The 72,089-nt window shown below is 40.8% G+C and overlaps 2 protein-coding genes, 1 long non-coding RNA gene and 1 pseudogene across 5 annotated transcripts in view; all 4 read left to right on the top strand.

Annotated features, from left to right (window-relative positions):
- The first annotated feature begins 7,593 nt into the window (after positions 1–7,593).
- Positions 7,594–8,587, top strand: LOC115176690 (uncharacterized). The gene is made up of 3 exons (XR_003872264.1): positions 7,594–7,871; positions 8,084–8,112; positions 8,470–8,587. It is a non-coding gene; the product is annotated as an uncharacterized LOC115176690 (long non-coding RNA).
- A 9,638-nt stretch (positions 8,588–18,225) lies between these two features.
- On the top strand, positions 18,226–38,637 carry LOC115176689 (carcinoembryonic antigen-related cell adhesion molecule 1-like). 2 transcript variants are annotated; one of them, XM_029736887.1, is made up of 9 exons: positions 18,226–18,464; positions 29,718–30,038; positions 36,197–36,472; positions 36,697–36,951; positions 37,175–37,290; positions 37,486–37,514; positions 37,821–37,903; positions 38,212–38,253; positions 38,409–38,637. In XM_029736887.1, exons 1-6 carry the CDS (start codon positions 18,419–18,421, stop codon positions 37,495–37,497), a joined length of 1,026 nt encoding a protein of 341 aa, XP_029592747.1. In that variant the 5' UTR covers positions 18,226–18,418; the 3' UTR covers positions 37,498–37,514; positions 37,821–37,903; positions 38,212–38,253; positions 38,409–38,637. The 2 variants fall into 2 exon arrangements, with proteins under 2 accessions (XP_029592747.1, XP_029592746.1); XM_029736886.1 differs by having other exon boundaries at positions 38,406–38,637.
- Positions 38,638–43,328: 4,691 nt separating this feature from the next.
- On the top strand, positions 43,329–45,357 carry LOC115176464 (NXPE family member 3-like; annotated as a pseudogene).
- Positions 45,358–63,503: 18,146 nt separating this feature from the next.
- Positions 63,504–72,089, top strand: part of LOC115176687 (carcinoembryonic antigen-related cell adhesion molecule 1) — an 11,012-nt gene continuing 2,426 nt past the window's right edge. Inside the window, exons 1-4 of one of the 2 annotated variants that reach the window (XM_029736884.1) lie at positions 63,504–63,571; positions 65,732–65,822; positions 66,644–66,967; positions 71,709–71,978. In XM_029736884.1, coding sequence (XP_029592744.1) covers positions 65,777–65,822; positions 66,644–66,967; positions 71,709–71,978 — 640 coding nt within the window. In that variant the 5' untranslated portion in view covers positions 63,504–63,571; positions 65,732–65,776. Of the gene's footprint in view, positions 63,572–65,456; positions 65,823–66,643; positions 66,968–71,708; positions 71,979–72,089 lie in introns of those variants that run through there. The other variant, XM_029736885.1, reaches the window with a different exon arrangement.

Below are 72,089 nucleotides of genomic sequence, written 5' to 3'. Positions count from 1 at the left end.
AGGACGGGCATTTGATTTCCGTAGGCGGGCCCATTTTTTCACAGGGCCTCCTATGTGTGCATGTTCTTGAACACATTTTTTAAATGGGTGTAATAGTAACGACCATAGGCAGTTCATTAGTTTCAAGTTTGGGGAAGCAGACAATTTATCCTACGATTTCTACCGATCTATGGACCAGTTATTAATATTTCTATATGCACATTCCGTGGAACAGTTTCATTTCAATAATAACGTTGTTGTTTCTCAAAATCACTGAATCATAACTATCTGAAGTAAAACAATAAAAATCAAAAGTTAAAATCAGGTGTGCAACTTTCACTCGGGAAGGGGGGGGGCATTTTGGTATTTTATTAGGCTCCCCTTTAGATGTTGCAAAAGCAGCAGCTACTCTTCCTGGGGTCCCCACAAAACATGAAACATGACATAATACAGAACATCAATAGAAAAGAGCAGCTCAAGGACAAAACTACATCCATTTTTAAAAAGGCACACGTAGCCTACATATCACAGAGGGTGTTCTTTAAAGGAAGCCTCTCCAACATAATCCAGGTAGAATCAGGAATTCCCCAGGGCAGCTGTCTAGGTCCCTTACTTTTTAAAATCTTTACTAACATGCCACTGGCTTTGAGTAAAGCCAGTGTGTCTATGTATGCGGATGACTCAACAGTATAATTGTCAGCTACTACAGCGACTGAAATGACTGCTACACTTAACAAAGAGCGGGAGTTTCAGAATGGGTGGCAAGGAATAAGTTATTTCTAAATATTTCAAACACTAAAAGCATTGTACAGTATTTGGGACAAATCTTTCACTAAACCTCAACTAAATCTTGTAATAAATAATGTGGAAATTTAGCAAGTTGAGATGGCTAAACTGCTTGGAGTAACCCTGGATTATAAACTGTCATGGTCAAAACATATTGATACAACAGTAGCTAAGATGGGGAGAAGTCTGTCCATAATAAAGCGCTGCTCTACCTTCTTAACAGCACTATCAACAAGGCAGGTCCTACAGGCTCAAGTTTTGTCGCACCTGAACTACTGTTCAGTTGTGTGATCAGGTGCCAAAAAGAGGGACTTGGGAAAATTGCAATTGGCTCAGAACAGGGCAGCATGGCTGACCCTTGGATGTACACAGAGAGCTAACATTAATAATATGCATGTCAATCTCTCCTGGCTCAAAGTGGAGGAGAGATTTATTTCCTCACTACTTGTATTTGTGAGAGGTATTGACATGTTGAAAGCACCGAGCTGTCTGTTTAAACGACTAGCACACAGCTCAGACATCCATGCATACCCCACAAGACATGCCACGAGAGGTCTCTTCACAGTCCAGAACAGACTTTGGGAGGCGCACAGTACTACATAGAGCCATGACTACATGGAACTCTATTCCACATCAGGTAACTGATGCAGCAGTAGAATTAGATTTAAAAACCAGATAAAAAAACACCTTATGGAACAGCTGGGACTGTGAAGCAACACAAACATAGGCACAGACACATGGATACACACATAAGATAACATACACACTATAAACACATGTACACATGGATTTTGTGTTGTAGATATGTGGTAGTGTGGTAGGGGCCTGAGGGATACACACTCTGTGTGTTGTGAAATCTGTTATGAATGTATTGTAAAAAAATATATAATTGTATAACTGCCTTAATTCTGGCAGACCACAGGAAGAGTAGCTGATGCCTTGGCCGCAGCTAATGAGGATCCATAATAAATACAAATATCAATACATACACACAAACTATATAGGTCAAATAGGGGAGAGGCGTTGTGCCATGAGGTGTTGCTTTATCTGTTTTTTTTAAACACAACAATGGCTCTATATAATACTGTACACTTTCTTGAATTGGTTCTGGATATTGGGACAATGAAAATACCACTGGTGGAATATCTGGTGGAGTAAATGTGTGTGTCAGAACTATGTGTAAATTGACTATGCAAACAATTTGGGATTTTCAACACAATGTTTCTTATAAAAAGAAGATGTGATACAATCAGTCTTTCCTCAACTCTTAGCCAAGAGAGACTGGCATGCATAGTACTTATATTAGCCCTCTGATTACAATGAAGAGCAAGACGTGCCACTCTGTTCTGGCCAGCTGCAGCTTAACAATGTCCTTTCTTCCAGCATTCGACCACACGCCTGGATAATAATCAAGATAAGATAAAACTAGAGCCTGTAGGACTTGCTTTTTGGAGTGTGGTGTAAAAAAGGCAGAGCGTCTCTTTATTACAGACAGACCTCTCCCCATCTTTACAACCATTGAATCTATATGTTTTGACCATGAATGTTTACAATCTAAGGTAACACCAAGTAATTTAGTCTCATCAACTTGTTCAACAGACATACCATTCATTACCATATTCAGCTGAGGTCTAGAACTTTGAGAATGATTTGTACCAAATACAATGCTCTTAGTTTTAGAGATGTTCAGGACCAGTTTATTACTGGCCACCAATTCCTAAACAGACTGCAACTATTTGTTAAGAGTTTCAGTGACTTTATTAGCTGTGGCTGCTGATGTGTATATGGTTGAATCATCAGCATATATGGACACACATGCTTTGTTTAATTCCAGTGGCAGGTCATTGGTAACAATAGAAAATGACCCCCCCACATTCTGAAATTTCATTTTTGTCCCCCAAGTTTTATCATTGAATTGAGATACAAAAAGCGGCATCGGTGTGCTTTATGACCATGCGGACGCTTCAGAGCGGTCGGGTAGGCTGTTTGGTGGTTTCAACCTGTTGGTTTTAGGACCCCGTGGACACCACAGAGAGTGCGAACAGAGGAAGCTGTTGTCTAATTAAGTGATAATGCCCTCGAAGCCGGCATTTGGAGGATATATTGGCACGACGAAGTCGAGGACCGGCAAACCGTGCCAATATATCCCCCAAACATCGGCTTCGAGGGCATTATCAGTTTTATACAACGGGTTACCAACATATTCAAATAATGATTGACATATTTTCATTAAAAACATTATTTTGATGAATTTATTCATACTATTTCATCCTTCCACAAGACTTAGTCCCGACACAAATCTAGGGTTGCTACCCAAAGTGGCTGGTCATTTGTTCTATTGGTTTGTTTGCTAGAGACGCGACACAGTCGTTCAGTCTTTTTGTTCTGTATCTACGGACGCGACTCAGTCGTTCGTTCTAAATGTTTCATTGCCATACTGGCTAGCAACGTTTTCATCTCTTTTTTGCTAGCTAGCCAACTAAGGCTAACTTACAGTCATGCAGCCAGAATAACAACAAAGTATTATTTGCATTTAAGCTTTTTTCTAGTGACATTTATTTGTATACATACTTAACAATGGGCTATTGAGGCGTGATTTCGCCTGGCATAGAAAATGTGCTCACTCGTCAGGACACTGTTGTTCAGAGCAGAGGAGCTAGCCAACAACACAGCTAAAATAATCACTTCAAACTGAAGCTAGAAAAACTGCTTAATTTCACCTTTTTTAACTGACATTTCTTTGTGTATATATATATATATATATATATATATATATATATAGTATATCCATAAAAATGATGCCAGCTGATTCATGAGTTTGTCCAGCAAAGAAACGCTGACTACCTGTCGTTCTCGTCCCGACTCCCGACACATTCATTACTATGGGACAGCTGGAGATGAAATTTGAATATTAAAACAATGTTGCAAATGACAGAGAAACAGACAACAAGGTTTATACAAATCTCCACTGTTGAAAACTAAATGTTAGTCTAAAAGAAATGTGGGATAATGTCTAGATGCTTTTTATAGTGGAGATGGAGATCAAGTTTATAAATTGCATGGCTGACGAGACAGTGGATTGTGCCGTCAGATGGAACAGAGTAAATAGGCATTTTAACATCATAGATTTAGCCTGTGTGAGGCAGAGTACGACCCTGCCTCACACAGGAAGCGGCGCAGGTCCTAATCCAGGTACTTGTCATCTCCCGTCTGGATTACTGCAACTCGCTGTTGGCGGGGCTCCCTGCCTGTGCCATTAAACCCCTACAACTCATCCAGAACGCCGCAGCCCGTCTGGTGTTCAACCTTCCCAAGTTCTCTCACGTCACCCCGCTCCTCCGCACACTCCACTGGCTTCCAGTTGAAGCTCGCATCTGCTACAAGACCATGGTGCTTGCCTACGGAGCAGTGAGGGGAACGGCACCTCCGTACCTTCAGGCTCTGATCAGTCCCTACACCCAAAGAAGGGCACTGCGTTCATCCACCTCTGGCCTGCTCGCCTCCCTACCTCTGCGGAAGCACAGTTCCCGCTCAGCCCAGTCAAAACTGTTCGCTGCTCTGGCACCCCAATGGTGGAACAAGCTCCCTCACGATGCCAGGACAGCGGAGTCAATCACCACCTTCCGGAGACACCTGAAACCCCACCTCTTTAAGGAATACCTGGGATAGGATTAAGTAATCCTTCTAACCCTCCTCCGCCTACCCTCCCCCCCCAAAAATATATAGATGTACTATTGTAAAGTGGTTGTTCCACTGGATATCATAAGGTGAATGCACCAATTTGTAAGTCGCTCTGGATAAGAGCGTCTGCTAAATGACGTAAATGTAAATGTAAAAACGGGGAATAGACACTGGCTGGAATGCGGTTTTAACCAATCAGCATTCAGGATTAGACCAAGCCGTTGTATAAAGTTAGATATTAGTTTTGCCCCAATCACAGTCAGTATAGCAATGCAACGTTATATAATATAATGTATAAATGTACACCAAGGTAATGCTTTATCATGCATCATCTGAGCAGGGTCTGACGGTGACAGGGGTCTCAGCAGGGTCAGGCAACCAGGGAAGATCAGTCTATGACGGCACTGAGGTGAAGATGTGACAGTTTATTCGATCTGTGCAGCAAACACTGGACAAGCCAGAAGCTTCAAATAATTCAACTATTTTAAGGTAGTCTGACAAACCTCTATAGTTGATTTCCAAACTGTGCCAAGGGTTGATTGTGTGATGAAAATGTTATATTTGTGCTTTTCTATTAACTCATTTCTGTGTTCTATTTATGTACTGTTCTAATAACCTATTTCTGTGTTCAGGCAAGTGACTTATTGAACGAATCCTCAGTTTCTGCAATATGGCAGTACGCCCAGACCTTGTTTTGAAAATGAAAGATATCTCAGTTTCAAGGTCTCACCTTAGAAAGAAGAAGCCTCGTGAGGTATTGGTCTGTCATATGTTATGAACCAGTATTGGTCAGTCACATGAATGAAACAAAACGGTAATTACTAATGAATTATGCTAAAGCATGCAAATATAACTTGTCTGTGTATAGCCGAATATAAGACAACTGCTGGGACTGCCCCAGCAGAGCTCCTGATTGACATGTGTACTATGGTGCATTGAGTTGGTTGGAACCTCTCCAAAGCGCTGATAATAAACAATTATTAATTTAAGATTGACTTTGAGTATGACGTGGTGAGGTTGGACCCAGGTGCAGAGAAGAGACCAGACGAGGAATCAGTGGTTAAGGATAAACATAAAGAGAAACGGTAGCCAAAGGATCAGAGGACACTCAAAAAACAACAAACACTAAGTCTGGAAACCTCACTCAGGATACAAACACACATGGTAAACAATTCAAGCTTCTGCAACGGAAACCAGAAAACACACCTCTTTTAACAGGAAATCATAATGAGTAATAGGACACACCTGAGTGTCATTAATGTTTCTAGCACGGTCTCTGATGCCCTCTGGTGACAGGTGGAACCATGACATTGAGTGTCCCTGTGTAAGAATTTCCACAACAATAGCCTGGGACCTGGGAGACACTACTGATGATGTTGAATGGATACAGATATGTTTGAATGCCCAGTCATGTTCATATAGTGTCAGACATAAATTACTACAAGTTAAGACCATCCATAGAAAGTACTATATGCCAGTGAATCTGAATATCATGCATTCAGAAATGTAGTTCCTCTGCTGGAGGATGTTCTTTTATCTCAGCATGTCTACAGATTCTTCCATCTCCCTGTTTTTGTTTGCTTGGAAATGTAGATACTGGAGACTTATCAGACAAAACTTTGTAATCTAGCATTTATAGCGACTAAGAAATGCATTGCCAATAATTGGAAGGTTGGTTATCCTCCCAAAATGTCACAATGGATGGCAGAAATGTTATGTATCACTAGATTTGATTTACTACAAGATTAAGGGTCTATTAAGGGTATACTGTGGAACTTTTGTAAGGTCTGGATGCCTTATATGGAATACTGTACGACAAAAAGAGTCTGTATTGAAAACATGCCTACGTCAGGGGAGATACCTATTTAGGAAATACCTAGCTGCTAGGCTACCCAGTCCTGGCCCTGGGGGTCTGCCATACTGTTGGTTGTCATTCTGGCCTTGGCCTAACACACCTGAATGTTTCAATAAGATCCTAAAGCTGAGTGGGATGCGTTGTGTTGGGGGCGCTGCAGGGCGATTGACCCCTAGGGTCAGGACGGGGTGATCCAGCTATATTGTGTGCAAGAAAAAAGAGCTTTACAGTACTATTAGGCCTTTATTCTTGAATTACAGTGCACTGCATAATTATTAGGACAGTGAAGCATTTTTTCTTCTTTTGGCTCTATACTTGAAATCAAAAAATGACTTGGGCTCCTGAGTGGCACAGCGGTCTAAGGTACTACATCGCAGTGCTAGAGGTGTCACTACAGACACTCTGGTTTGAATCCAGGCTGTATCACAACTGGCCATGAATGGGAGTCCTATAGGGTGGCACACAATTGGCTGTCATTGTAAATAAGAATTTGTTCTTAACTGACTTGCCTAGTTAAATAAAGGTTACATTTAAGAAATATATATATATATATATGAAGTTAAAGTGCAGACTGTCAGCTTTCATTTGAGGGTATTTTCATCCATATCGGGGGATCCGTTTAGAAATGACAGCACTTTTTGTTCATAGTCCCCCCCCATTTTAGGGGGGCAAAGGTATTGGGACAAATTCTCCTGAGGAGAGTCAGCAACCCTGTCAGCACTGCTGATGCTAAACACATTCTCATTGTAAACTGTAAGTAGGCCTACTCTGCTGTAAGTCTGGGCTTACAATTACTGTGTTCTAACTATTGTTTTTTGCATTAAAATCTGATTGTCACAGTGTAAAATATGGATATGCAGATATCACAGAGTAATTCTATGGATGTATATAACAGTTTGTATATAACAGTTTGAGTGTGTAACTTCACACTGATTACCAGCTAACAAACACATGGCTACTTCTAATGTGAACTGGTGATCTCTGTGTTACAGATGGACCTGATGGTATGGAAATCAAGGATCCAACTGAAATAGAAGTAGGACAGAAGTTTACATTAACCTGCTCTGCTGACTCCAACCCCCCTGCTAGTTACACCTGGATGCACAATGAGACAGAGATACCTGGACATTCACCTGAGTTCACTAAAGAGAAGAGTGAATACTCTGACAGTGGGGAGTACTCCTGTACAACAACAAATGATGTCACTGGAAACAAAACATAAACTGGCTGTAAAAGGTAAAGTTATCAGAAGCTGTAAAGAAAATATGAGATAGTTGTTAAATTGTTTGATGCAAGATGATCTGTTTGTATATTATTTGTTTTGAAATAATTCCTTTAGTTGTCTTTGTTGTGTTGTAATTGATACCCATTTGTACTGTATTGTACAGTACTGCCTGTTCACTGTGTAGCCTTTCTTTCATCTCTGCATGGTTTTGTCTCTGGTCTCTGCAGAAGGGGACTCTTTATCACTAGGTCTGCCTGCTGGTGCCATCGCTGGTATTGTGTTTGGATTATTGCTGGTTGTGGAAGGAGCAGTTGGTGCTGCAGTGTTCTTCATCAGGAAAAATGGGTGAATACATTTTTTTCAGTCAAACAAGGCTATTTTCTATTACTGCAGTTAATAGAAAATGTAGGCTGTGTTTTCACATTGATTAAAACTGGTCACAAAGAGGGCCTGGTTGTATTTCAAAAACACAGTAAACTGTCAAAAGCACTGTAATATTATGTTGTTATTATTTTCTAAACAGCAACCTTTCAATGTCTATTTCTTGTTTTATATAGAACCAATGCTGAGGCAATGCGTCGAAGAGGTAAGCATACTGTATCTCCAATTTAGCAGGGTGTCATTGTATTTCTAATTACTCATCTTTTTTAAATTAAATGAATTTGTCTGAATCCATTTAATTTCTTTGTGGAAACTGTAAGTCACTCTGGATAATCGTATCTGCTAATTCACTAAACAAAGAAATGAATTGTTTACTCCACATTCATGTTTAGTGAATTAGCAGATGCTATTATCCAGAGCAACTTACATTTTCCACAAAGAAATTAATTCAAACAAATTAATACAACACCTCGATGACTTAATACTGTAAGCGCTAATGCTTAATACTGCAGACAAGACAGCATCATCTATACCACCCCTACTATTTATGTATCTCTTATAGGCACTCAACAACCTGCATATGAGAACCCATCACCTGCATATGAGAACACAAGACAAAATCAATCCCCACCTCTACCCCTGACAGTAAGTAAGACCTGGTTACCTGGGATGTGACTGTGTTCTACTACAGTCGTACTGTAAAAAACAAGATTAATTTTCTGAACAAGATGTACAGTGTGGAAAAGTTATGTATGCAAAACTGTTTGCCTACAGAAGTGTTATCCAGGAAGTTTTAGTTTTGACTCTGTTGTGTATTGCTATTCTAGTTTGTCCCGTTAGGGCACCTGTAACACCCCCTGCTTACCTACGTTGGAATGCTTGGAATATTTTGTCCTGTGAAATGCATTAAACAATGCCCACTTTAGTTTCTACTCCCACCTCATGTCCTGTCCTTATCTTAGCTGTATAAGTAATACAGTGTGCTATACAACAAAACTGGCGACGAAGAAGAAACGTTCTCACGTTTGTGCTCATTATCTTCGGCAGAAGTCTGAGTTAAATTCGTTTTTTTTCACTGTAGAAAGATGCAAAGAAAACATGGAGCTGGCCAGTCGAGTGATGCTAGCTAGCTTCTGATGTCACAGCAATGAGAGCCTCGAGGGATAGGAAGAGTTTTGCTGCAGGAAAAAGTGAAGTCACTGAGTGGAAAAAAAAATATTACAAAAAAAGGGTCTTGGAGTAAGGGACTGTCTGAAAAGTGTGAGAAAGAAAAAGAATAAACCGAAAATGTCTGCATTGGTTGGAAATATAGAAACATTTGATGAATCTGTGGAACAATGGAGTTCTTACACAGAACGTTTTGAATACTTTGTGTTGGCAAGTGGAATTAAAGCAGAAGTCGTTGTGCCAACATTTTTGACAGTTATGGGAGGAAAAATATTCAATCTACTACTCAGCCTAGTAACACCTGATAAACCTGGTGATAAATCATATGATGAAATTGTGGCTGCCTTAAAAGGACATTATTCTCCCAGAGCACTGATAATCGCAGAGAGATTCAGGTTTCATAAGAGAAATCAAGAGGACGGGGAATCAATCTCATAGTTGGTGGCTGTATTGAAACAGTTATCTGAACACTGAATTTGGGCGATCAATGAGTGACATTATATGCGATAGGTTAGTTAGTGTGTGGCATGTACAGCGAGGCAATAGAGAAACGCCTTTTGACTGTGAATAACTTAACATTGTAGAGAGCAATAGAAGTACGTACATCAATGGAAATGGCAAATAAAGACGCACAACAGCTAAGTGCATTGACCCAAGTGCATAAGGTGTCTACGTGGTTAAAAAACAAGACAGGAGGTGACAAGCCATGCTATCGCTGTGGGAAACCAGGTCACCAAGCAGAGGAGTGTTGTTACCAAGAATTAGACTGCAGAAGTTGTGGAAAAAAGGGTCACATCGAATGTGCATGTAAAAACAAAAAGACACTATCAAACAAAAGTACTGAACAAAGGAAAAACGACTTCAGAAAGTACAAAAAGAAAGTGCATAAAATGGAACACACAGATGAACAAAGTGAGACTCTGTCTGAAGGGGAAGAATCTTTGCATGTTTTGTCCATTTCAGACAATGGACACGGATACTGGGTGACATCGCTACTGGATGGAAAAGCAGTACGGATGCAAGTGGACACTGGAGCAGCCGTATCTTTGCTGTCTGAGGCTGTATACAAGGATAAACTACATGACCTCACACCACAGCCCACAAAGATGACGCTGAAAACATACACCGGTGACATTGTTCCAGTGAGAGGAAGCGTGATTTTTACGGTGGAGCTCAACAAACAGAAGGTAAAGCTACCAATCTACATCGTGAAAGGCAACCATCCAGCATTGCTAGGACACACATGCCTGGAAAAGACCATACTACACTGGCAGGATATTCACATGGTTGCAAAAGAGGACACAAACCTACAAGGGATATTGAGGAAACACGCAGATCTGTTCAAAGGAGAACTTGGCAGTTTGAAGGACATAATAGTTAAACTGACCGTGAAACCAGACAGCAAGCCAAAATGCTTCAAAGCTAGATCAGTCCCATACGCCATAAAACCAAAAGTTGAAATTGAGCTTAACAGACTAGTCGAAAGTGGAGTATTGGATCCAGTGAATGTTAATGAATGGGCTACACCTGTCGTTCCAGTCCTAAAAAAATATGGATCACCATTAACCCAGTCTTGACTGCTGAAAAATATCCACTAACTCTCATTGACTACCTCTTTTCTGGTTTAGCTGGAGGACAGTAATTCAGTAAGTTAGACTTACGTCAGGCATATCTACAGATGCATGTGGATCAAGAGTCACAAGAACTGTTGACCATAGTGCCTCACAAAGGACTGTACAGGTGTCGGAGGCTTCCTTTCAGAATCACCTCAGTTCCGCCTTGTTACAGAGAGCTATGGACCAGATACTGAGCAGGCTCACTGGGGTCCAATGTTACCTCGATGATCTACTCATCACCGGCAAAGACGAGCAGGAGCCCCTGAGAAACCTGAATGTTACACTACAGAGACTATATTTATATGTATATATTCTTATTCCATCCCTTTACTTAGATTTGTGTGTATTAGCTAGTTGTTGTGGAATTGTTAGATTACTTGTTAGATATTACTGCACTGTCGGGAACTAGAAGCACAAGTTTTTCACCACACTCGCAATAACATCTACTAACCATGTGTATGTGACCAATAACATTTGTATTTTATTTGGAGGAGGGTCTGAGGGTCCGGAAGGCCTTCTGTTGAGTACCTGGGCCACGCCATCAATAGTTCGGGGCTTCACAAGGCTCCATCAAAGGTGAATTCCGTCGCAATAGCTCCATTCCCACAGAAAGTGAGTCAACTGAGATCATTCATTGGACTACTGACGTACTACGCAAAGTTTGTGCCGGACCGAGCTAATATGTTAAAGCCACTGCACAAACTTTTGAACAAAACCAAATAGTGGAAGTGGACAGACAGATGTGAGGAGGCCTTCAAGAAAGTGAAAACAGCCTTATCACAGTCAGAGGCCCTAACCCACTTCAACCCGACTTGCCATTACAGTTGGCATGTGATGCATCGCCTTATGCCATTGGTGCTGTTGTTTCACACATCATGCCATCAGGTGAAGAAAGGCCAATTGCTTTCGCATCACGAACCTTAAGTGAGAAGTTAAGAAATTTCATCAGTTTCCATTTGGCCGACGATTCACACTGCTGAAGGACCATAGACCTCTCACCTCCATCTTTGGTCCCAACACCGGAATTCCGTTGCTCGCAGCCAGCCGCATGCAGGAATGGGCATAATTGTTTTCTGCTCACCAGTACTATATCAAGTACAGAAGCCTCTCAAGGCTTCCCTTACCGTTCACACACACTGAGCACTCGCAGGCTGAAAACTTTTACTTCAAGGAAGTGATGAACGTCTCAATTTCGTCACTCGCATTGAAAAGGTTCACCCACACTGATCCAGTGATGTCTGAGGTTGTGGACATTGTCACTCGTGGAAAGGAGGAGAGCTGTCGGACAGCCTAAATACTTACCTTGTGAGAAGAAACAAGCTCACAGTTGCGTCTGGATGCCTGCTATGGGGCATTCGAGTCATCATACCGCCGCCACTGAGAAGGCAGGTGCTTGAAGAACTCCATTCAGGGCACTTTGGCATGGTGCGAATGAAGGAGATTGCACGCAGCTACTTTTGGTTGCCAGGTTTGGATGCAACTATTGAAGTCAAGGCCAAGTCATGTTATGCATGTCAAAAGATGAGGAACATGTCTCAGCTAGCGCCACTACACCCATGGAACTTCCCAGAGGAGCCTTGGCAGCGAGTCCACATAAACAATGCAGGCCCACTGGAGGATCGTAGGTTCTTAGTGGTAGTTGACACACACAGCAAATGGCCTGAGGTCACAGTGATGAAGAGCACCTCAGCGGAGAGAACCATCGAAGCGCTACGGTCAATCTTCAGTCACTTCGAATTGCCAACGCAACTTGTTAGCGATAATGGCCCGCAACTGGTGTCTGAAGAGTTCCGGTCATTCATGGAAGCAAATGGAATTCAGCACATCAAGTCAGCGCCGTATCACCCTACAATGAACGGCCCCGTTGAAAGATTTGTCGAAACAATGAAGCAAGCTTTAAAATAATTTCAAGGGATCAGCTCCCTCAATAGGCACCTAAACACCTTCCTTTTGACCTACAGAAACACCCCCCATGCTACAACCTAAGTGACATCCGCATCAGCCATGAAGAAAAGACAGCTTCACACGTGACTCGACCTCCTGGGACTACCAAAGACTAAACAGGTTGTACTGTTGAAGTCGGAAGTTTACACATACACTTAGGTTGGAGTCATTAAAATTTGTTTTTCAAACACTCCACAAATTTCTTGTTAACAAACTATAGTTTTGGCAAGTCGGTTAGGACATCTACTTTGTGCATTAACAGTGTGGATCTGTAACATAACGTCCATAATCAATACATTACATGTTTGATTGTCCGCTTAATTGTGTACTTTTAGTAACAAAAAACATGTTAATAAAAAGTAGATAACACAATACTGTACTGCAACTTAATGAATTAAAGTATAATGACAAGGGTGTCCTCTGATAGGGGTGGGGTCTATACTAAATTGTAAATACACTTTTTTGTGTACTGTATTGTCAATTATGGTGCCAAACAGGTACATAAGCTGTGTACTTAAATGCTTTGAATGATGTAAAAACAGTATAATTCAGATTGACATTCATTTCTCCATCAACTCGATTGTTCTTTGTGTCAAGTGTGACCAATAATATGTTGATATGACCTAATGACACTCAGCTAATTCATTCCTACAAAGCTGGATGATGGCTCTAAAAGATTCTACAGTGATGTCAAGGTTAGAGAAGGATTATAAAGCAAAGATGTTGATTATATATAATACAGTTTAAGTCAGAAGTTTACATACACTTAGTTTGGAGTCATTAAAACTTGTTTTTCAACCAATCCACAAATTTATTGTTAACAAACTATAGTTTTGGCAAGTCAGTTAGGACATCTACTTTGTGCAGGACACAAGTCATTTTTCCAACAATTGTTTACAGACAGATTATTTCACTTAAAATTCACTGTATCACAATTCCAGTGGGTCACAAGTGTACATATACTAAGTTTACAGTGCCTTTAAACAGCATGGAAAATTCCAGAAAATGATGTCATGGCTTTAGAAGCTTCTGATAGGCTAATTGACATAATTTGAGTCAATTGGAGGTGTACCTGTGGATGTATTTCAAGGCCTACCTTCAAACTCAGTGCCTCTTTGCTTGACATCATGGGAAAATCAAAATAAATCAGCCAAGACCTCAGAAAAAAATTGTAGACCTCCACAATTCTGGTTCATCCTTGGGAGCAATTTCCAAACGCCTGAAGGTACCACGTTTATCTGTACGAACAATAGTACGCAAGTATAAACACCTTGGGACCACACAGCCGTCATACTGCTCAGGAAGGAGACGCGTTCTGTCTCCTAAAGATGAATGTACTTTGGTGCGAAAAGTGCAAATCAATCCCAGAACAACAGCAAAGGACCTTGTGAAGATGCTGGAGGGAACAAGTACAAAAGTATCTATATCCACAGTAAAAAGAGTCCTGTATCGACATAACCTGAAAGCCCACTCAGCAAGGAAGAAGCCACTGCTCCAAAACCGCCATAAAAAAGCCAGATTACGGTTTGCAACTGCACATGGGGACAAAGATCATACTTTTTGGAGAAATGTCCTCTGGTCTGATGAAACCAGAGGACATGAAAAATAGAACTGTTTGGCCATAATGACCATCATTATGTTTGGAGGAAAAAGGGGGAGGATTGCAAGCCGAAGAACACCATCCCAACCATGAAGCACGGGGGTGGCAGCATCATGTTGTGGGGGTGCATTGCTGCAGGAGGGACTGGTGCACTTCACAAAATAGATGGCACCATGAGGAAGGGAAATTATGTTGATATATTGAAGCAACATCTCAAGACATCAGTCAGGAAGTTAAAGCTTGGTTGCAAATGGGTCTTCCAAATGGACAATGACCCCAAGCATACTTCCAAAGTTGTGGCAAAATGGCTTAAGGACAACAAAGTCAAGGTATTGGAGTGGCCATCAAAAAGCCCTGATCTCAATCCTATAGAAAATTTGTGGGCAGAAATGAAAAAGTGTGTGCGAGCAAGGAGGCATACAAACCTGACTCAGTTACACCAGCTCTGTCAGGAGGAATGGGCCAAAATTCACTCAATTTATTGTGGGAAGCTTTTGGAAGGTTACCCGAAACATTTGACCCAAGTTAAACAATTAAAGGCAATGCTACCAAATACTAATTGAGTGTATGTAAACTTCTGACCCACTGGGAATGTGATGAAATAAGTAAAATCCAAAATAAATCATTCTCTCTACTATTATTCTGACATTTCACATTCTTAAAATAAAGTGGTGATCCTAACTGACCTGAGACAGGTAATTTTTACTCTGATTAAATGTCAGGAATTGTTTAAAGCTGAGTATAAATGTATATGGCTAAGGTGAATGTAAACTTCCAACTTCAACGGTATATAATCTCAAATGATTTTAAATTGTGCTTCATTTAAAAAGTCCACTATCTTTATCAGTCAAAGCCTGCAAAGCAATAGAGGGCAACATTGTTAAAAGGCTCAGTGAAGAAGAAAAAAACCACACAGCTTCCTTATTAGTGTTAGTGGAAGTGGGGTTTGTGCTACAAATAGGGAAGTTTGGTCATTTGTTCCTTTGTGCAGTGATGTAACTCATGGATACATGTAATATTTTTCCTCATATCTTCCTGTCTTGTCTTCTACACTTATTTGTGGAGAATGACCTTCAGTCAATCACCGACATTTAAAACATCAGAAGAGACGGAAGACGCTGCAGTAATTTCTCTCACCATTGCAATACTCAATGGAGAGACTTTAAAGGGGCAATCAGCATTTGAAACAATATCAAAGCGTAATCTATGCCCTATTTTGATAAAAAGCTGAGGGATGTGGGTGGAAAAATCAACCAGTCTCAAATTCTTAAACAGAGCTATGGATGCAAGGTCTGACCATCCATGATGTCAAAAGTATAGTGTTAAGCACGTTTTGAGGCTATATAGTGTTTGTTTACATTTACTTTGTTTATAAACATTGGAGTAAAGCAAGCTTTTGGGTTCTGATGGGGGATGACAGTTGAACTAATCTCATGAGGCATTTCTAAGTTATATTCTTCAAGAATCAATAGTTACATATAATTCATATATAAGTCCAGAAATGGATGTTGAAACTATATTTTGCCTCTTTTAAGCTGGACAATTTATCTAAAGAAAGAGAAAGCAGAGAAAAGTGCAATGGACATAAATAAATTGTTGTTCAGCTTTCGATCACTTTTATAGAGTTACCTTTATTTCAAAATGTAAACATTTTCAATATTCTTACATTTTCACAAATGTACCATATGGCATTGATATCTCTTCAACTTTGTATGACACCTGATATTAGTGACATTCCAATATGTATTTTTCATTGTACAGTACCAGTCAAAAGTTTGGACACACCTACTCATTCCAGGGGTTCTCTTTATTTTTACTATTTTCTACATTTTAGAATAATAGTGAAGACATCAAAACTATGAAATAACACATATGAAATCATGTAGTAACCAAAAAAGTGTTAAACAAACCAAAATGTATTTTATATTTGAGATTCTCAAAGTAGCCACCCTTTGCCTTGATGACAGCTTTGCACACTCTTGGCATTCTCTCAACCAGCATCATCTGGAATGCTTTTCCAACAGTCTTGAAGGAGTTCCCACATATGCTGAGCACTTGTTGGCTTCTTTTCCTTCAATCTGCGGTCCAATTCTACAATGTAGAAAATAGTAAAAATAAAGAACAACCCTTGAATGAGTAGATGTGTCCAAAGTTTTGACTAGTACTGTATAACATGTCACAGTCAACAGAATATATTAATTAATGGAACCAATATAGCATAGAAATTGAAGGGAGAAATCTGTCAGAAGGCAATGGCCGTCGTCATAGAACAATATTTACTCCTGATGGTGGTGTTTAGTTATAGGATATGTAGTCCCTCCAACGGAGGAAGTATCTGAAACTAACGTTTTTTCTATCTAAAGGTACAATCTTCTATTTCAACAGCCTGAACCTGACACAGTTTGGTGGGTCTGGGGAAGTAATCACTCTCAAATTCAGGATTTGAAAGTTGTGTTTAACAATGATGGATTATCAAATTGTTTGCTTTAACCTGTTAGGGCTAGGGGGCAGTATTTACACGGCCGGATAAAAAACGTACCCGATTTAATCTGGTTATTACTACTGCCCAGAAACTAGAATATGCATATAATTATTGACTTTGGATAGAAAACACCCTAAAGTTTCTAAAACTGTTTGAATGGTGTCTGTGAGTATAACAGAACTCATATGGCAGGCAAAAACCTGAGAAGATTCTGTACAGGAAGTGCCCTGTCTGACCATTCCTTGGGCTTCTTGACTCTTTTTATTGAAAACTTAGGATCTTTGCTGTAACGTGACACTTCCTACGGCTCCCATAGGCTCTCAGAACCCGGGAAAAAGCTGAATAATGTCGAGGCAGCCCCTGGCTGAAAAACATTAGCGCCTTTGGTAAGTGGTCTATCAGAGGACAATGACACTGAGGCGCGTGCACGAGGCGACCCCATGTTTTTATTTTCTCTCTCTTTGTACTAAAACACAGATTCCCGTTCGGAATATTATCGCTTTTTTATGAGAAAAATGGCATAAAAATTGATTTTAAACAGCGGTTGACATGCTTCGAAGTACAGTAATTGAATATTTAGATTTTTTTTGTCACGCACAAACAAAACGCCGCTATTTGGATATAACTATGGATTATTTTGAACCAAACCAACATTTGTTATTGAAGTAGAAGTCCTGGGAGTGCATTCTGACGAAGAACAGCAAAGGTAATAACATTTTTCTTATAGTAAATCTGACTTTGGTGAGGGCTAAACTTGGTGGGTGTCTAAATAGCTAGCCCTGTGATGCCGGGCTATCTACTTAGAATATTGCAAAATGTGCTTTCACTGAAAAGCTATTTTAAAATCGGACATAGCGAGTGCATAGAGGAGTTCTGTATCTATAATTCTTAAAATAATGTATGTTTTTTGTGAACGTTTATCGTGAGTAATTTAGTAAATTCACCGGAAGTTTGCGGGGGCTATGCTAGTTCTGAACGTCACATGCTAATGTAAAAAGCTGGTTTTTGATATAAATATGAACTTGATTGAACAAAACATGCATGTATTGTATAACATAATGTCCTAAGATTGTCATCTGATGAAGATCATCAAAGGTTAGTGCTGCATTTAGCTGTGATTTGGGTTTATGTGACATTATATGCTAGCTTGAAAAATGGGTGTCTGATTATTTCTGGCTGGGTACTCTGCTGACATAATCTAATGTTTTGCTTTCGTTGTGAAGCCTTTTTGAAATCGGACAGTGTGGTTAGATTAACGAGAGTCTTGTCTTTAAAATGGTGTAAAATAGTCATATGTTTGAGAAATTGAAGTTATAGCATTTGTAAGGTATTTGAATAACGTGCCACGGGATTCCACTGGCTGTTACGTAGGTGGGACGAAACCGTCCCACTGGCCCTAGAGAAGTTATTTAACACCTCAACACCAAAGTCCAGTATTGTTAAATATTTAATCAGCATAGTGTTATACGAGTAGAGGGCAACACTGTATGACAGGGAAAATCCCACACAACTTCCTTGTTGAAGTGTCATAGGAGTTTAGTAGTTTGTTCACTTGTTCTGCAGTCTCACTTGTGAATACATTTTATCAAAATTGTATTTAATATTTTAATCACAAAGCACAGAGTCTGGGATGACTGAATACCCTTATTAATTGTTTGGACATATTCAATCTGAATCAACAACACTTGTTACATCTGGCGATATGGAAGCAGCTACAGTAGTTTCTCTCACCATGGCAGTACTTTTAGGTAAGACTTCACCTTGCATTCTCAACAGACACAGACACACTGAGGTCAAACAGAGATGTTAATTGCAGAGTGGCGAGAGGTGCAAGAGAAGTGTTTAGCTTTCAGTTATTATTTTACCTTCATAGTTATTTTTCTTCTCCCTAGTGTGCAAATAAATGTTAGATCAACCCTTCTTGTATGTTCTTCTTTGGTAACATTAAGTTGCTCCTAATACTATGTAACTACACACATTGGAACAAGGACTGTGTAATTACAAATCCACTTGCTCAAGGTTTTTCCACATGTTTAAGGACTTATGATATATTATGTTTTGTAATTACATGTTTGAAAGTCATCTGTGAATTACCACGTTAATAATTCCAACCAAAATGTGGCATTGTTACATATAACTACCATAGACATTAAAACCAGTAGATAGTGATAGCACTGACGTCATCCACATATTCCTATAGAAAATTCCTGATGGTGCATGAAGCCGGGAGTACTTGAATTTGAAGCATGCCATATTGCTGAATGATCATGGTGATAGTGTCCATAACTAGCAAAGGATTATGGTTGATGTAGTCATTTTCATCCTGCCTGAGACAGTCAACCTCAATGTCTATGGTGCCTCCTCATGGCCTGCTGGCCCGTAAATGGTGTTTGTCAGCAAGTTTGATGACAAATGTAGTAGTTGGAATGGATCACTATTTAATACAGTTTCTCGATGTGTAGCCAACTTTTAAATCATTCACAGTGGGAAACGAACCTGATAATAATAAACTCATTTTAAACGAATAAACGAACTAACATATTTTGGGGGTTTGGCTTTCTGGCGATCAAATGTACATAGGCTTTCTAGGGAAGACCTTATGGCACCGCTAGGTTGCTACTTTGTAGCCGACCAGTAGAGCTTGTGACTTCACACCACACCGGACACTGAGGCCTGGTAACTATACAGGGCCAGTATAAACAAAAATCCAGGTAGTCCCAGGGTTTATATGGTCTTAAAGACTAGGACCTGGTAACAAGACTTGTAACAAGACATCTCGAAAATCGTCTTCTCACAAAAATGTATTTAGCGTCCGAATGTGTTGCCCTAAAAACAATTATAGAAAGGGGAGATTCTCATGACAAGATGTTGTTCTTCGCTTTGCTCTATGACCACCCACAAATGAAGGCTCGTCTGGAGTCGGTTCCGTCGATGTGCCAACATGCTGTTTGTAGCATCTAAACCTTTTGAGCTACAAACGAAGGTGACCCGACTGTGGAAAGGGGAGGTTCTCATTTTGCTCTACGACCCTCACAAGTGTCACAGGACTCATCTGAAGGTAACTGGTACTTGTTTTTAAAAAATTATGGAAGTATGAAGGTACAGTAGTTTTGTGCCTACCCCAAAAAAGGGGTTAAATATGTGTCAAAAACAAAACAAAAATATTTCCTGAGAGGACATCAATGCATTATGTGCCAGCTTAGAATTCAGACCTTTTCAGATTGATGATCCAAGGAAAGAGAACAAGGTGCTCAAACGTACTGTAGACTATATTCATGGCAAGGTGGAGGTGGTGCAAAGGGAGAACCTTGCTTGATGTACAGTGTCGTTCTATGCATATTTTCAGGAATACTGGAGAATGATAACCGCAGAAGCTGTGAGGACACTGTCTGAGACTTTATGTCAACTCAACTGAAACTGCCCACAGATGTTGCTATTATTGTATGTTTAGAACATTTTAAGCAAAAGGAAATGGCGAAGAGCGGAGGCAGATAACGCAGAAACACTGATTTTGAAATGAATGATCACTTCCCCACAGAGATCAATGAAAGGAGAAAAAAACTGTATCCCATCATGAAAAAAAAGTGTTGCCTGAAAAGACAAGTCTCCTTGGTGGTGAATTAACTTTACATCAACGCGCAACTGTATCGGGACTCTAGAGTAACTCCCTGGCTATTTTAATCCAATATTCAAATCTGAGTTTGTGTGTTGTAGTGTATCATGACAACTTCAACTATAACAAATACTTGTTCTATTTATCTTAACTTGACAAAGAAGGGGCTGCATATAACTCAGGTTAATGTACAGGGGAAAGAAAAAGTATGTGAACCCTTTGGAATTACCTGGATTTCTGCATAAATTGGTCATAAAATGTGATCTGATCTTCATTTAAGTCACAACAATAGACAAACACAGTCTGCTTCAACTAATAACACACTAACTATGATATGTTTTCATGTCTTTATTGAACACACCATGTAAACATTCACAGTGCAGGGTGGAAAAAATATGTGAACCCTTAAATTTAGTAACTGGTTGACCCTCCTTTGACAGCAATAACCTCAACCAAATGTTTTCTGTAGTTGCGGATCAGACCTGCACAACGGTCAGGAGGAATTTTGGACCATTCCTCTTTACAAAACTGTTTCAGTTCAGCAATATTCTTGGGATGTCTGTTGTGATTCGCTCTCTTGAGGTCATGTCACAGCATCTCAAATCGGGTTGAGGTCAGGACTCTGACCGGGCCACTCTAGAAGGTGTATTTTCTTCTGTTGAAACCATTCTGTTGTTGATTTACTTCTGTGTTTTGGGTCGTTGTTCACCCAACTTCTGTTGAGCTTCAATTGGCGTACAGATAGCCATACATTCTCCTGCAACATGTCTTGATAAACTTGCTAATTAATTTTTCTGTCGATGATAGCAAACTGTCCAGGCCCTGAGGCAGCCAAGCAGCCCCAAACCATGGTGCTCCCTCCACCATACTTTACAGTGGGGATGAGGTTTTGATGTTGGTGTGCTGTGCCTTTTTTTCCACACATAGTGTTGTGTGTTCCTTCCAAAAAACTCTACTTTAGTTTAATCTGTCCAAAGAATATTTTGCTAGTAGAGCTGTGGAACATCAAAGTCCTCTGTTGTGAACTTCATACATGTAGCAATGTTTTTTTTGGACAGCAGTGGCTTCTTCTGTGGTGTCCTCCCATGAACACCATTCTTGTTTAGTGTTTTACATATTGTAAACTCGTTAACCGACATGTTAGCATGTTCCAGAGATGTATGTAAGTCTAGCTGACACTCTAGGATTCTTCTTAACCTCATTGAGCATTCTGCTCTGTGCTCTTGCAGTAATCTTTGCAGGACAGCCAATCTAACAACAGTGTTGAACTTTTTACATTTATAGACAACTTGTCTTATCGTGGACTGATGAACATCAAGGCTTTCAGAGATACTTTTGTAACCTTTCCAGCTTTACGCAAGTCAACAATTATTAATCTTAGGTCTTCTGAGATCTCTTTAGTTCGAGGCATGGTTCACATTAGGCAATGCTTTTTATGAATAGTGTTGGTTCCATTTTTCTGAGTCTTAGAAAAGACTGTGGAACAATTCTAAACCTTATAATGAATATATATTGTTAATCTGTAGTCTAGGACCCTATAAATGTGGAGGAGGGGGGGTCCCATAGCCCCTCCCCTTCTATTAATACAACATAGCATTATCAATTATTATAATACATCAAACATTTGGTGCAGCCCCTATCATGAACCCATCATTCCCCCCTTTGAGACTCACCCAGAGTCTCACACCATCAATCATAACATTCTCCTCTGAAATCAAACAGATTTGGCAATCCCTCGGATCAATTTGATCCCAGGGATGGCCTGCTAAAGGGAGAAACAACTCCTGAGGTTCCTGGAATTCTGGTGGGGGTGGGGTGAGTCTGTCTATACTCCCATTCCTCCTCCTTTCTTCTACCACATTAAGTAAGTATGCTCCCTTCTTGTGACCACCTCAAATCCCCAAATGTTCAACAGTCTTTTTAGCCAAGCACTTTATTATACAGAAAGCAACAGCAAAGCACAATAGTCCTACCAGAAGTGGAACAATCATGGCAGCCAGGAATATCATTACCTTTCCCATCACGTGAAAATACACCCTTAAACCAGTGTCCAATTTGGTCAAAGATGGTGTTGTCAGCTTTTCCCAGAGTACAACCTAATTTAGCCAGGTCATTAATAATAGCTGTCATGTTGTCAGAGGAGTCAGGAAGCAACATGACACAGTAATCCTCATCGTCTATTCCAAAGACCTGTAGGCCCCTCTGTCTTTAGCCAATATGTGCCATTTTGTCTCTGGTCTCTACTGCCTACCAATTCTGCACATTTAGTGACAATTGAGTAAAACCCTGTACTATCAAATTAGTAAGGGCCTGCATGGAGTATGTCAAATTGATAATCCCCTTACCCTTTACAACAACTCCTGCACCTGGAAAGATTACTAGGGCTGCCATCTCTACCTGAGACAGCACATGTCCATAAGCCTCATTATTTTGAGCCTATGCTCTTTTAGCTCTGCCATTCGATCTGAAACTAATTTGCAAAGAACTGTTCAGCAGCTCACAAGCAGGTAATGTTGCTGCTGCCAGTTCAGTTTTCCCCAGATAACAACACCCTTTCCATCCCATGGGGAGGAAAATGTAGCCATTACCCCCACAGATCCAGAGATGATCCGGAGGTGTCCCCATGCCTTTGCGTATGTTTGCCATATTTACCCTAGTTATCAATTGTTGCCCATCCAGTACATCAAAACGACTGGTATCCGTTTTTAGGCCTGTGTGGTGGTGTTTCCTACATCCACATTCCCTGAGTTGCAGATACAAACAGGGGGAGTTATTGTGGGTTTTTAATCCTGTCAACACATCATCTACTACCCGTCAGATACTCCCTCCATTGAACTTTTGGAGGTCCTATGCATTTAATCAGCTGGGAAATGTTACCTGGTTGTACGCTAGGAACCTTCGTCCACCTTAGCTATTTAGTCTCAATGGATCCACTCTCAAATTCTTTAGCTGCATCTGGACTATTACCTGTTGCCCTATTGTATAATCCACCTTCCCATGCTGCTTCCTTCCCCCTAGTGACCAACATCAGGATGCAGTATGTCACTGCCTTCATCCATTTATTATTCTCCACATCCCCATGCACAAAGGGAACGAGTAGGATTTGGAGAGCAACAGATATCCTGCATGTGTGTTTCCATGGTTGCGATTTTCTTGTTTCACAACCATAGTGTGTGTGTGTATGATGGTGTCCTCGACATCTGATGACTCATCAGGTTCTGTGGCTGAACCTTCTGTTGGTTTTTCTGGCCTTTGGTCTCGGCCCTCTGGCTGTGGTCTCCCCCTTTTCTCCTCTGGCCCCTCCTCATCGGTGGGTCTCAGCCTCTTTCCTTCTCTGTGTCCTCTAAGCAGGATGGTTGCCAACCTGGGAGAAGCCTGGAATGGGAGAGATGGTGCCATCTGGAACTCTGGGATTGGTTTTGCTGCTTTCCTAGTGTGAGAGTGGAGAAAACTTACAACAGAAGTTAGTTCCTTCTTGTACTCAAAATGGTCACACTATGTCTTAGTTATGTCTATCTGTCGGTCAGTCATAGGTCTCACCCCTGGGGTGTTCATTGGTCATCTTGTTAACATCTCATAAGGTGTACACCCAATACTTTTGTTAAGTCTGCTGCACATTTTCATGAGGACAAGGGCAAGCATTCCACCCAGCTCATTTTTGTGGAATGGCAGGCTTTTACAATCCCCCTTTGATCATTTAATTAGCCCTCTCTGTAACTCCCGTTACTCATTTTCTATGAGACATTTTCTATGAGATGGGTCCCATTGTCTGCAGACAAACCTCAGGCACTCCAAACCGGAGTATAATTTCCCTAACTAGCAATTTTGCAACTGTTCGCGCATAACAGTTGGTTGTGGGATGGTTCCACCCACCTGCTAAACCTGTCAATTATCACCAGGCAGTATCTTTTTCTTTCTTTTCGCTCTACCATGTCTATGAAATCCATAGCTAGGTGGACAAAAGGTCCTTTTGGAGTGGGGAACTTCTCTGCTTTCAGTGGAGTTCCCTTATCTATGTTATATAACAAACATGTCGCGCAACGATAATTTAACTGTTTTTTAATTTTTAATTTTTTACATGCTGAATCAAATTTTGGCAAAACCATTTGGCCGAAATCTTCTCCTAATTCTTCTCCTCCTCCTCCTCCTAAATCCCCCCTTTGACGAATGGCTCAATCCATGAGCCAATCGGCAAATATTAAAGATCATGGTTGATGGTAAACAGGTCATGCCAGACAAAGGATGTAGCCATAAGCCAGACCTAGGACAGAGAGCACACCCTCTCTCCCTCCACACTTGGTGATTGAGAATATCAGCCTGCTGCTTTTTCTCGAGATCAGTAGTTTCAGTTGACACAAACGACAAAAAATAAAATGCCTGTGTGTGACAATGGGAAACAGTCATCTTGGCCACCTCATCCGCTATGCTGTTACCAATTCAAGCACAATCACACCAACCTGTGTGTGCCTCAACCTTAACAATAGCCAATGTGTTAGGTTTTCGCATAGCTTCAATCAACTGTTCAACATAAGGTATTTTTTAATAGGTGTGCCTGTGGTATTAGCCTTCCATATCCCACTAGCATATGCTGCATCTGAGTAGAAAGTAAGGGCCTTCCCTTACCCCAATTCACAAGCTGTGGTCAGAGCTAATAAATCTGTCTGTTACGCTGATAAATGGTCTGGTAGGTGGACCTCAATATCACCTGCCACATCTACTACAGAAATCCTACATGTTTCTTCCCTGTGCTTTGATCTATATAAGCAGAACCATCAACGAACCTCACCATGTCAGAGTTGACTTTATCGAAACAAATGAACATTTATTGGGGAACTGGGATTCCTGGGAGTGCATTCTGATGAAGATCATCAAAGGTAAGTGAATATTTCTAATGTTATTTCTGAGTTTTATTGACACCACAAAATGGCGGGTTTGGTTTCGTGTCTGAGCGTCGTACTCAGATTATTGCAAAGTGTGCTTTCGCTGAAAGTTTTTTTGAAATCTGACACAGCGGTTGCATTAAGGAGAAGTGTATCTATAATTCTTTGAATAACAGTTTAATATTTTATCAACGTTTATGATGAGTATTTCTGTAAATTGATGTGCTCATTCACCGGAAGTTTTGGGATGCAAAACATTTCTGAACATTACACACCAATGTAAAATGCGGGTTTTTGGATATAAATATGAACTTTATCGAGCACAACATACATGTATTGTGTAACATGAAGTCCTATCAGTGCCATCTGATGAAGATCATCAAAGGTTAGTGATTCATTTTAGCTGTATTTCTGGTTTTTCTGACGCCTCTCCTTGCTTGGAAAATGGCTGTGTGGTTATTTTTGTATAGGTACTGTCCTAACATAATCTAATGCTATGCTTTCGCCATAAAGCCTTTTTGAAATCGGACAATGTGGTTGGATTAACGAGAAGTGTATCTTTAAAATGGGATATAATAGTTGTATGTTGAGAAATTTGAATTATGAGATTTTTGTTGTTTTGAATTTGGCACCCTGCTATTTCACTGGCTGTTGAATAGTGCGTCCCACATACCCCAGAGAGGTTAAATGCTCTACAACAAAGCTTGTTTAGTGTCCATCAAGCTTTCTCCACCCTTAACCTTGTTCTGAACACCTCCAAAACAATGGTCATGTGGTTTGGTAAGAAGAATGCCCCTTTCCTCACCGATGTGATTACTACCTCTGAGGGTTTAAAGCTTGAGGTAGTCACCTCAAACAAGTACTTGGGAGTATGGCTAGATGGTACATCAGCACATATGAAAGCTGCAGGCTAAGGTTAAATCTAGACTTGGTTTCCTCTATTGTAATCTCTCCTCTTTCACCGCAGCTGCCAAACTAACCCTGATTCAGATGACCATCCTACCCATGCTCAACTACGGAGATGTAATTTATAGATTGGCAAGTAAGGGTGCTCTCGAGCAGCTAGATGTTCTTTTCCATTCGGCCATCAGATTTGCCACCGATGCTCCTTATAGGACACATCACTGCACTCAATACCACTCTGTAAACTGGTCGTCTCTGTATACCCGTCGCAAGACACACTGGTTGATGCTTATTTATGGAACCCTCTTAGGCCTCACTCCCCCCTATCTGAGGTATCTACTGCAGCCCTCATCCTCCACCTACAACACCCGTTCTGCCAGTCACATTCTATTAACTTCTCAGGGCTACATGGGATGCTAGCTTCCCACCTGGGGGACACAGCCAGTGAAATATCAGGGCGGCAAATTCAAAAACAACTAAATGTCATAATTCAACTTTCTCAAACATACAACTATTTTACACCATTTTAAAGATACACTTCTCCTTGATGTAACTACATTGTCCGATTTCAAAAAGGCTTTACAGCGAAAGCAAAACATTAGATTATGTTAGGAGAGTACATAGACAAAAATAATCACACAGCCATTTTCCAAGCAAGGACATGTGTCAATAAAACCCAAAACACAGCTAAATGAAGCACTAACCTTTGATGATCTTCATCAGATGACACTCCTAGGACATTATGTTACACAATACATGTATGTTTTGTTCGATAAAGTTCATATTTATATCCAAAAACAGCATTTTACATTGGCGTGTGATGTTCAGAAAATGTATTCCCACCAAAACGCCCGGGGAATATGCACATGAATTTACAAAAATACTCATCATAAACGTTGACAAAATATATAACAATTATTTAAAGAATTATAGATAGACTACTCCTGGATGCAACCGCTTTGTCAGATTTTAAAATGGCTTTACGGAGAACGCACATTTTTCAATATTCTGAGTACATAGCTCAGCCAACTTCGGGGAAATCTAAACTCAGAATTAGTATTAGAAATATTCTCTTACCTTTGCTGATCTTTGTCAGAATGCACTCCCAGGACTGCTACTTCCACAAGAAATGTTCTTTTTGTTCGAAATAATACATATTTATGTCCAAATACCTCCGTTTTGTTCGTGCGTTCAGAGCACTATCCAAAGGCATAACGCGCGAGCACGGTACCAGAGACGAAAAGTCTAAATGTTCCATTACTGTACTTAGAAGCATGTCAACCGCTGTTTAAAATCAATCTTTATGGTATTTTTAACGTAAAGTTGCGATCATTTTCCAACCGGACAATAGCATATTCATTCAAGGAGAAAAAAGAAGGAACGGCGTGCTCGCGGGATCGAGCATATCCAATCCCTTTGTTGCCAGGCAGTCCACTCAGAAACTGAGCTCCTATTATCTGCCCAGTGACAGGAGAATGCTCAAACCACTTTCTGAAGGCTTTAGACAGCCAATGGAAGCCTTAGGAATTGCAAAGTAACCCCACGGATACTGTAGTTTCGAAAGGGACTAGAAAGAAGAACTACAATTCTCAGATCCTCCACTTCCTGGTTGACTTTTTCTCAGGTTTTTGCCTGCCAAATGAGTTCTGTTATACTCACAGACACCATTCAAACAGTTTTAGAAACTTCAGAGTGTTTTCTATCCACATCTACTAATAATATGCATATTCTAGTTTGTGGGCAAGAGTAGTAACCTGTTTAATTTGGGTACGTTTTTCATCCGGCCGTGAAAATACTGCCCCCTAGCCCAGACAGGTTAAAGGTCCCCAAAGCACACACATCCCTGGGTCACTCCAATTTTCAATTCACTGCAGCTAGCGACTAGAACAATCTTTAAAAAACACTCAAACTGGATTGTTTTATCTCAATCTCTTCATTCAAAGACTCAATCATGGACACTTGTGGCTGCTTCACGTGATGTATTGTTGTCTCTACCTTCTTGACCTTTGTGCTGTTGTCTGTGCCCAATAATGTTTGTACCATGTTTTGTGCTGCTACAGTAACATGTTGTGCTGCTGCCATGTGGTGTTGCTATATTGTTCATGTCATGTTTGGTTGCTACCATGCCGTGTTTTCATGTATTGCTGCCATGCTATGTTGTTGTCTTAGGTCTCTCTTTATGTAGTGTTGGGGTGTCTCTCTTGTTGTGATGTGTGTTTTGTCCTTTGGTTGACCTTCATTGTAAATAAGATTTTGTTCTTACCTGACTTGCTTAATAATTAAATAAAGGTTAAATAAAAAAATAAAAACCTTATCCTCTGCAACAGAGGTAACTCTGAGTCTTCCTTTCCTGTGGCGGTCCTCATGAGAGCTAGTTTCATCATAGCGCTTGATGGTTTTTGCGACTGCACTTGAAGAAACTTTCAACGTTTTTGAAATGTTCCCCATTGACTGAACTTCATGTCTTAAAGTAATGATGGACTGTCATTTCTCTTTGCTTATTTGAGCTGTTCTTACCATAATATGGACTTGGTATTTTACCAAATAGGGCTACCTTCTGTATACCAACCCTACCTTGTTACAACACAACTGATTGACTCAAATGCATTAAGAATCAAATAAATCCCACAAATTAACTTTTAGCAAGGCACAGCTGTTAATTGAAATGCATTGCAGGTGACTACCTCATGAAGGTGGTTGAGAGAATGCCAAGAGTGTGCAAAGTTGTTGTGAAGGCAAAGGGTGACTACTTTGAAGAATCTAAAATATATTTTGATATGTTTAACCCTTTCTTGGTTACTACAGGATTCCATATGTGTTATTTCATAGTTTTGATGTCTTCACTATTATTCTATAATGTATAAAATAGTAAAAATAAAGAAAAATCTTGAATGAGTAGGTGTGTCCAAACTTTTGACTGGTACTGTATATGCTGCCCTATCGTAGCATGAAAAGCTAAAAAAAAAGAACGCCTGTCGATCTTGTCGTTTATAGTTACAGCCGACAAAGACTTGTACAACAGGCCTTTCACCATAAAGTAGCATGTGCAGAAGGTATGGTTGTTTACCTATTGGAAAGTGACATCCAGAGAATCACCCGTAACATAAAATAGATCATTAGTAATTAGACATTTTGAATAACCTTCAGCAAGTGGATTTGTAATTACACACTCCTGGTTCCAATTGTCTTATAACCAATACCGCTAAACTCTATTACCATGTAAATCGGCCTACATAGAAATTCCTATGTAACTACTATGATGTTACTAGTTATTACTGTGTAGTTAGAGAAATAGGAGCAACTTAATGTACAACGTTACTTTTCGACCCAAAATGAAAAATAAGGATGCTGATATAAACTTAGGCAAATGCTGCTGTGATCGTTGTCTCATTCATTTGAATTTACTATAACAAGAGGGGTTGATTTAGCCAATTTAAAGATAGGTATGGTTAGGTGGCATTTGTATCTCTTATCCAGCCATATCATTGACATCCGTGGCCATGTGTGAATTGACGTAATTCATCCGACATACAGAGACAGGATCACTTGTCTAGTACAGTAAAGTCGACACATATTGTTACTCAAACCTGTTCTTGCCTCCCTAGGGTCTTGTTATGGAGCAGGTGTGTTACCAGACGGGCTCCTACTTGGGAAGGTTGGAGGGAACGTGACATTTAACAGAGCATCAGACCAGCCATTTCTAACATTACAAATGAGAGTTAATGGTACAGCTATGTTCAACTATATCAGCAATTCTGACATTTTCAATCCTGAAGATGGATACAGAGACAGAATCAATCTGGACAGATCGTCAGGATCCGTGGAGCTCATGAATCTTGTTCTGACCGACAGTGGACAATACACAGTGACCATTGTAACACCTGAAGCAGTATCAGTGGATGAAAACACCAAACTGGAAGTGTATGGTAAGATGTTTTGTATTCTACTTTTATCAGTCAATACTTTCCCTTCCATGTTCTAGCTTTAGGTTTCACATCATCAGTCTACATACTTAATTGTAAGGCTGGACTGCAGAAACATTTCACAGCCATACATATACCATTCTACTATATCATAACGCTGACACCACATTATAGTAAATAGTTTTGAAGTAAAACACACACAAGTGTTTGTCCTTGCTTTTGCATAGTAGGTGTTTCTCAAATCCAACGATATCAATCAGTGTGAACAATTATTTCTGTCCATCTCTTCCCACTTCCAATTATGTTATTTATATGTTTTGCATATCACTAGTGTATGATGTTGGTGAACAAGGCCAAATCTGTTACCTGCCTAGAGCACAATTATTTGTATTAATGTCAGCATCTTTGATGAAATAAAGGTGTGTTAGGTACATTTTAGAATAGACACACTCAGTACCACTCAGAATGAAGATAGTCATGATCAGCTTGTGATGGCCTACTTGGCCCTCAAGTTATGATAACTGCTTTGTTGCAAAAAAATTGTTTGAGATATGGAACAGTTAGGTCCTGCTGGTTCCAAATCTATTTGTCATTAATGCCACCTGTGAGCTCTTCTAAATTACACTTACAGGTATTTTTACATGCTCCATTCTGCTGTGTTGATGAAAATGTGTGTTACTGTAGCCATGCACTGAATATTGTATTTTGCTTTGCTCCGTTTCTCCACCTGTCCTCTCTGTTGTGTCTGTACAACCTGTTTAGTCTTTGGAGGTCGAGTTGCGTGTGAAGCTGTCTTCTCATCATGGTTTGGTTTTAGCATGGGGGTGTTTCTGTAGGTCAACAGGAAGGTGTTTAGGCGCCTATCGAAGGGCCCATTCCCTTGTGATGATTTTGAAGCTTACTTCATCGTCTGGACAAATCTTTCAGTAAGGCCGTTTGTTGCAGGGGGATATGGCGCTGACTTCATGTGCTGAATTCCATTTGCTTCCATGAATGACTGAAACTCTTCGGACACCAGTTAGGGGCCATTATCGAGTTGCGTTGACAATCCAAAGCGACTGGAGATTAACCGTAGCATTTCAATGGTTCTCTCCGCTGGTTCTCTCAGGCCATTTGCTGTGTGTGTCAACTACCACTAAGAACCTACGATCCTCCAGTGGGCCTGCATTGTTTATGTGGACTCGCTGCCAAGGCTCCTCTGGGAAGTTCCATGGGTGTAGTGGCACTACCTGAGGCATGTTCCTCATCTTTAAACATGCAGAACATGACTTGGCCTTGTCTTCGATAGCTGTGTCCAAACCTGGCCTCCAAAAGTAGCTGCGTGCAATCTCCTTCATTCGCACCATGCCATAGTGCCCTAAATGGAGTTCTTCAAGCACCTGCCTTCTCAGTGGTGGCGGTATGATGACTCGAAAGCCCCATAGCAGGCATCCCGACTGAACTGTGAGCTTGTTTCTCCTCACTAGGTAAGGTTTTAGGATGTCCGACAGCTCTCCTCCTTTCCCACGATTGGCAATGGACACAACCTCAGACATCACTGGATCAGTGTGGGTGAACTTTTTCACTTGGACAGACGTAACTGGGGCGCTCGTCACTTCCTTGAAGTAGAAGATTTCAGCCTGGGAGTGCTCAGTGTGTGTGACAGGTAAGGGAAGTCTTGAGAGGCCGTCTGCATTGCAGGGCTGCTCAGAACTTCTGTACTTGATATCGTACTGGTGAGCAAATAACAGTAATGCCCATCGCTGCATGCGGCTGGCTGCGAGCGATGGAATTCCGGTGTTGGGACTTAAGATGGAGGTGAGGGGTCTATGGTCCTTCAGCAGTGTGAATCGTCGGCCAAATGGAAACTGATGAAATTTCTTAACTTCTCACTTAAGGTCCGTGATGCGAAAGCAATTGGCCTTTCTTCACCTGATGGCATGATGTGTGAAACAACAGCACCAATGGCATAAGGCGATGCATCACATGCCAACTGTAATGGCAAGTCGGGTTGAAGTGGGTTAGGGCCTCTGACTGAGATAAGGCTGTTTTCACTTTCTTGAAGGCCTCCTCACATCTGTCTGTCCACTTCCACTATTTGGTTTTGTTCAAAAGTTTGTGCAGTGGCTTTAACATATTAGCTCGGTCCGGCACAAACTTTGCGTAGTACGTCAGTAGTCCAATGAATGATCTCAGTTGACTCACTTTCTGTGGGAATGGAGCTATTGCGACGGAATTCACCTTTGATGGAGCCTTGTGAAGCCCCAAACTATTGATGGCGTGGCCCAGGTACTCAACAGAAGGCCTTCCGGACCCTCAGACCGTACTCCTCCAAATAAAATAAAAATGTTATTGGTCACATACACATGGCTAGTAGATGTTATTGCGAGTGTGGCGAAAGACTTGTGCTTCTAGTTCCCGACAGTGCAGTAATATCTAACAAGTAATCTAACAATTCCACAACAACTAGCTAATACACACAAATCTAAGTAAAGGGATGGAATAAGAATATATACATATAAATATAGTCTCTGTAGTGTAACATTCAGGTTTCACAGGGGCTCCTGCTCGTCTTTGCCGGTGATGAGTAGATCATCGAGGTAACATTGGACCCCAGTGAGCCCGCTCAGTATCTGGTCCATAGCTCTCTGAAACAAGGCAGAGCTGAGGTGATTCTGAAAGGAAGCCTCCGGTACCTGTACAGTCCTTTGTGAGGCACTATGGTCAACAGTTCTTGTGACTCTTGATCCACATGCATCTGAAGATAGGCCTGACATAAGTCTCTTACAGAATTTCTGTCCTCCAACTACACCAGAAAAGAGGTTGTCAATGAGGGGTAGTGGATATTTTTCAGCAGTCAAGACTGGGTTAATGGTGACTTTGAAATCACCACAGAGTCTGAGTGATCCATATTTTTTTAGGACTGGAACGACAGGTGTAGCCCATTCACTAACATCCACTGGATCCAATACTCCAATCTCGGCTAGTCTGTTTAGCTCAGTTTAAACTTTTTGGTTTTATGGCATATGGGACAGGTCTAGCTTTGAAGCCTTTTTGCTTGCTGTCTGGTTTCTGTTATGTCCTTCATGTTATGTCCTTCATGCTGCCAAATTGTCCTTTGAACACATCCGCGTGTTTCCTCAATATGCCTTGTAGGTTTGTGTCCTCTTTTGCAACCATGTGAATTTCCTGCCAGTTTAGTTTGATCTTTTCCAGCCATGTGTGTCCTAGCAATGCTGGATGGTTGCCTTTCACAATGTAGAGTGGTAGCTTTACCTTCTAATTGTTGAGCTCCACTGTAACAATCACACTTCCTCTCACTGGAACAATCTCACCGCATGTTCTCAGCATCATCTTTGTGGGCTGTGGTGTGAGGTGATGTAGTTTCTCCTTGTATACAGCCTCAGACAGCAAAGATACGGCTGCTCCAGTGTCCACTTGCATCCGTACTACTTTTCCATCCGGTAGCGGTGTCACCCAGTGCCCGTGGTCATTGTCTGAAATGGACAAAACATGCAAAGATTCTTCCCCTTCAGACAGGGTCACTTTGTTCATCTGTGTGCTCCATTTTATGCACTTTCTTTTTGCACTTCCTGAAGTCGCTTTTCCTTTATTCAGTATTTTTGTTTGATTGTGTCTTTTTGTTTTTACATGCACGTTCAATGTGACCCTTTTAGCCACAACTTCTGCACCAACACTCCTCTGCTTGGTGACTTGGTTTCTGATAAGAGAATTATCTAATAAAGGTAAAATAATCAATAATACATTATTAATTAGTAGTTAACTTCCCTGGGCTAGGTGGGATGCTTGCGTCCCACCCTAGTCAACAGCCAGTGAAATCACGTGGCGCGAAATACAAATTCCTCATAAATGCTATAACTTCAATTTCTCAAACATATGACTATTTTACACAATTTTAAAGACAAGACTCTCGTTAATCTAAGCACATTGTCCGATTTCAAAAAGGCTTTACAGCGAAAGAAAAACGTTAGATTATGTCAGGAGAGTACCCTGCCAAAATAATCACACAGCCATTTTCAAAGCAAGCCTATATGTCACAAAAACCTAAACCACAGCTAAATGCAGCACTAACCTTTGATGATCTTCATCAGATGACACTCCTAGGACATTATGTTATACAATACATGCATGTTTTGTTCAATCAAGTTCATATTTATATCAAAAACCAGCTTTTTACATTAGCATGTGACGTTCAGAACTAGCATACCCCCCGCAAAATTCCGGTGAATTTACTAAATTACTCACGATAAACGTTCACAAAAAACACAACAATTATTTTAAGAATTATAGATACAGAACTCCTCTATGCACTCGCTATGTCCGATTTTAAAATAGCTTTTCGGCGAAAGCACATTTTGCAATATTCTGAGTACATAGCCCGGCCATCACGGCTAGCTATTTTGACACCCACCAAGTTTGGGACAACCTAAACTCAGAATTACTATTAGAAAAATTTGATTATCTTTGCTGTTCTTCGTCAGAATGCACTCCCAGGACTTCTACTTCAACAACAAATGTTGTTTTGGTTCCAAATAATCCATAATTATATTCAAATAGCTCTGTTTTGTTTGTGCGTTCTGGTCACTATCCGAAGGTTGACGCGCGAGCGCATTTTGTGACAAAAAAGTTCAAATTATTCCATTACCGTACTTCGAAGCATGTCAAATGCTGTTTAAAATCAATTTTTATGCTATTTTTCTCATAAAATAACGATAATATTCCAACCGGGCGACGTTGTATTCATTCAAAGGCTGAAAGAAAAAAATTGAGAATTCTCATGAACGCGCATCTCCAGTGTCACTGTCCCCAGGCTGACCACTCACAAATTCTCCTGCTGTTCTTTGCCCAGAGACAGCAGACACCCCATTACACTTTCTGGCGCCTTCTGAGAGCCAATGGAAGCCTTATAAAATGTCACGTTACAGCAGAGATGCTGTATTTTCGATAGAGATGCAACAGAAGGACAACAAATTGTCAGACAGGCCACTTCCTGTATGGAATCTTCTCAGGTTTTGGCCTGCCATATGAGTTCTGTTATACTCACAGACACCATTCAAACAGTTTTAGAAACTTTAGAGTGTTTACTATCCAAATCTACTAATTATATGCATATTCTCGTTTCTGGGCAAGAGTAGTAAGCAGTTTAAATCGGGTACGTTTTTTATCCGGCCATGCAAATACTCTCCCAAATACACTCCCTTTATCCTCTAAGTTACTCCAAGTTCCTCAGCTGCCGGGTCCAGCACAGTCTACTTGTTGTTATCTTAGGCCCACTAAAACACACACACACACACATTTTGTCCCGGGCCTCTACTAGACCTTATGTGCCTGTCAATTGGTACTTCAATTATTCATTATACATGCTACATTAAGGTAGCCGCAATTTCATCATATGATTTATCACCAGGTTTATCAGGCGTGACTATACTGCTGAGTAGATATAATATTTTTTCTCCCTTAACAGTCAAAAATGTTGGCACAACTACTTCTGCTTTTAATTCCATTTCACAACACAAAGTACTCAAAACATTCTGTGAAAGAACTCCATTGTTCCACAGATTCATCAAATGTTCCTATATTTCCAACCAACGCAGACATTTTCAGTTTATTCTTTCTCACACTTTTCAGACTGTCCCTTACTCCCTGACCGTCTTTTTTTCACTCACAGTGACTTCACTTTCTCCCTCAGCGAAACTCTTCCTATCCCTCGAGGCTCTTCTTGCTTTGACATCAGAAGCTAGCTAGTATCACTCAACTAGCTAGTTTCTTTGCATCTTTCAACAGCAAAAAAAATTAATTAAACTCAGACTTTCTACTGAAGATAATGATCACAAACGTGAGAACGTTTCTTCCTCATCGACAGTTTTTCTGTATAGCAAACTGTATTACTTATACAACTAATATAAGGACAGGACATGAGACAGGAGTAGAAACTAACGTGGGCATTGTTTAATGCGTTTCACAGGACAAAACATTTCAAGCATTCCAACGTATGTAGGCAGAGGGGTGTGTGTTACAGGTGCCCTAAAGGGACAAACTATAATATCAATACACAACAGTTACTGTTTGACAATATAATATATAATCTACATTAGAATCTAGACTACAATCTGTATTATCAAACCAACCTATCTGATTCATATAACCATTATCTTTCACAGAACCAATATCTGGTACTACCATAATAACTTTCCCAAACACTCCAATCCTCGAGGGCAGTTCTGTCACCTTAACCTGTGATGCTTCTGGCTCCATCATCACCAGAGAGTGGATGAAGGATGGTCAGCTTCTGTCTGCTGGTGGCAACCTAATCATCTCTCAGGATAAGAGAGTGCTGTCCATAAACCCTGTGAAGAGAACAGACAATGGACACTACCTGTGTAGTGTCAGCAACCCTGTCAGCACCGCTGATGCTAAATACATTCTCATTGTAAACTGTAAGTAGTCCTACTCTGCTATAAGCCTGGACATACAATTACTGTGTTCTAACTATTGTTTTTTGCATTCAAATCTGACAGTCACAGTGTGAATTCTGGATACGCAAGATATCACAAAGTAATTATATGGATATATATAACAGTTTGAATGTGTAACTTCACACTGATTACCAACTAACAAACATATGGCTACTTCTAATGTGAACTGGTGTTTTTTGTTACAGATGGACCTGATGGTATGGAAATCAAGGGTCCAACTGAAATAGAAGTAGGACAGAAGTTTACATTAACCTGCTCTGCTGACTCCAACCCCCCTGCTAGTTACACCTGGATGCACAATGAGACAGAGATACCAGGACATTCACCTGAGTTCACTAAAGAGAAGAGTGAATTCTCTGACAGTGGGAATTACACCTGTACAGCAACAAATTATGTCACTGGGAACAAAACATCTGTGGTCCATAAAATGACACTAAAAGGTAAAGTTATCAGAAGCTATAAAGGAAATATCAGATAGTAATTAAATTGTTTAATGCAAGATGATTTACTCAAACATTATTTTAGCATTTTTAGCAAATAATTCCTTTAGCTGTCTTTGTTGTGTTGTAATTGATACCCATTTGAACTGTATTTTGCAGTACTGCCTGTTCACTGTGTAGCCTTTCTCTCATCTCTGCATGGTTTTGTCTCTGGTCTCTGCAGGAGAAGACTCTATCACTAGGTCTGCCTGCTGGTGCCATCACTGGTATTGTGTTTGGATTATTGCTGGTTGTGGGAGTGGCATTTGGTGTTGCAGTGTTCTTCATCAGGAAAAATGGGTAAGTAAAAAAAACATTTCAGTCAAACAAGGCTATTTTCTATCACTGCAGTTTGTAGAAAATGTTGGCTCAGTTTCCACATTGATGAAAACTGGTCACAAAGAGGTTGTATTTCAAAAACACTAAACTGTAAAAAGGACTCTAATATTATGTTCTTGAAGTTTTCTGAACAGCAACCTTTCTTGTTTTATACAGAACCAATGCTGAGGCAATGCGTCGAAGAGGTAAGCATACTGTATCTCCAATCTTACAGGTTGTTATGGTATTTCAAATTACTAACGGTTTTTAAATGTATGTTTACTCTACATTTATGTTTAGTCAATTAGCAGACACTATTATCCAGAGAAATTTACAGTTTCCACAAAGAAATGAAATGGATTCATACATATTACCAGATTTAGTACAACACTACTATGACTAACGATGTAACCACTAATGCCTAATACTGTAACAATGCTTATGCAAACAAATGCAGACAAGATACTGTAGCAACATCTATACAACCCCTACTATTTATGTATCTCTTATAGGCACTCAACAACCTGTATATGAGAACCCATCACATGTATATGAGAACACAAGACAAAATCAATCCCCACCTCTACCCCTGACAGTAAGTAAGACCTGGTTACCTGGGATGTGTCTGTGCATGTCTGTATTCTATTACAATCTTAGTGTAATAAAGATTACTTTTCTAAACAACAAATGTAGTATACAAAGACTGTTTGTCTGTGAAAGTGTTATCCAGGAAGTTTACATTTTTGACATTGACAGCCATTTACATGATTTATTATAATATGATCGCTGTAAAAGTTTGTTCAGAACTTTGAGTTTTCGTATTTTATCATGGCACATTTTGTTGTGGCTGTTCCTTCTACAGTATTTAATGCCTTTATTAATTTAAGCTTTATCCCAAATTAGGAAATGCAGGACTTTAAAAGTACCTATGATACTAGGATAATGGTAAGTTTGTGTTAGATCACATGGCACCATGTGACTGCAAAACCGTAAAAACAACAGATTTATGTGTTATATGTTAAATGGTATTCATGCCGTATTATAGCTGATAAATGGAAGTTAATGTTCCTTTCTTTTTTCACTTACCTTCAATCTAGCAGTAAGATAATTAAATGGAAAATACCTCCTTTCAACCACCATTCTCTACTGGGTTCCATCATCAACTCATAGAAAACCTGCATGATAACACCCAGTGTGGATCTGTAATATAATATACATAATCAATACAATACAATCAATACACACATGCTATGTTTAATTGTTCTATTTATTGTGTACTTTAAGTAACAAAATAACATGCTAATAAAAAGTAGATGGTACAACACTGAACAGTAATTTCATAAATTAAAGCATAACGATAAGGGTTACATCTGGTGGTACAGGTGAGAACTGTACTGTAAATACAGTTTTTTTTGTGTACTGTATTGTTAATTACAGTGCCAAAAAGACACAGAAGCTAAAAATACCTCAAGACCAAAGTCCACTATGTTTATCAGTCAAATCCTGCAAAGCAACATTGTTAATAGGCTCAGTGGATTTAAAACCTCACACAGCTTCCTTATTATTGTTAGTGGAGGTGTGGTTTGTGCTACAAATAGGGAAGTTTGGTCATTTGTTCCTTTATGCAGTGATGAATAGATTTCATATTTCTTCCTCATATCAGGTTTTGGTGTTACTTTAGAACACTCTTATTGTAGCCTTGTCTTCTATACTTATTTGTGGAGACAGACCTACAGTCTGAATCACTGACATTTAAAACATCAGAAGAGATGGCAGACGATACAGTAATTTCTCTCACTATTGCAATACTCTCAGGAGCGATTTGAAGGGGGAATCAGCAGTTGAAACCATAACAAAGCACAATCCCACCCTTATTTTGATGAACAGCTGAGGGATGGGTCTGGAGAAATGCAACCATTATCAAATTCATAAACAGAGCTATGGATGCAAGGACTGACCATCCATGATATCAAAATTATAGTTTTAACTACGTTTTAATGCTATATAGTGTTTAATAAAAGTATTTGTTTACAAACATTGGAGTAAAACAAGTGTTTGGGATCTGATGGGGAACTACAGTTGAACGAACCTCATGAGGCATTTTAAGTTATATTCTTTAAGAATCAATAGGTATACATCTTTAAATCCAGAAATGGATTTAGAAACTGCAGATTCCCCCTTTTCAGAGGGACAATTGATCTAAAAAAAGAAGAAGAAGTAAGCAAAGAAAAGTGCAATGGAAATAAATCAATTGTTATTCAGTTTTGGATCACTTTTAAAGCGCTACCTTTATAAAAAAGAAAAACGTTTTCAGGATTGATATTAGTAACATTCCCATAACTATTTGTCAATAATGCATATTTTGTATGTATGTTATATTAAGAATAAATTAAACAATATTGTCTCCTGATGGTGGTGGTTAGTTATAGGATATGTAGTCCCTCCTACTGAGAAAGAATCTCAAACTAACCTGTTTTCTATCTAAAGGTACAATCTTCTATTTAGACAGCCTGAACCTTACACTGTTTGTTGGAGCTGGGGAAATATAATCACTTTCAAATTCAGGTTTTGAAAGTTGTGTTTTAACAATGATGGATTATCAAACTGTTTGTTTTACTAAACACCCCCAACACCAAAGTCCAGTATTGTTAAATATATAATCAGCATCATGCAGTTTAGGAATTTGTTCCCTTGTGCTGCAGTATCACTTATGAAGACATTTTCTATCAATTGTATATAATATTTTGATAACAAAACAAATAAGTGGGCATTACTGAAACCCCTTATTATTTGTTTGGACAGATGATTCAATCTGAATCACCAAAACTTGTTATATTAGGCGAGATGGAAGCAGCTACAGTAGTTTCTCTCACCATGGCAGTACTTTTAGGTAAGACACTGAGGTCAAACAGAGATGTTAATTGCAGAGTGGCGAGAGGTGCAAGAGAAGTGTTCAGATCTAAGTTATTATTTTACCTTCATTGTTATTTTTCTTCTCCCTAGTGTGCAAATAAATGTTAGATCAACCTTTCTTGTATGTTCTTCTTTGGTAACAGTGTACATTATCCCAGTCTGTTGTGCCCACATGCTTCAAGATGGTCACAATTGTTCCTGTACCCAAGAATGCAAAGGTAACTGAACTAAATGATTATCGCCCTGTAGCACTCACTTCTGTCATCATAAAGTGCTTTGAGAGACTAGTCAAGGATCATATCACCTCCACCTTACCTGTCACGCTAGACCCACTTCAATTTGCTTACCACCCCAATAGGTCCACAGACGATGCAATCGCCATCACACTTCACACTGCCCTATCCCATCTGACAAGAGAAATACCTATGTAAGAATGCTGTTCATTGACTACAGCTCAGCATTCAACACCATTGTACCCTGCCAAGCTCATCATTAAGCTTGAGGCCCTGGGTCTCAACCCCGCCCTGTGCAATTGGGTTCTGGACTTCCTGACGGGCCGCCCCAGGTGGTGAAGGTGGGAAACATCTCCACTTCGCTGTCCCTTAACACTGGGGCCCCACAAGGGTGCATGCTTAGCCCTCTCCTGTAGTCCCTGTTCACCCATGACTGCGTGGCTGTGCACGCCTCCAACTCAATCATCACGTTTGCAGATGACACAACCGTAGTAGGCTTGATTACCAACAACAACGAGACAGCCTACAGGGAGGAGGTGAGGGCTCTCAGTGTGTGGTGTAAGGAAAATAACTTCTCACTCAACGTCAACAAAACAAAGGAGATGATCGTGGACTTCAGGAAAAATCAGAGGAAGCACCCCCCTATCCACATCGACAGGACAGCAGTGGAGAAGGTGGAAAGTTTTTTTAAGTTCCTCGGCATACACATCACTCACGGTGCAAGATGGCTGGCTAGCTGCTACTGCCTGAGCAGAGATGAAATGATGACTTGGAATAAAATAAGTAATAAAGTAAAAACATCTAATATACACAATTGAAATATGTTATTAAAGTAATGTGAATAAAGGTAGTTTAAAAAAAGAAGTGATATGCAGTAATGGGAAGTTACTACCATTGTGGTTGTATTAATGAAATAGTCATCATCATACAAAAAACAAATAATATACACAGCCAAAATATGTTATTTTAGTAATGTGAATAAATGATGGTTAGCCTAATAAGTAATAGTAATGGGCAGTCATTACCATCAATTTGTTTTATTCTGTGTTACAGCATTGAACCAATATTTATTTTATTTAACTAGGCAACATTCAGTTAAGAACAAATTCTTATTTACAATGACGGCCAATTGTGCGCCGCCCTATGGGACTCCCAATCACTGCCAGTTGTGATACAGCCTGGAATTGAACCAGGGTCTGTAGTGACGCCTCTAGCACTGAGAAATAGTGCCTTAGTCTGCTGTGTGTGGTGGCTAATTTCCGCATTACCAAATGAGGATTTACAAACACACCAGTCCGAGTTAAAACTACATCTTTAATACTTAAGATACTTTTGCAAAAGTTCTTGACCCCCAATAATGCATTCTCTCGAATGAATCATTTAATGAGGTGATTACAGAATGGCTATGGGGATCTTTTATAGCAACGATACAGCCCCTTCAACGTACATTGACAAACCACAGATACTTAGTAACAGTTCACAAAGGTTACGTTTTGTATGACAGATATCCATAAAACATATCAGGCAGTAACTGCTATGTCAACAGGGTTCATTGTATAGCCCAGTATCTGGTCCCCTTAGAACCGTCCCTCCCTGGTACGGTATTGAACAGAACTATTTCATCCAATGGCATATATCAATTGTCAACTCTAGATACTCCCATCTCAAGCAAACCCCCTCTTGACCCCACTCCTGGACAGGCTCACTGGGGAGTGAGCCTCTAGGCCATATATTATCACAGGATAAGTGTGAGATCTAAGAGACCATGGTCCCAGACACTGCCATAAACCTCCCCACAATAAGGAAAAGGAGGGTATGACTTGCTCACAGACATTGTGGAGACAAGTCATTGGTTCCCCAGTAATCACGCCATCCCTTCACATGGTTTAAGCATAGGTAAAGACACATTCCCATGACGACAAGTCTGACCTCTCCCCTCTCTGGGCCCCAAGTGTCTGAGCCCCAGCTAAGGTAGACATGCAACTGAAAAGACACCAGAGTCCAATGGACACTTTCTAATGACAAGTACCTCAAATAAGCATATTATACTAATAAAACATCTTAATTATCTATGTTACCCAACTAATTCTGATTCGTCCACGACATGTGCCACTCGGGAGCCAAAAATATAATGCATTTATTGTTTACAAAAAAGTCAACCGAAATTGAAAAATCTGAACTGACCTGAAAAAGCACTAGTTGCTCAGCACTACCGCTCAGACCAATCCCAGACAATTTTTCTTGAGATTTATTTTCTTGCTAAAACTATATTTTGAATAATTAAATTTTAATAGAAAACTAATACTGTGAAGTAACTAATTGTTACACAGAAATAATTTGATATTGAGAGAAACTGCTGCATTGGGCCTTTAATTTGTCAAAATACTTATGACTTCCAAAAGGGGGGGCTAAATACATTCAATCTCAATGCTGGAGTATAGAGACAAATTAAGATTTTAGCTTTACTGTCAAAATACATATGGAGGTAAGTGTACGTGTGTATATAAAACTGTATGATATGATCAACAATCAATCGGTCTAGTAAAATACTAAACTTTTACAGCCAAAGTGTGACTGACTGGGGTTTAAACCCAGGTCACCTGTGCTCAACAAGATGTGGGCCTGCTAAGCTAAATTAATGCATATTTTCTAGTTCTGCTCTATTTATGCACACATGCAAACATGCATAGGGCAAACAGTTACCAGCTTCTTTGTGTTAACATCAGGGGGACTGACAGAGGATCATGTGAAGAAGAAATATATCTGTATTGTCTTCCTGTTGGCCCTGTCATGCCTCTGCTTCCTGTTCAGTAACAACAACATTCTGGAGGTAGGGTACAGCCATCTGCACTCAAAACAAGTTATAGGTCAAACATGGTGTCAACATTCTACCAGCTCCAGAGCAGCATCCAACTGGCTTTCATCACAGAGGGACTTTCTCCTCTGCGTCGCAACCAGAGCCACTGTGGCCAGGGGCCCTCACCGGAGAAGGCTCTGGAGGAGCGTGACCTCCTGGAGTCTATCGCCTGGCCACAGCCTCAGCTCCACTCTGTGAATGTGTCCCTGAACCAGACCAGTGACCCTGCACACAGTCTTTTTGTGATCCTGTCAGCAGGAAGCAGGAGAGAGTGACACATGGGGGACCAGTTGGAGGCTCTGGTCCATATACACGATTTCCAGGGGTGTCCCAAGAGCTATGGTGGAGACTTCTTGCTGGCCTGGCTGCACTCCAAGTTGGAGACAGGAGTTGCAGGACAGGTGCTGGACCACAGGAATGGGACCTACTCTGCAATTTTCACATTACTATAGCAGGGGTCTGCACAGGTGGAGGTGACACTGGTCCATCCTAGTGAGGCAGTTCATGTTCTAAGATGGTTACGAGAAGAACGGCCCGATCGGATTTTCTTTAAGAGTCTGTTCCGCTCTGGAAAACTGTCCCAAACAACTGTATGTAACCTGTGTCTGCTGATAAACCAGGATCCGTTGTGCAATTTCACAGGGGGGCCCTGGTACTGCTACAAGCCCAAGCTGCTGAGCTGTCATGCACGGATCAACCACGCTATTTGAGGAAACTGTGAAACATCTGCTCACCAACAAAGGGCCTTGCTCTTCCAGAGGTTAGTGAGGGGTACACTCCATATATGAGTGAAAGTGTGTCTAATTGAATCACAGACTTTGTTTTCAATGTATCAGATTGCTTGCTTCTGTGGGTTTATTTAACATTCAAATATGATTATCTCTCAATTCTTTCTCAGTGGTGTGAACATCAAAGTTCCCATTCCTCCTTCAGGGTCTGACAGTGTCATTGTGTTCCATGAGAAAAAAAGGTAGGCGAGCTAGGAGATACCACAGTACAACTGTGTGTTTATCTTTTTAACACTAGCTAGCCAGCCTACTAACTGCTCTGCTCTACTTTGTGGCTGTATACTTCATCCCTGGAGAGTTTCTGGGTGTGCAGGACAGTATTCAAGCCAACTACTGCATCTACAGTAATGTAAGATGGGAAAGCCCTAGCACCTCTATTGCCTGTAAAGTGATGATGCTAGCTGGTACAAGATGCTTGCTTTCCTCTTTCAGACAAAGCAGACGTGGAGAGAAGCATCATGAAGACATAGTCTACCAAGATCACTCCTTCCGGGTATTACTTCCAAGGGTCATGGCGAACGCTGGGTGGTGGTGTGATGCGCCAGTTTAATGACTTGTCTGCCACTCAGTGTCTGTAGGGCAAAGTGGTGTACATGTACGGAGACTCTACTGTTAGACAGTGGTTCAAGTACCTCAACGCATCTTTCACTCTCTGATGCCTCAGGTGCTTTCTAACTCCCAACTCTCCCTTCCTCTTTGTGCCACAGGTGAAGGAGTTCAACCTTTGCAGTCCTAAGAAGTTGGTCGCCTTTCATGACAGTGGACAGCACCCACAACATCCTGCTGAAGTACCATAGTCACGGTCCTCCAAACCGCTTCAACACTGTCATCACCAGTCAGATGCGCTATGTAGCTAATGAGCTGGATGGCCTGACTGGTGGGTCAAATACTGTGGTGTTTATCGGCATATGGTCCCATTTCAGCACCTTCCCTGTGCAGGTCTACATTTGCCGACTACACCACATTCGGCGGGCGGTGGTGTGGCTTCTGGACCGGGCTTCGGGGACCCTGGTGGTGTTGTGCTCGGCCAACCTCCAGGCCCTGGACCGAAAAGTGAGCCTGTACAATAGTGACTGGTTCTCAGTGCAGCTGTACAGGGTGCTCAGGGCAATGTTCAGGGGTCTGGATGTTTTGCTGATAGACGCCTAGGAGATGACCCTTGCCCACCACCTCCCCCATGACCTCCATCTGCCCCCCCATCATTATCAAGAACATGATAGACATTATGCTCTCTCATGTCTGCCCAGAGAAGGGCTAGCAGATTAAGTGAATGATTTATGTCTGAATTCTCCATCATTCAACACCTGGGTGATTCTGCAACTATGGAAACTTCTATGTCCTCAGGGTCAATTTTGGGGATTTTATAAAAAAAAGATGTATGTATTATTTATTTATATATTAAGTTCACACTAACATTACCCCAGATTTTTTTACACCTCTCTATCAAGTATTGTAGCTACTTTTCAGATGCATTTTATACCTCAATTTCACTGTTTTGCCCTTGTCCCTGACTCAGACTTTTGAGCTTCTACTATGTTTTTCTATGAGAGAACATGACATGAATAATTGCACATTATTTCATCTTCTAGAGAAAGAGTCAATTAAATCAAATCTATATCAGTATTTACTGTGAGTATGTGTAACGCCCTGGCCATAGAGAGGGGTTTTTGTTCTTTATTTTTGGTTAGGCCAGGGTGTTACATTGGGTGGGCGTTCTATGTTCATTTTTCTATGTTTTTGTATTTCTTTGTTTTGGGCCGTGTGTGGCTCCCAATCAGGCACAGCTGAAGTTCTTTGTTGCTGATTGGGAGTCACACATAAGTAGCCTATTTTTCCTTTGGGTTTTGTGGGTGATTGTTTCTGTTTCGAGTGTTTCCTAACAGGACTGTTTTGCTGTCGTGTTTTGTTCATTTTTGTTCTCTTTGTTCGTATTAAATTTCAAGATGAACACTAACTCCGCTGCACCTTGGTCTACTCTCTCTTCCGACAGCCGTTACAGAATCCCCCACCAAAAACGGACCAAGCAGCGGAGGAAGGAGAAGCACCAGGAGAGGGGTAATATGGACTCATGGACTTTGGAGGAGATGGAAAGGTGCGTTCAGGATTCCTGGAGATGGGAGGAATTGCTCGACGGAGGTGGACCGTGGGCTCAGGCTGGGGAGTATCGCCGCCCGCAGTGGGAGATCGAGGCGGCGATAGCTGAGAGGCGCTGGTACGAAGCGAGGGAGCGCAACAGGCATGAGAGGCAGCCCCAACACATTCTTTGGGGGGGCACACGGGGAGTGTGGCGGAACCAGGAAGGAATTCTGGGCCAACTCCCCGTGCTTACGGCAGGCAGCGTGGTACTGGTAAGGCACCGTGTTATGCTGTGAAGCGCACGGTGTCTCCAGTGCGCGTGCATAGCCCGGTGCGCTATAGGCCAGCCCCCCGCAAGTGCCATGCGAGTGCAGGCATCGAACCAGGACGGATTGTGCCGGCTCAGCGCGTCTGGTCTCCAGTGCGCCTTTTCGGTCCAGGTTATCCTGCACCGGCTCTGCGCACTGTGTCTCCAGGGCGCTGGGAGGGTCCAGTTCGTCCAATGCCTGCGCTCCGCCTGTGCGAGCCAAAGTGGGCATTCAGCCTGGAGTGTGGGTAAATAGCCTAAGTAGCAGAACTCCAGTGCTCCCCCACAGCCCGGTTTATCCTGTGCCTCCACCTCGGTCCAGGCCTCCAGTGGGTCTCCCCATCCTGGTCCGTCCTGTGCCTCCTCCTAGGACCAGGCCTCCAGTGGGTCTCCCCAGCCTGGTGAGTCCAGTGCCTGCGCCCAGAGCCAGGCCTCCTTCATGTCTCCCCAGCCTGGTGAATCCTGGGCCAGAGCCGCCTGCCAGTCTGGAGCCGCCAGAGCCGCCCGCCAGGCCAGAGCCACCAGTCCGGAGCCGCCAGAGCCGCCCGCCAGTCCGGAGCCTCCAGAGCCGCCCGCCAGTCCGGAGCCGCCAGAGCCGCCCGCCTGTCCGGAGCCGTCAGAGCCACCCCCCTGTCCGGAGCCGCCAGAGCCGCCCGCCAGTCCGGAGCCGCCAGAGCCGCCCGCCTGTCCGGAGCCGCCAGAGCCGCCCGCCTGTCCGGAGCCGCCAAAGCCGCCCGCCTGTCCGGAACCGCCAGAGCCGCCCGCCTGTCCGGAGCCGCCCGCCTGTCCGGAGCCGCCAGAGCCGCCCGCCTGTCCGGAGCAGCCAGAGCCGCCCACCTGTCCGGAGCCGCCAGTGCCGCTAGCCAGCCTGGTGAGTCTTGTGACTGCGCCCAGGGCCAGGCCTCCTTCATGTCTCCCCAGCCTGGTGAATCCTGGGCCAGAGCCGCCCGCCAGCCGGGCGCAGCCAGGGACGCCCGCCAGCCGGGCGCAGTCAGGATCACCCACCAGTCCTCTGGCGCGGCCAGGGGCGCCACCTAAGTGGGCGACGCCGAGGGTGGAGCGGAGGCCACGTCCCGCACCTGAGCCGCCGCCGTAAAAAGGCGCACCCGGACCCTCCCCTTCAGAGTCAGGTTTTGCTGCCGGAGTCCGCACCTTTGGGGGGGGTACTGTAACGCCCTGGCCATAGAGAGGGATTTTTGTTCTTTATTTTTGGTTAGGCCAGGGTGTTACATTTGGTGGGCGTTCTATGTTCATTTTTCTATGTTTTTGCATTTCTTTGTTTTGGGCCGTGTGTGGCTCCCAATCAGGCACAGCTGAAGTTCGTTGTTGCTGATTGGGAGTCACACATAAGTAGCCTATTTTTCCTTTGGGTTTTGTGGGTGATTGTTTCTGTTTAGTGTTTCCTAACAGGACTGTTTTGCTGTCGTGTTTTGTTCATTTTTGTAGTGTTCTCTTTGTTCATATTACATTTCAAGATGAACACTAACTGGTCTACTCTGGTCTACTCTCTCTTCCGATAGCCATTACAGTATGCCCTTTTATATTGTTATTTACACAAAATGTACCTGTCCTTTGGTAGTGGTGTCATTTCCACCACTGAAGGTAAATTCCTCATTAATAAAGTTTTGTCAAGAGAACGTTAACTTAGTTACCATGGAAATGTATTGTGACACTGACTCACATGGCTGCAGCAGACAGTTGTTCCAGAAGTGATGTCCAGAAGTTGAAGAAATATCGAGGTAAATATTGTTTGTTTAGAGAATATTTTTGTCAGTCATTTCCAAACAGGTTGTAATTTATTTAATTTGTGGTAGAATTGTGATTTTTTTGTATATATTTTTTTTTATATTTACTGTAAACTATATGCTAGCATGCTAAGCAGTCTGTCATTTTCCTCCAAAAACAGTATAAGTGTCATTTCCATCATAAAATGAACTGTGGTGGAAATTACAGAATTTTGTGGAAATGACAAATCCATTGTTATTTTTTACTTTTTTTAACTTGAGGCTTATTTAATCATGTTTTAAATTCCTTTGATCTAGAAAATGCTCCAACTTAAGTAGTATTTTTCTTTGTTTTTAGAAGATGCCACATAAAACAGCACAGAGGTCAGACATTGAAACAAAATAAAAAAATATCCTATACGATACCAGCAACATCTGCAAAAAGACAGGGAGAGATACTGGAATAAAAAAGACAAGGGAGAAGTGAAATCTATCTCTGCGCTTACAAAGCCAGAACAAAGAAGCAAGAGAAGGCAATGGAAATGCAGCCAATGGAATGGAAGACAGACTTTAACCTCACTAGGGTAGGGGGCACTATTTTCACCTCCGGATGAAAATTGTGCCCAAAGTAAACTGCCTGCTACTCAGGCCCAGAAGCTAGGTTATACATATAATTTGTAGATTTAGATAGAAAACACTCCAAAGTTACTAAAACTGTTAAAATAATGTCTGTGAGTATAACAGAACTGAAATGGCAGGCAAAAACCTGAGGAAAATCCATCCAGGAAGTGTCATTATTTTGAAATGGCTGTTTTTCCAATGAAAGCCTATCAACCATTTAAAGGGATAGGACCCAGATTCCATTCCCTATGGCTTCCACTAGTTGTGAACAGTCTTTAGACATTATTTCAGGCTTTTATTCTGAAAAATTAGGGAGAATGACAACTTTGAGTGAGTGGATAGTGGGATGTCCCCAGAGCTGTTTCCTGCGCACGACCGAGAGTGCGCCTTTCTTGTTTTTCTTTTATATTGACGACGCTATTGTCCGATTGAAATATTATCGATTGTTTAGGCTTAAAACAACCTGAGGATTGATTATAAACATCGTTTTACATGTTTCTACGAACTTTACAGGTACTATTTGGAATTTTCGTCTGCCTGTTGTGACCGCATTTGAGCCATTGGATTACTGGACAAAACTCACCAACAAAATGGAGGTTTTTGTATATAAAGAGGGACTTTATCGAACAAAACGAACATTTATTGTGTAACTGGGAGTCTTGTGAGTGCAACCATACGAAGATCATCAAAGGTAAATGATTTAATTTTATTGCTATTTCTAACTTTCGTGGCTAATCTACTTGGCTGGTAACTGTATGTAATGATTTGTGTGCTGAGCACTGTCCTCAGATAATTGCATGGTTTGCTTTTACCGTAAAGCCTTTTTGACATCTGACATGGTGGCTGGATTAACAACAAGTTAAGCTTTATTTTGATGTATTACACTTGTGATTTCATGAAAGTGAAATAATTATAGTAATTTGAATTTTGTGCTCTGCAATTTTACAGGATGTTGGCCAGGTGGGACGCTACCGTCCCACACCCCCTAGAAAGGTTAAAGAGAACAGTTGCAATGGAGACCTACCCATCAGGCAACACAACACCTTAGTTGTGTGGCTTAAAACCTCTTACATCTAGACGTTCCGCTAGCGGAACACCGCTCCAATATCCAATGATTGGGCGTGGCACAAAATACAAGCTCCTCGAAAATCCGAAAACTTCAATTTTTCAAACATATGACTATTTTACAGCATTTTAAAGACAAGACTCTCCTTTATCTAACCACACTGTCCGATTTCAAAAAGGCTTTACAACGAAAGCAAAACATTAGATTATGTCAGCAGAGTACCCAGCCAGAAATAATCAGACACCCATTTTTCAAGCTAGCATATAATGTCACAAAAACCAAAACCACAGCTAAATGCAGCACTAACCTTTGATGATCTTCATCAGATGACACTCCTAGGACATTATGTTATACAATACATGCATGTTTTGTTCAATCAAGTTCATATTTATATCAAAAACCAGCTTTTTACATTAGCATGTGACGTTCAGAACTAGCATTCCCACCGAACACTTCCGGTGAATTTACTAAATTACTCACGATAAACGTTCACAAAAAACATAACAATTATTTTAAGAATTATAGATACAGAACTCCTTTATGCAATCGCGGTGTCCGATTTTAAAATAGCTTTTCGGTGAAAGCACATTTTGCAATATTCTGAGTAGATAGCTCGCCATCACGGGCTAACTATTTTGACACCCACCAAGTTTGGTACTCACCAAACTCAGATTTACTATAAGAAAAATTGTATTACCTTTGCTGTTCTTCGTCAGAATGCACTCCCAGGAGACGTCACAATAACCAGAAGTACAGCTAAAATTACAGCTAAAATTAAGCACTAACCTTTGATGATCTTCATCAGATGGCACTCATAGGACTTCATGTTACACAATACATGTATGTTTTGCTCGATAAAGGTCATATTTATATCCAAAAATCCCATTTTACAATGGCGCGTAATGTTCTGAAATATTTACCCTCCAAACCTACCGGTGAATAAGCACAATGACCACACATATTACAGAAATACTCATCATAAACTTTGATCAATATACAAGTATTAGGCACCGAATTATAGATAAACTTCTCCTAAATGTAACCTCTTTGTCAGATTTAAAAAAAGGTTTGAAAGCACAATTTGCAATAATCTAAGTACAGCCCAGAAGACAACAACAACCAGCAAACAAAAACCCGCCATCTTGGAGTCAATAAAACTAAGAAATTACATTATAAATATTCACTTACCTTTGATTATCTTCATCAGAATGCACTCCCAGGGATCCCAACTCCACAATAAATGTTCGATAAAGATTATCTTTATGTCCAAATATATCCATTTTGTTCACGCATTAGGTTCACTATCTAAATCAACAACGCACATGCTTACTTAGTCCAGACGAAAAGTCAAAAAGGTTTTACTACAGTTTGTAGAAACATGTCAAACGATGTATAGAATCAATCTTTAGGTTGTTTTTAACATATGTCTTCAATAAAATTCCAACCGGACCTATCCGTTCTCTTTAGGAATGAATATGAACGCAGCTCGCCCCCAAGTCTCTGCGCATGACTGAACCCATGCCTTATAATGGGACACCTACTTCCTTGGGCTGTTATTCCCTTCAAATTCACCATCAAACAAGGTTCTAAAGACTGTTGACATCTAGTGGAAGCTTTAGGAAGTGCAAAATGAACCCTAAGTCACTGTATACTGTAAAGGCAATCACTTGAAAAGACTACAACCTCAGATTTCCCTCTTCCTGGTTGGATTTTTCTCAGGTTTTTGCCTGCCATATGAGTTCTGTTATACTCACAGACATCATTCAAACAGGTTTTGAAACTTCAGAGTGGTTTCTATCCAAATCTACTAATAATATGCATATCCTACCTCCTGGGCCCGAGTAGCAGGCAGTTTAATTTGGGTACGTTTTTCATCCAGCCGTGAAAATACTGCCCCCTATCCCTAAGAGGTTTTAATGACTCCAATCTAAGTGTATGTAAACTTCCGACTTCAACTGTATGTATAATTTACATTGATTGTGCCCGAAGGTGCAGAATCACCCACCTATACAATATTGGCAATATGCCTAGTAATCCTAATTGTACATAATGCACCTGACATGTACATTCTGGGTTTTTACTTGTCACATCAGACTGTTATGATTGTTACTCTCTGAATGTAAAAAAAGAAGACCTGTACATCATTAATTAACTGAGAACGTTTTGTCTTCTCAACTTCAGAGAACTTAACAAAACTCCCATTTCCTACCATAGCTGGGTTATCTTTGAGTAGAGTGCCATTTTGTCCTTGTGACATTGTGTGTTCATTTTAATAAAACACTAAATTTAACAGTTGGATCCCATACATCTACCCTGTAACTAATCTAAACAATGTAAAAAATGGCCGGTAGTGTGTTTTAAATTATATATAAGTTGTGGGGGGAGAGGAAACTTATAGGCAACCTTAGTTGCTAGGCGGGGTGGGAAGAGGTCGAAATCATGGTTTCCGGGAGGTGGATTGTTGGATGGTAACATGTTGTCTGGGGGGGTTGGAGGCCCACCTTTTTTGTTTATTTTCCTATATATACTAAATGGATTATTACTAAGTTTAGTAAATTTGGTCACAAATTTTTGGTCTTTGAAAATCCCAATTTTGGCACGTCTCACATCATGTTTGTCCAACTTCTAAGAAGATTTTAACCCACTTAACCCCAACATTTCCCCAAGTTTTAACCATTGTGAAGCCCCAGTTATTTTGTTGCTTTGACAAAGTCATTTTTGAAGATTATTTATTGTATTTAATGTGATTAATTTACATTTCTCCCTCAGGTTTAAGGTCAACGCGTTATGTGAACTGAACTTTTTTGGGGTTGGGGGTTGGGGGGGTAGATCAGCTTTAATATTGCAGATTGTGGGTTCTAGAACTCTGGTGTTACTATGGTAAAACCTTTTTTCAAAAGGAACATTTGACCATCTAGTATATACTGAACAAAAATATAAATGCAACAATTTTACCACTATTTTACTGAGTTACAGTTTATATGAGTAAACAAGTAAATTTAAATAAATGCATTAGGCCATAATATATGGATTTCACATGACTGGGATGACTGGCACCTTAAAGAAAATGGGCCTCAGGATCTCGCCACGGTATTTCTGTGCATTCAAATGGCCATCAATAAAATGCAATTGTGTTTGTTAACCGTAGCTTATGCCTACCCATACCGTAACCCCACCGCCACCATGGGGCACTCTGTTCACAACATTGACATCAGCAAACCGCTCTCCCACACATCATACACAGGGTCTGCGGTTGTGAGCCCAGTTGTACGTACTGTCAAATTCTCTAAAACAACGTTGGAGGCAGCTTATAGTAGAGAAATTAACATTACATTTTGTGGCAACAGCTCTGGTGTCACGTCGGACTTGGACTGGCTGATAGGTGGAATCAAGTGCAGGAGACAGAGGTGCTGGAGGTGAGTGTCTTTTAATAATCCTACTCACACACACGCCGAAAAGCACAGGGCGCTATACAAAGTTCCAGTAATTAGTTAACTGCGCCCGTACAACACAAAAAATATAATTCCTAAGGCAAGGAGCGCAGCCCGGTAAATCTTTATACAAAACAAACTGTCGATCACACAACGTGGACAATAAACAATCCCGCACAAAATCCCAACTGAAAACACACATTAAATAAGTCCCCACTAATGACATACACAAAACAGGTGCGGAACAGACAGACAAAACTAAACGACAGAAACAACGATCGGTGGCAGCTAATAGGCCGGCGACGACGACCGCCGAGCGCCGCCCGACCGAGGAGGGGCGCCACTTTCGTTGGATCCTGTGACATCTGGTGGACATTCTGCGGTACTCATGCCAATTGCACGCTCCCTCAACTTGAGACCTCTGTGACATTGTGTTTGCCAAAATTGCATATTTTTAGAGTGGCCTTTTTGTTCCCAGCACAAGGGGCACCTGTGTAATGATCATGCTGTTTTATCAGCTTCTTGATATGCCATACTTGTCAGGCGGATGGATTATCTTTTGGCAAAGGAGAAAGCTCACTAACAGAGATGTAAACAAATTTGTGCACCACATTTGAGAGAAACAAGCTTTTTGTGCATATTGAACATTTCTAGGATCTTTTATTTGAGCTCATGAAATATAGGACCAACACTTTACATGTTGCGTTTATATTTCTGTTCAGTGTAATAGTCAAATCATACTGTAAAAGCAGGTGAGCTGGTGATACAATTTACTTTTTTTTGCAATTTTCTGATGTTTTGTGGTGGATGTTTTAAGTTCAAATGTTTTGTTAAGCTTGCATTAAATTGCCCCTCCCGGTTGCACACAACAAGCTTCCATCCCCCCTTTCACAAGAGGAGTTATGGCTGATTTAATAGGACGTTTTGATACCCTGTTACGGTCAACCTTGTTACTTCAATTGTCACCTTTTTTATAGTCCTTTTTCTTAATTTAAGCTCTGGAGATGTTTAATTATAAAATTTGCCGTGCTCTTAATGACAGAATGTTAAAATTAGGTGAAATAAATAGTTGGGTCTTTATTCAATCCATAAAGATTCTGTACTAGAAATGTAAAGGTTAGTTTTTCCATTGAGACAACATATACAGTGTTCACGCTGAATGCAGTCTCCACTAAAGTGGGAACATTGCCTTTAAATTTTAATCACACTGTAAAGCTGAACTTCTGCGATGTAGATTGAATAGAGCCCTTATTCTTTTAAAAATTACACGAACAAAAAAGCGCTATTCATGGAACGACCTAAGAGGGATAACTCACAAACCAATAGGTGCTCAGCCTGAAACTCAGAAACATACAATAGAAGACAGACTTTCATATACACAAAAGTGTACAGACACTAGCACAAGTGCAGATGAGACGAGAGAGAGACGTCATCAGAGCGCGCAACAGGACACTGTACTCTCTACACTCGGTTTGTTGTTTACATTAAAACTTTTTCATGAAATCGATTTTAATCCGAACTAAAGTTTTGTTACTAAGGATTCCACAACGCGGTTAGCTTTTACGGCTGGGACTGCAAGTGTGTGTTCCTTTTTTTTGGATTCTGCAAGTGCTGGCTGGCTGTACTACAGACACCTGTCGTCGACGTGGGAAAGACTCATTGTTATCTTTTTGTAAAACAACTGGTTGCAGTATAGAGCCAATCTGGATACCAAGGAGATCCTGAGGGAAATCGACAAGTACCAACAGCTTTACGCTATGGAAGAACAACATACTCCTGGAAAGATCCGACCACCTCACAAAATAACTTTAACCCGACAAAAAAAAGAAAACAGATTCATCTACAGACACGGACGATTTACTTACCATTGAGGTAGAGGCTAGTGCTCTGGCTGGAATCCATGCAACAATGGAAAAGTTGTGTGAGGAGGTAGCAGGGCTGAGGGGGAGTTTGGAGTTCAGCCAGAGTGAAATTCTCAAGCTCCAAAGAGAAAACAAGACACTCACAGCCAAGGTAAAAATACACGATTCCAACATGGATTGCCTACTCAGGGAAAACAGGGTGATGAAGGAGACACTACTAGACATACAAAGTCGTAGCATGTGGGAAAATCAAATTTTTTCGGGTATTCCTGAGGACGCATCCAATAATCCAGAGGGCGCGATCAGAGAATTCATGAAATCCGCATTGAAACTTCCTATAGAGACTGTAAACAAGATGGCTTTCCACCGAGTACACAGACTTGGAACTCGGAGCGACAAGACCAAGGGTCCCCGACCGATCATCGCAACATTTGAACCCTACCAACAAAAGGAGCTGATTAAAAGCAGGGGAAGGGAGATTAAAGGGACCAAATTCGGTCTCAATGACCAATTTCCAAAGAAGATAAACGAACGTCGTAAGAGACTGTATCCGGTACAAAGACAACAAAGGATGGATGGTAGGCGTGCCTTTATCATTGTGGACAAACTCTTTATAGATGGACAGCTATTCCGAGACAGCTCCATAACACCGTGGCTGTACTAAATTCTACAGGGACTTCCGGTTACGAAAAAAATAAGGTATGGGAACTGCTTAAAATATCTGAACATTATGAAGTGGATATGAACACACATGTACTCAACTACATGCTTGCTTACACATACGGACTTATACATACACACACACACCTGATCTCGCTCTCTTCTCTCACTCTCTCTTTCTCTTCTCTTCTCTCCCTCTCTTTCTATTGTCGAGAACTGTTTTATAATTTTATGTGTTTGTTTGTCTATCTTTTTTATGTATTTGTCTACAAGTTTATATATGTTTACAACAAGCAAAGGGAAGATATCAAAATAGGGGTATTGGGGAATAGTAACATATTGTACGGAATACATTTGTACTGTAGTGAAGCCGTCTCTAGAGTAATGCTAGGTCTCTTTCATGATCATGTGAAACGTCAATTGCTATGGAAATGCTGGGATGTGTTTTTCAATACACACATAGACACTCAAACATGCAAATTGGACATCACACATTATAGTTTTGGACATCACACATTATAGTCTTACTCTTATACAGACATCATACACACTCTCATTATATCATATCCAATATCATACACGTCAACCTACTCAGATTTGTTACACACATCATTTGTCTCAATTTTCTAACATCTGTGGCACTGGCTCACAGGCAAACAGGCAAGGGAATAAAACAAATAATGCTAGAACCTATTTCTTGAATTCTAAATATCAGACATTTGAAAGCTCTAGTTATGACCTTCAATATACCTCTGGTGGCAGTAACTTAACAAGCACTAATTATGGTCAATTTAGCCTCAGAATAGTATCTAGTTATGGTAAGGGGTGAAGTAAGTATAGCTAGTTATAATTGTAACGGTTTGGCAGATTATTAAAAAAATATCAGTCTTTACATGGCTAAAAGAAAAGGAATATAACATATACTGTTTACAGGAAACTCACTCTACATCCTTAGATTAAGTTGCGTGGAAAAAGGAACGGGGTGGTGAAATAATTTTCTGTCATGGACAAAGGAACTCAAAGAGTGTGATGATATTAGTAGGTGGATTCTTTTGAATATGAAAGTGGACAAAAAAGAGATTTGGCTCATTAATCTATATTGTCCAAATCAGGATGATCCACACTTCTTCGAAAACATTTATACCAATTTATTGAACTTACAGGCAACAAATGATCTAATCATTATGGTAGGAGACTATAACACAGTGTTAAGTACCTCAATGGACCGTAAAGGTAATCACTCTACAAACTATCATCACCGTGCCCTTAACCCTTTCACACATACCATCGCACAGGTGTGATCGTTCTACAGTGGACCCTGAAGCGTACGATCACACCCGGTGTGATTAGAACACTCATTTAGAACGCTCATTTAGAACGGCCAGTTTCGAATGACGCAACAATCAGCATTTGCGCTGGCCACACTTTTTTCAGAAACTATTTACACAAATACAGTCCTTACAAAGTTATGTCCAGAATGTGAGCAGTTTATTTTTGGATGCAATGTTCAGATATTCACAGAAGTATCTATAGCATAACACAATCATCCTAACCGGAAAAATGTAGGCTACATTTGTCCTAGCACTAACTGAGGAAAGATCGACGCAACACAAGTGGTCATACTTTCTAACTCTCGGCTGACATAAACTACACTATGAATTAGCTAATAGCAATTACTATATATAATTAATCACATCATGGGTGAGCTCACCGTAGAAATTGAAATTGAACCCTTACTCACCTCATTTTGTTATAGGATCTTTGGTCCAACAGATGATCAAGTGAAACCCAGAATGCATTGTATGTCAACAAACATGGCTCCACACACATAGCTGGAATTAGCTTAGCTCATCATAATCAGTACAACTTTCAAAACATTATTTTACACACATACTATGTGCCCATTACAATCTATGCAAAAATTGGAATGTATGATTTATCACCGGTAATTGAAAAGCGTGAATAAAATAGTAAATATATCAATAATACCACACAAAACATTTTCTGATAATGATTTATTGATACAAATGGCGCGTGCAGGCAGTCAATCATGGTAACCTCTCACTCCCACTCTGAGCCATTCAGTGTTGTTGTTTATGTATGTAGCTAATGAGCTAAGCTGTAGCATTAGCAATGTCTTTAATAAGGAGACAACTCAGAAATGCAGAAATTCTGGAGATTTAAGTTTCAGGGTAGAATTATTTAATCATTACATTCAAACATATAAATCCCTTAACAATCCACCCTTAATGACTAAATAATACACACTGATACATCAAACGCTATATGGAAACATAAATGTTGCATAAGAATAACCAAAACCAATACATTTACATTCGATACTCATCAATTATTGTTCTAGGCCTATATCCAATTATAACTCTTCTTTTCAGGATTTTCATCATAATCTTCACGAAAGGAACAATCAGTCTAAACATTGAAGATAGTCTCATCAAACATTGACTCCTCGTAATTGAATGAATCCTCCACCAGGCTCGGCAGCAGGTATTCTTAATGTTTTTCCTCATAATCCTGGACTATCGGACCACCATTTTATTATGTTTGCAATCGCAACAAATAATCTCCTCAGACCCCAACCAAGGAGCATCAAAAGGCGTGCTATAAATTCTCGGACAACCCAAAGATTCCTTGATGCCCTTCCAGACTCCCTCTGCCTACCCAAGGACATCAGAGGACAAAAATCAGTTAACCACCTAACTGAGGAACTCAATTTAACTTTGCGCAAAACCCTAGATGCAGTTGCACCCCTAAAAACTAAAAACATTTGCAATAAGAAACTAGCTCCATGGTATACAGAAAATACACGAGCTCTGAAGCAAGCTTCCAGAACATTGGAACGGAAATGGCGCCACACCAAACTGGAAGTCTTCCAACTAGCTTGGAAAGACAGTACCGTGCAGAATCGAAGAGCCCTCACTGCTGCTCGATCATCCTATTGTTCCAACTTAATTGAAGAAAATAAGAACAATACGAAAAATAAATTTCATACTATCGCAAAGCTAACTAAAAAGCAGCATTCCCCAAGAGAGGATGGCATTCACTTCAGCAGTAATACATTCAATAAATTCATAATTGAACTTCTTTGAGGAAAAGATCATGATCATTAGAAAGCAAATTACGGACTCCTCTTTAAATCTGTGTATTCCTCCAAAGCTCCGTTGTCCTGAGTCTGCACAACTCTGCCAGGACCTAGGATCAAGGGAGACACTAAAGTGTTTTAGTACTATATCTCTTGACACAATGATGAAAATAATCATGGCCTCTAAACCTTCAAGCTGCATACTGGACCCTATTCCAACTAAACTACTGAAAGAGCTGCTTCCTGTGCTTGGCCCTCCTATGTTGAACAGAATAAACGGCTCTCTATCCACTGGATGTGTACCAAACTCACTAAAAGTGGCAGTAATAAAGCCTCTCTTGAAAAAGCCAAAACTTGACTCAGAAAATATAAAAAACAATCGGCCTATATCGAATCTTCCATTCCTCTCAAAACATTTTGAAAAAGCTGTTGCGCAGCAACTCAAAGCCTTCCTGAAGACAAACAATGTATACGAAATGCTTCAGTCTGGTTTTAGACCCCATCATAGCACTGAGACTGCACTTGTGAAGGTGGTAATGATGTCAGACCGAGGCTCTGCATCTGTCCTCTTGGTCCTAGATCTTAGTGCTGCTTTTGATACCATCGATCACCACATTCTTTTGGAGAGATTGGAAACACAAATTGGTCTACCATCAATCACCACATTCTTTTGGAGAGATTGGAAACACAAATTGGTCTTCACGGACAAGTTCTGGCCTGGATTAGATCTTATCTGTCGGAAAGATATCAGTTTGTGTCTGTGAATGGTTTGTCCAATGACAAATCAACTGTAAATTTCGGTGTTCCTCAAGGTTCCGTTTTAGGACCACTATTATTTTCACTATATATTTTACCTCTTGGTGATGTCATTCGAAAACATAATGTTACATTTCACTGCTATGCAGATGACACACAGCTGTACATTTCAATGAAACATAGTGAAGCCCCAAAATTGCCCTCGCTAGAAGCCTGTGTTTCAGACATAAGGAAGTAGATGGCTGCAAACTTTCTACTTTTAAACTCGGAGAAAACAGAGATGCTTGTTCTAGGTCCCAAGAAACAAAGAGATCTTCTGTAAAATCTGACAATTAATCTTGATGGTTGTACAGTCGTCTCAAATAAAACTGGGAAGGACCTCGGCATTGCTCTGGACCCTGATCTCTCTTTTGAAGAACATATCAAGACTGTTTCAAGGGCAGCTTTTTTTCCATCTACGTAACATTGCAAAATCAGAAACTTTCTGTCCACAAATGATGCAGAAAAATGTATCCATGCTTTTGTTACTTCTAGGTTGGACTACTGCAATGCTCTACTTTCCGGCTACCCGGATAAAGCACTAAATAAACTTCAGTTAGTGCTAAATACGGCTGCTAGAATCCTGACTAGAACCAACATTTTTTATCATATTACTCCAGTGCTAGCCTCCCTTCACTGGCTTCCTGTTAAAGCAAGGGCTGATTTCACGGTTTTACTGCTAACCTACAAAGCATTACATGGGCTTGCTCCTACCTATCTTTCCAATTTGGTCCTGCCGTACATACCTACACGTATGCTACGGTCACAAGACGCAAGCCTCCTAATTGTCCCTAGAATTTCTAAGCAAACAGCTGGAGTCAGGGCTTTCTCCTATAGAGCTCCATTTTTATGGAATAATCTGCCTACCCATGTAAGAGATGCAGACTTGGTCTCAACCTTTAAGTCTTTACTGAAGACTCATCTCTTCAGTGGGTCCTATGATTGAGTGTAGTCTGGCCCAGGAGTGTGAAGGTGAACGGAAAGGCTCTGGAGCAACAAACCGCCCTTGCTGTCTGTCTCTGCCTGGCCAGTTCCCCTCTCTCCACTGGGATTCTCTGCCTCTAACCCTATTACAGGGGCTGAGTCACTGGCTTATTGGTGTTCTTCCATGCCGTCCCTAGGAGGGGTGCGTCACTTGAGTGGGTTGAGTCAATGACGTGGTCTTCCTGTCTGGGTTGGCGCCCCCCCTTGGGTTGTGCCGTGGCGGAGATCTTTGTGGGCTATACTCGGCCTTGTCTCAGGATGGTAAGTTGGTGGTTGAGGATATCCCTCTAGTGGTGTGGGGGCTGTGCTTTGGCAAAGTGGGTGGGATTATATCCTTCCTGTTTGGCTCTGTCCGGGGGTATCATCGGATGGGTCCACAGTGTCTCCTGACCCGTCCTGTCTCAGCCTCCAGTATTTATGCTGCAGTAGTTTATGTGTCGGGGCGCTAGGGTCAGTCTGTTATATCTGGAGTATTTCTCCTGTCTTATCCAGTGTCCTGTGTGAATTTAAGTATGCTCTCTCTAATTCTCTCTTTCTCTCTTTCTTTCTTTCTTTCTTTCTTTCTTTCTTTCTTTCTTTCTCTCTCTCTCTCTCTCTCGGAGGACCTGAGCCCTAGGACCATGCCTCAGGACTACCTGACATGATGACTCCTTGCTGTCCCCAGTCCACCTGGCCGTGCTGCTGCTCCAGTTTCAACTGTTCTGCCTGCGGCTATGGAACCCTGACCTGTTCACCGGACGTTCTACCTGTCCCAGACCTGCTGTTTTCAACTCTCTAGAGACAGCAGGAGCGGTAGAGATACTCTCAATGATCGGCTATGAAAAGCGAACTGACATTTACTCTTGAGGTGCTGACTTGTTGCACCCTCGACAACTACTGTGATTATTATTATTTGACCATGCTGGTCATTTATGAACATTTGAACATCTTGGCCATGTTCTGTTATAATCTCCACCCGGCACAGCCAGAAGAGGACTGGACACCCCTCATAGCCTGGTTCTTCTCTAGGTTTCTTCCTTGGTTTTGGCCTTTCTAGGGAGTTTTTCCTAGCCACCGTACTTCTACACCTGCATTGCTTGCTGTTTGGCTTTTTAGGCTGGGTTTCTGTACAGAACTTTGAGATACCAGCTGATGTAAGAAGGGCTATATAAAAACATTTGATTGATTTGATATTTGTCGTCCCACTGTTCTGAACTTGGGATCGGTCCATATCTCACCATCTGTTGAGTCCTATTAATCAAACCTCTCACACAGGGAATCAATCAACAACCACTCAACAATAACACACTCATACAGGTGAAAACAGCCCACAACACAGTGATTCCAACATTTTTCCATTTCCCAAACATACTATCGAACCACCCTGTCAGGGAAGTCTCCACCCCAGAGTTCTCTGCTAACTCATTTGCCAATGTGGTTAAACCAGCCAGGGCCTTGGTCACTGATCCATCTGGAGCTGTGTGATTTGGGATGAAAGTACAGCACATTGATCCGAATATCACACACACACACCACCCTTCTCAGCCAGTAATATATCCAATGCTATTCTATTCTGCCAAGCCATCAAACTAGCTGCCTCCGTCTGTTCTGCTAATCCTTTTATCGCATCACTACTATAGTTGATGAAGCGCTGTTGATTATGAATAGATATAATTTATCCAATCCACATTCTTATTTAAGGTGGAGCACCAGAAAATGCTTGACTAACTCTGCTAATATTTGGTTTCTTGCTTTAAATTCATATGGCACCCCTCGTGGAACCCCAATACTATCAATGTATACTCTATCGTCGAAGGACCCTGACGGAGCACTCCTCCTCTCTCTTCTGCCTTGCTCTAGGTCTTTGTGTTGAATAAGGGTGAAGGGCAAGCCTAACTGTACCAATGCTCAAATACCTGTCCAATTCATAGGTAAATTCGGCCACAGTTTCACTCCCCCACACAACCACCAAACATCAGCTCTTGGCTTCTCAATCTTACTGAAGTCCTCGGATCTCAACCACCCTGTCAGATCCCTCATAGTCTCATCAGTAGTGACATTTTCAGTCCTGTTACATCTGGCCACCTCCCCCAAGTCTCTCCCATGAGTACTGTACCGGGCCAAACAGTAATTGTTTCCTCCTGCCACTACGAAGGGGGGAAACCTAGATCTACTAGATCTACTAGGCACTACTAGGCACATGTATATTGTGCCTAGTAGTATATTGTGCCTAGATCTACTAGGCACATGTATATTGGATCCACTCCATCCATAAATTAGTATCCGCGAACCCTATTTCTACCTCTATAACTTCGTTAACAGCTCTGGCAGTCTGTCCTGCTCCTCCTCTGGCTCCTCCCTGACTTACTGCTGGCTGAATGGCAGCTCTGAGGTCACAGCCATTGATGGAGTTCAGCTTGGTGATGGCAACAGCACTCTCACCATAGTCAGAGTGACCCGGTATGACCAGGGGCCATTTAGCTGTAATGTGTCCAACCCAGGCCCCCAGTGTCTGGTCTGGAGCGCAGTCACGAGCTCTGCAGGTCGGCTACTGCGTAGCATCCTAGCGATGACAAAAGCCACGGTCATCCCCAGAAAGACTATGTAAATCACGATTGTCAGACGGCCAAACAACTTTTTGGAAGGCCGTTTTGGGCTCTAAAATTACTTTATTATTATCAAATTCGATCCCCGCGCTGAATTATTTTAAAGTTCAAATCAAGATATTTAATTAAATTGTGATCCATTCTGATGACTATATTTGTCATCACACAGGACCACGTGCTGACACAGACCAATCACTGACACAGACCAATCACGGGCCGGCAGACTACGAGGCTACAATTATCATTGTATCAGGAACCAAGGTAAGACCCAGATGCAGACTGTCGAAGTAACAATGTTTATTATAGCAACAGGGGCAGGTAACAACAGGTCAAGGCAGGCAGGGGTCGATAATCCAGAGTAGAGGGGGCAAAGGTACAGGACGGCAGATAGGGTCAGGTCAGGCAGAGGTCGGTAGTCCAGAGTAGTGGGGCAAAGGTACAGGACGTCAGGCAGGCTCAGGGTCAGGTCAGGCAGAGGTTGGTAATCCAGTGGTGGGGCAAAGGTACAGGACGGCAGGCAGGCTCAGGGTCAGGTCAGGCAGAGGTTGGTAATCCAGTGGTGGGGCAAAGGTACAGGACGGCAGGTGGGCTCAGGGTCAGGACAGGCAGAGTAGTCGGGCAGGCGGGCTCAGAGACAGGACAGGCAAGGGTCAAAACCAGGGGGGCTCTCAAAATGAGTGACTGGGGAAAAGCAGGAGCTGAAAAAACGCTGGTTGACTTGACAAAACAAGACGAACTGACAACGGAAAAACAGAGAAAACAGGTATATATACACAGGGGATAATGGGGAAGATGGGCGACACCTTGAGGGGGGTGGAGACAATCACAAGGACAGGTGAAACAGATCAGGGTGTGACACATTGAATACATATTCAAATACCATGGTTTGATGATAACTAGACTAGATAGGGAATTTGCTCACACTTAACTTTGTGCTAATTTTTGTTTGATTTTACAAAGCCAGTCACCATGCCGGCATGTTTAGTATTTAACTGTACTAATCGTCATTCAAGAGTCTAATCGTACTTTTTTCTGGTAAGTTAGTCGTAATTCTTATTATCATTGTTCATATTTGTTGTCCGTTTTTTTGTTTTCCAATGTTGACCTGGCTAAGTTCTAGGTAACGCTGATCTTTTAAATTAACCTTCTGCTGCAAAGGTTTAACAATAGACTAGCATCAGGTTATTGCATGTTTATGCAGGTTATGGGCCTACCAGGTCGACTTAGCTAAATTAATTTGGTTAGCTTTGTTTTTATGACATGCAGTAATAAGCGTTAATGGCTATGCATGTGCAGTAGCTAATGAGGATCCTAATAAACTAAACTAAACCATGTATACTCAACAAAAACATATTAATGCAACATGTAAGGTGTTGGTCCCATGTTTCATGAGCTGAAATAAAAGATCACAGAAATGTTCTATTTGCATAAAAAATGTATTTCTTTCAAATTTTGTGTACAAATTTGTTTTACATCCCTGTTAGTCTAGACAGTCGTGAAAGTCGTGAAGAGGGCACGACAAAACCTATTCCCCCTCAGGAGACTGAAAAGATTTGGCATGGGTCCTCAGATCTTCAAAAGGTTCTACAGCTGCACCATCGAGAGCATCCTGACTGGTTGCATCACTGCCTGGTATGGCATCTGCTCGGCCTCCGACTGCGAGGCACTACAGAGCATTGTGTGAATGGCTCAGTACATCACTGGGGCCAAGCTTCCTGCCATCCACTACCTCTATACCAGGTGGTGTCAGAGGAAGGCCCTAAAAATTGTCAAAGACTCCAGCCACCCTAGTGATAGACTGTTCTCTTTGCTACCGCACGGCAAGCGGTACCGGAGCACCAAGTATAGGTCCAGAGGCTTCTAAATAGCTTCTACCAGGCCGTACGACTCCTGAACACCTAATCAAATGGCTACCCAGACTAGTTGCATTGCCCCTCCCCCCCACTCCCCCTCTTTTACACCGCTGCTACTCTCTGTTGTTATCATCTATGCATAGTCACTTTAATAACTCTACCTAGATGTACATATTACCTCAACTAACATTCCTACAAAGCTGGGTGTTGGTTCTAAGTGATCCTACAGTGATGTCAGTGTTTGAGAAGGAGTATATTATATATAATATATCATCTATTATCAGAAAATACCTAAAGACCAAAGTCTACTATCTTTATCAGTCAAAGCCTGCAAAACAATAGAGGGCAACAGGCTCAGTGAATGTAAAACCCCACAAAGCTTCCTTATTAGTCTTAGTGGAGGTGGATTGTAGTATTCTGAAAGTGGAGTTTGGTCATTTGTTCCTTCATGCAGCGATATAACTCATCAAAACCCTTTATCTCAATATTCCTTCCTCAGATCAGGTTTTGCTCTTACTGTAGACCACTTTTATTGAATCCCTGTCTCTTATGCAATACTTATTTCTAGGTACAGAAGTAGTCTGAATCACAGACATTTGTTACATCAGAAGAGATGGTGGCATCTGTAGTCGTCTTTCTTACCATGGCAATACTCTCAGGTGAGACCTTATCTGCTGCACTCAATAAAATACAGCCACATATAGGTTAGCCCTAAAAGCACCGACAAGGGACAATTTTAAATCCAAGGGGTGAAACACGTTATAATTTCTAAACCCTTTTTGATCCTTCTGAAAATGTAGGACCATGATTTCTGTGTTAATGTAATACATTATTCTCTGTTCCCATGACAGTAGGAATGGTTCTTCAATCAATAGCAGGTTCTTTGTCAATATTCATAGACGTAGTTTCAATGATGTTCATGCCCATCTCTAAGGCCATACACATTTAATAAAATGTTTAACGGATTGGTGTCAGATCTTGTCCATAGATGGCTTGCATGGTAAAGAAATCAATATGTAATTTTGTAATTTGGTTGAACTATCCCTTTCAGTTGCTGACAAATGCTGCTTAATATTTGCTTGCACAAAATATAGTCATTCTACTAGGCACAAAGGCTTCCACAGTGACTTCCAAAATTGTCTTAATAAAATAATTATGTTATAATTAATTTTGGGGGCGGCAGGTAGCCTAGTGGTTAGTCTTGAGGGCGGCAGGAAGCCTAGTGGTTAGAGCCTTAGGCCAGTATCCAAAAGGTTGCTAGATCGAATCCCTGAGCTGACAAGGTAAAAATATGTTGTTCTGCCCCTGAACAAGGCAGTTAACCCACTGTTCCTAGGCTGTCATTGTAAATAAGAATTTGTTCTTAACTGACTTACCTAGTTAAATAAAAGTGCATAAGAACTCATAAAAACTGTCTGGTTACAGTGTTTTTTGTTTGTTTTGGAGACATGATAATCAAGCCCTGTTAATCTTTCCTCAGTATATTGTGCTGGTCTAGAAGTGCTTCCACCTGGACCTGTGAATGGAACATTGGGAGGAAATGTGTTTTTCAAAACCACCATCAATCCAACCACACTTAGTGCAATCGTCTGGACTTTTGGTGACCCCCCTGTCATCATTGTTGACTTTCTCAGTTCTGAAGGTCCTGTGACCGGAGAGGGATATGTTGGCAGGATCAGTCTGGACAATAGCACTGGATCTCTGGAGCTCTTGAAACTGACCATTGCTGACAATGGAGAATACAGAGTGATCCTAAGAGAGTCTGATTTGATGTATTTGTCAAATACTTCACTGAATGTCTATGGTGAGTACCTCCTGAGTTCCAAAAGATGTCACTTAATGTTAAAGTTGAGTTGTCAACTGTGAATTGAATGTACTTCCATACATAAAAACAATACAATTTATTTGATGGATATCTCTTGACACTCTACTACAAACATGATCCATGGTCAGAAGCAGAGCTAGTGTGAGGGCCATGGGTACGACCAGCGTGGGTTTCAATTCCAATTAAATTCCAGTCAATTCAAAAAGTTAAGCAAACTACAATTCAAATTTCAATTTTTACTAATTGAAAACCATAGAAGATAATTGGAATTGGAAATTAAGTGTACTTCCTGAATTTACAGGAATTGAAATTGAATTTACCCCAACCCTGGTGATCACCCCAGGGACCACACATCTAGGGGCCCCCTGATCCTGGAGAAATAAATAAATAAATAACAAAACAAAAAACTTTTCAACAGTGATGTACCAAAAACCAAAGAAAATACATTTTTGACACTGTAAAACATCCCAATATACAGTTGAAGTCGGAAGTTTACATACACTTAGGTTGGAGTCATTAAAACTCGTCTTTCAACCACTCCACAAATTTCTTGTTAATTAACAAACTACAATATTGGCAAGTCGGTTAGGACATCTACTTTGTGCAAGACACAAGTCATTTTTCCAACAATTGTTTACAGACAGATTATTTCACTTACAATTCACTGTAACAAATTCCAGTGGGTCAGAGGTTTACATACACTAAGTTGACTGTGCCTTTAAACAGCTTGGAAAATTCCAGAAAATTATGTCATGGCTTTAGAAGCTTCTGATAGGCTTATTGACATAATTTGAGTCAATTGGAGGTGTACCTGTGGGTGTATTTCAAGGCCTACCTTCAAACTCAGTGCATCTTTGCTTGGCATCATGGGAAAATCAAAATAAATCAGCCAAGACCTCAGAAAACAAATTGGAGACCTCCACAAGTCCGGTTCATCCTTGAGAGCAATTTCCAAACACCTGAAGGTACCACGTTCATCTGTACAAACAATAGCATGCAAGTATAAACAACAAAGGACGATGCAGCCATCATACCGCTCAGGAAGGAGACACGTTCTGTCTCCTAGACATGAACATACTTTGGTGAAAAAAGTACAAATCAATCCCAGAACAACAGCAAAGGACCTTGTGAAGATGCTAGAGGAAACGGGTACAAAACTATCTATATCCACAGTAAAACGAGTCCTATATCAACATAACCTGAAAGGCCACTCAACAAGGAAGAAGCCACTGCTCCAAAACCGCCATAAAAAATATAGACCAAGGTTTGCAACTGCACATGGGGGCAAATATCGTACTTTTTGGAGAAATGTCTTCTGGTCTGATGAAACAAAATTAGAACTGTTTGGCCATAATGGCCATCGTTATGTTTGGAGGAAAAAGGGGGAGGCTTGCAAGCCACAGAACACCATCCCAACCGTGAAGCACGGGGGTGGCAGCATCATGTTGTGGGGGTGCTTTGCTGCAGGAGGGCCTGATGCACTTCACAAAATAGATGGCATCATGAGGAAGGGAAATTATGTGGATATATTGAAGCAACATCTCAAGACATCAGTCAGGATGTTGAAGCTTGGTCGCAAATGGGTCTTCCAAATGGACAATGACCCCAAGCATACTTCCAAAGTTGTGGCAAAATGGCTTAAGGACAACAAAGTCAAGGTATTGGATTGGCCATCACAAAGCCCTGACCTCAATCCTATAGAAAATTTGTGGGCAGAACTGAAAAAGCCAGTGCGAGCAAGGAGGCCTACAAACCTGACTCAGTTACACCAGCTCTGTCAGGAGGAATGGGACAAAATTCACCCAACTTATTGTGGGAAGCTTGTGGAAGGCTACCCGAAACGTTTGACCCAAGTTAAACAGTTTAAAGGCAATGCTACAAAATACTAATTGAGTGTATGTAAACTTCTGACCCACTGGGAATGTGATGAAAGAAATAAAATCTGAAATAAATCATTCTCACTACTATTATTCTGACATTTCACATTCTTACAATAAAGTGATGATCATAACTGATCTAAGAGAAGGAATTTTTACTATGATTAAATGTCAGGAATTCTGAAAAACTGAGTTTAAATGTATTTGTCTAAGGTGTATGTAAATTTCCAATTTCAACTGTAAAACTATGTCATTAGATCCTGGAATTGGTCTGAGCTGGTGTTGCTTATTTTATAAAGCAATGTACAACTAGCTGTCTGTCACTCTACCCCCTTGAGGGGCCCCCTGGCCTGGGACTGGCAACTGCCAGGGCTGCTGCTGGGAGGGACCAGGGTCTTCAAAATGATTATTCATTTATTTAGTACGTTTGTTAGTTTAAAACTAATAATAATAATTGAAAAAAAATATGAACATTGAAAAGGCTTGGCTAAACAATTTGTTTTCATTTAATATTATTGTCTAATTATTACCTGGAAAATTATTTGAATGTTGTATTGGTGCTGTAGGAAGTAGACTATTAGTAGTGTTAAACTAACAAACTACTAATAGTCTACTTCATACAGCACCACTAGATTGTTTCACAACCAAGAGACTCTAGGCCATTTTTGAACATTCAGCTACTGTAATATAGCAAGCAATGTATTAGGCTACATCATTTTCCAACATGCAATTAGCGGGAAAACACTGTTCTAAAGGGCAGCTGATCCCAGTGGTTTCATGTGACAGGTACAAATATCTGTTAGAAACTTAGAATGAGTGGAAATCTAAAGATGCAACAACTAGAATAGGTTGCTAATATGACTTATAAAAAAAGTGGCTATCTAAAACCTAATAGTGTAGGATTGTGACTTTGGCTTCTGGACAATGAAATAAAGTTGATATAAAAATGTATAGCACAAGAGAGAAATGCTGGTTTCAATGATATATGAGGAATATTTATACAATTATTCCCTAAACATTTCTATGGTCAAATTTTGGCTACAGGCTACTTCGAAGCAAGGTTAAACATGCGTCAAAATAGGATATGACATAAAACGGTTTTCACACGCGATTGTATGTAGAAATGTTGCACAATGACTGGGATTATAAGAACACATGATCAATGAGCTGTGAGCTCTCGCTTTGCTCAAACTAGGCTCTGTATGCGGTTTGCAGTAACGCAAGTTATAAATAAGGTAGATGATAAAATAACCTACTAACAGCCTAATTTTCTTTTATGATGGGGCATATCAGCTATTAATTTTAAAAGATTTGCTAAGGACCTGTCATGCCAAATAGTGTCCCCTTGCCAAATAGTTTCCCCCTCTACGTCATTGATGGGATTCGATCAGTTCTAGCTTCTGTTGCTGGGCTGTTGCTCGAACTTCAGGTTGGATTTCACAGCTGTTTCACAAGGTGTTCATTATTGTAAATTGTAAGGTATCCTTTGATGGTATTTATTTGTTCCACATTATTCATTGTTGTAGCCTAGGACCTACAATATATTGAACCACAAGGGTGTACTAATGTGCTATGCCAGAAAAGAAAAAGCTAATAGAGGACTAGTGAAATGATATTATTTCAGTGTAGACAAGGGAAGGGCAGGTTAAAATAAAAACATGACAGCCAGACAAGCCAGTGTAAGAATCAAATGAATTTGCATATGAATGGAGTGGAAATTAGCTGACTTTGTGATCTGTAAGGTAAGTAACTTTAATGTGTCAAGCAGATTACACGTTTTCTTTGCCATTTCTGAAATGTAGCAATGTTTAAGACATGCATTTCATGTTGTAATGTTAACAAGGTACCTAAAAGTAGTTTGAATTAATTGTTTCATTTTATTAGCTAAACCAAACTTGTTTAAACAGCGAAATTGTCACGAAAATCAGCCTTGTTTGCATAGCAATGATAAAAAGAATGTAATTTAGAATGTAATGATCTCAAAAATTCAAATCATTAGGTCATCCCACCGTTGATATAACAACGGACGCTAATAGTTTAGCGAATCCCATTGTGACGTAGAGGGGGACACTATTTGGCCGGGAGACATTATTTGGCATGGCAGACCCTTTGAGAGCGCACTGCCCCGTCTATGCTGATGAGCTCTGCGCCTGTCCATGGTAATGTCACACCAGTGGTGTACGTTTTTTAAGTACCAATACTTTAAAGTACTACTTAGCCAGTTTTGGGGGGGGATCTGTACTTTACTATTTACATTGTTGAGAACTTTTAATTTTACTCCACAACATTCCTAAAGAAGATAATGTACTTTTTATTCCCTACATTTTCCCTGACACCCAAAAGTAGGCGTTACATTTCCAATGCTTAGCAGCACTTATCAAGAGAACATCCCTAGTCATCCTTACTGCCTCTGATCTGGCAGACTCATTAAACACAAATGCTTTGTTTGTAAATATGTTTGAGTATTGGAGTGTGTCCCTGGCTACCCGTAAATTAAAATGACAACAAAATCGTGCCGTCTGGTTTGCTTAATATCAGGACGGTGAAATTATGTACTTTTACTTTTGATACTTAAGTATATTTCAGCAATTACATCTACTTTTGATACTTAAGTATATTTAAAACCAAATACTTTTAGACTTTTACTGAAGTAGTATTTTACTGTGACTTTCACTTTTACTTGAGTCATTTTCGATTAAGGTATTTTTACTTTTACTCAAGTTTGACAGTTGGGTACTTTTTCTACCACTGTGTAACATGAACATAAAACTAACTTGTTTCTCCTTTTCTTTTTTAACAAACCACAATAATTAGTATTATCTCATCTTCTATTAACTTCACAGAAACAGTATCTGGTGCTTCTATCACAATTACCCCAAACCCACCAATCATCGAGGGGGGCTCTGTCACTTTAACCTGTGATGCAGCTGGCTTCAACATCACCAGAGAGTGGATGAAGGATGGTCATCCTGTGTCTTCTGGTGACAATATCATCTTATCTGAGGATAAGAGAGTGCTGTCCATAAAGAAGAGAACAGACAGTGGAGAATACCTGTGTAGAGTCAGCAACCATGTCAGCTCTGAAAATGCCAGTGACACTGTGAATGTAATCTGTAAGTACTTCCCTATAAGCCTGAGGATAAATCAAATCAAATCAAATTTTGTTGGTCGCATACACATGCCAATAAAATTTGATTTGATTTGATAAATGTACCAGATAAATG

Source organism: Salmo trutta, chromosome 37 (genome assembly GCF_901001165.1).
Source record: "Salmo trutta chromosome 37, fSalTru1.1, whole genome shotgun sequence".
In the NCBI taxonomy this organism is placed as follows: domain Eukaryota; kingdom Metazoa; phylum Chordata; class Actinopteri; order Salmoniformes; family Salmonidae; genus Salmo; species Salmo trutta.
The sequence above is the reverse complement of the archived record's forward strand: the minus strand, read 5'-3'. Positions and strand labels throughout refer to the sequence as shown.

Coding starts and splice junctions, on each gene's coding strand:
- LOC115176689 (XM_029736887.1), top strand. CDS start 18,419: ATGGAAGCAGCTACAGTAGTTTCTCTCACCATGGCAGTACTTTTAG. Junction 30,039..36,196: donor CACCAAACTGGAAGTGTATG/GTAAGATGTTTT, acceptor TATCTTTCACAG/AACCAATATCTGGTACTACC. Junction 36,473..36,696: donor ATACATTCTCATTGTAAACT/GTAAGTAGTCCT, acceptor TTTTTGTTACAG/ATGGACCTGATGGTATGGAA.